Source organism: Arachis hypogaea, chromosome 8, assembly GCF_003086295.3.
Source record: "Arachis hypogaea cultivar Tifrunner chromosome 8, arahy.Tifrunner.gnm2.J5K5, whole genome shotgun sequence".
NCBI lineage: Eukaryota > Viridiplantae > Streptophyta > Magnoliopsida > Fabales > Fabaceae > Arachis > Arachis hypogaea.
Genome location: NC_092043.1, coordinates 8,718,782 through 8,770,094, shown reverse-complemented (window position 1 = coordinate 8,770,094; position 51,313 = coordinate 8,718,782). Strand labels below are relative to the sequence as shown.

The 51,313-nt window shown below is 31.7% G+C and overlaps 4 protein-coding genes across 5 annotated transcripts; 2 read left to right on the top strand and 2 right to left on the bottom strand.

Annotated features, from left to right (window-relative positions):
- Positions 1 to 16,423: 16,423 nt before the first annotated feature.
- On the top strand, positions 16,424 to 19,226 carry LOC112705965 (uncharacterized). Of its 2 annotated transcripts, none has more exons than XM_025757011.2 (10): positions 16,424 to 16,733; positions 16,822 to 16,887; positions 17,542 to 17,622; positions 17,730 to 17,783; positions 17,865 to 17,933; positions 18,284 to 18,346; positions 18,445 to 18,527; positions 18,618 to 18,683; positions 18,792 to 18,872; positions 18,954 to 19,226. In XM_025757011.2, exons 1-9 carry the CDS (start codon positions 16,515 to 16,517, stop codon positions 18,820 to 18,822), a joined length of 732 nt encoding a protein of 243 aa, XP_025612796.1. In that variant the 5' UTR covers positions 16,424 to 16,514; the 3' UTR covers positions 18,823 to 18,872; positions 18,954 to 19,226. The 2 variants fall into 2 exon arrangements, with proteins under 2 accessions (XP_025612796.1, XP_025612797.1); XM_025757012.2 differs by having other exon boundaries at positions 16,432 to 16,733; positions 18,978 to 19,226.
- Positions 19,227 to 22,539: 3,313 nt separating this feature from the next.
- On the bottom strand, positions 22,540 to 26,460 carry LOC112705964 (uncharacterized). The gene is made up of 2 exons (XM_025757010.3): positions 23,189 to 26,460; positions 22,540 to 23,097 (listed from the first exon to the last, which is right to left on the bottom strand). The coding sequence occupies exons 1-2, from the start codon at positions 26,019 to 26,021 to the stop codon at positions 22,643 to 22,645; spliced, it is 3,288 nt and encodes a 1,095-aa protein (XP_025612795.1). The 5' UTR covers positions 26,022 to 26,460; the 3' UTR covers positions 22,540 to 22,642.
- Positions 26,461 to 36,132: 9,672 nt separating this feature from the next.
- On the top strand, positions 36,133 to 37,320 carry LOC112705962 (uncharacterized). The gene has a single exon (XM_025757009.3). It carries the CDS (start codon positions 36,321 to 36,323, stop codon positions 37,146 to 37,148), a length of 828 nt encoding a protein of 275 aa, XP_025612794.1. The 5' UTR covers positions 36,133 to 36,320; the 3' UTR covers positions 37,149 to 37,320.
- A 9,542-nt stretch (positions 37,321 to 46,862) lies between these two features.
- On the bottom strand, positions 46,863 to 49,341 carry LOC112708326 (uncharacterized). Its single transcript, XM_025760502.3, has 6 exons — positions 48,930 to 49,341; positions 48,694 to 48,814; positions 47,835 to 47,916; positions 47,499 to 47,550; positions 47,265 to 47,319; positions 46,863 to 47,168 (listed from the first exon to the last, which is right to left on the bottom strand). The coding sequence occupies exons 1-6, from the start codon at positions 49,323 to 49,325 to the stop codon at positions 47,083 to 47,085; spliced, it is 792 nt and encodes a 263-aa protein (XP_025616287.1). The 5' UTR covers positions 49,326 to 49,341; the 3' UTR covers positions 46,863 to 47,082.
- Positions 49,342 to 51,313: the final 1,972 nt, after the last annotated feature.

Below are 51,313 nucleotides of genomic sequence, written 5' to 3'. Positions count from 1 at the left end.
AATAACCGAGAGTGTGAGGAAAAAAAAAAGAAAGAGAGGTTGAGAACACGTGGGGGGCACATGCCCCCACTTAAAATTTTCTTTCTCTCTTCTCATCTTCTTCGACACTCCCCCTCCCCCTCTGTTCTCCTTCCCTTTCATTTTCTTTCAAAAAATTAAAATGTAAAACCCTCATTTCTCTTCTCTTACCAACTAGATTTCTTCATCTCTTCTCCTTGCAACCAACCACTCAATATCATTAAATTCACCTTCATCATCTTGCTTCCTTTTCTTCTCTATTCTATCTCCATTTATTTTAAATCTCATTTTCTCAAAATCTCCAAATCAGAAAATTTCAACTTAATGAGTGAATGAAGCATTCAACTTTGAGTCCTGGTTATTATTGAGGCTTCAAGGTAAGTCTTTGACTCAATAATTAGCCATATCTCTAATTTTTGTCATCTTTATATTTATGGGTATATATAAATCCGAATTAGGGTTATTAGGGGTTAGAAAATTTGGGACTTTTGTTAAGGTGAGTAAGATTATGTTAATTGACAATATTAGTAGCTCACAAATATCATTATTGTCATATTTCTAGAGTTGTAGAATTATTGGACATCATTTGGTAGCTCGTTGACGCGCTCAGAGTTGCTTCTGGTTCTTTGGAATCAAGTTGTGAGTGGATATTATATCTATAATTATTTTTAAATATATTATTATCAATATCTATGTTGAATAATTAATTTTGGAGTTTGAAAATATTTTATTATTGTGATTTCTAAATTTTTGAAAATAAATATTGATTTGTGAAACTTACAATTTTATAAAAATACACACGAGACGATATTTATATATTTTGTAAAGTATAAATGTTTTCTTATTTGACCTTATTTAAATTTTAATTAAATTTTGGTATGCAATCCTATATATGTTGATTTGCTATGGAATTTAGTAGTATGTTATAAGCACTAGATGCATCTGGCTCAGACCTCAGCTAGCAGGGGCGTTGCTAGCCTAACGTGTAGGCCACACGTTGGATCTGTTATACCGTACGGGCACACTAGAGGAAAGGACTACCCTTAGAGGTGGAGCCGCCCTAGGTGTGTAATATTTGATTTGATTTGACTTCTGGAATGAGAACTCCCATTTCAGTTCATCCGCTTAACTAATTATCTATTGTTTGTATAATTAATTAATATAAATTTCTCATCTCTGAAAAGAAATATAATTTTCAAGGTAAACTTTGTATTGTCTCGTGTGGGTTATAGATGTAATGTTTGCTCACTGAGTTGCAAAACTCACCCTATTATATTCCCATATTTTTCAGATATAGGAGTCATTCCAAGTTCCATTCCACCAGCCCCTCAGTAGATCTTAGTCATTTTGGTGAGCCATTCTTCTTTCCAAGGGCTAAGTAACTATGTAATGAAACCTTTGCTCAAAATCTAGATTATGTCAATGCTCCATATGTCACAGGCAGGATCCTCGTGTGGGTTATGTTATTTTGAATCTTGAACTATTTAGGTAGTGATTATGATTTGGTTATGTAAGACTTATGGTTTTAACTATATACTCTAGTTATCAACTTGATATATATAATGCGTATTTTGGATATATTTGGTTGTGGATATAATTTGGAGTACGTTGTTGTTGTTGTCTTTGGAAATGGAGGTTTATTATTAATACAGGAAGTTAATATTTATGTTGGTAAGGTCCTAGAAACAGAGGAGATTATATCCGTTTTTCTGAAAATTTGGTCGTTTGGCTTGCTGAGGGACTTGTCCCTTGAGCGCCAGTCATGGCTTGGTTCGGGTCATGACAAGGAGTTCCTCCTTAGAGGAACTTGTAGTGTCCAATAATAACTTACTATGTGGCAAGTTATTTTTAAAATAAATAATTATATTAAATTATAATTAATTAAATAATTATATTAAATAATTAAATTATAATTAATTAATTAATTATTATTTAAATAATTATATTAAATCATTATTGAATATTATGCATATTGCTATATTAAATTATAATTAATTAAATTTGCTTACATAAAAAAAATTAATTTTTACATATTATAAAATAATTTTTGGTTGAGTTGTTTATTTTTATTTATAAAATTTAAAAATGCTAACCACATTATAAAACTAGCCGTTGCAAAATCAGCCGTTGAAAATTAGCCATTATTATGTTACCGTTATTATTAATAAATTAATATTTTATTACTCTATATATACTACTTACATACACTTCTATTCTTCTTCATCTTCTTTCAAGTTTACGAAAATATTATTTTTTGTTCAGAAAAATGGAACCAAACTAACTCAACTCTTTTTTCAATTACTTACAAATTATACTATTAATGATAATAATTATACTATGGGATTCTATTTAGCAGATGGTATTTATCCTGAATGAACCACATTTGTCAAATCAGCCTGAAAGCCACAAGGGAAAAAACGCAAGTTATTTGCATAATACCAAAAGGACAAAGAAAAAGCTTGCAAACATAATGAGAGCTTGTATTATATTGCATAATATGATTGTTGAGGAAGAAAGAGACGTTTATGCAAGAAATTTTGCTCAAAGACTTAGAATACGAAGATGTCAAAAATGGCTTATCACAACCCTCAACTGGGAGAGGAAGATTTTGTACTATACCATCAATTTCTCCAAAGAAATGCTAAACTTCAAAATAAGTAGCAGCATAAACAGTTGAAAGAGCAGTTGATTGAACACATATGACAATTTCACAATACTTGTCGTCAACTATAGAACTTAACTATATTTTTCTTTTTTTTTCTTTCAACGGTAGGATATGATTTTCATTAATGAAAATGGATGGTCCAAAATGGACTACAAGCAAGAGTAGAAAATGGATAGATCCACCAAAATTCTAATACATATCTTGTTGTAAGAAAAAGAAAAGGGAAAGTGAGACTTTCATATTCTTTGACATTTTTTCATAGCCCTCCGAGCTACTGCTAAAACCTCAGATAGGGGGATTTGACAGCCTTCAAAGATGAAAACGTTTTGGGCTTTTCAAATCTGTCAGGTAATGCTTGCTACAAGTTCTCTTCTTTCTTTAGTTGCTTCATTTTTTCTTAACTCATTTTTCAGTCTCATCCACCATTTCCAGGTTTCTTCTTGCTGGTCTGGTGTGGATAAATTTGCTGCTTGCCAAACATCCTTCAATTCTGTGCAGTACCAGAAGTAATGAAAGGTTGATTCCTCAACTTGGTTGCACCGCCAGCAGATTGAGTTTACTGATTGAATTCGGGATTGGATCTTCTGAAAAACAGGTAATTCCTCATGCATAATCTTCCAAAGGCAATTCTTAATTTTTGGATGAAAATTTATTTTTCATAAATTAGACCATAATACTTTATGTTGGCATTGTTCCGATAAGTATTCCAAAGGTGGGTGAAAAAACTGGAAGTTTATCCTATATGCCGAATTCATTGTGAAACTACCTCCTTTTTCTTTCATCCAGGTAACTCTATGATACGAAATAAAAGATAAACATAAAGACAAGAATTTAAACTGAATAAAAAAAAGATACATTGAAATTGAAAATAGAAATAAAAATGATAGATTGAAATTGAGTACAAAGAGAATCACTCTACTTTCTACTCAATTTCTTGATGCAACAAGAAAAGGACTCCTCAACCTAACTTGTCAATGCCATAGTTTGGGAATTGAATCGAAAAGACTCCTCAACCTTCTACCCAATTCCCCGATGCAACAAGAGAGAGACTCCTCAACCTCAATTGTCCACACCATGGTTTCATCACGAAACCAAAAAGGGGTTTTAAAACCTCTAAATCATTCTATTCTATGACTATAATAGCTAAGGAGGTATTTATAACCTCTTATTAGGTTAAAACAAAGAAAAATCCTAAAACCCATAAACATAAGGTCCAATCTAGTAATTAAATAAACAAAATCAAAATACATTAAATTAAAATATTCTAAAAATGTAAACTAATATCTTCTAAATAACACTTGAACTCTTCATATCACGAACATTTGAAGCACGTATCATTCTCCTCATTTTCAAAAAAGATTCGTCCTCAAATCTTGTAGGTGGAAAAAAATAATATATGAAAAGGTCAATAATTACAAGGAAGATATTTTTTTTGTTTTTTGCATTTTATGCTTTTTTTGTTTGTTTAAACAATATAAAGAAACACAAACGAAAACAAGAACACAAAAATTTTAAGAAAGACGCAACATACACTGGACTCTTTTTTTTTATAAAAGAAGAACAAATATACATTAATAAGAATTAATCTAATACCTGAGCTCTGATACCAAATGATACGAAATAAAAGGATAAACAAGACAAGAATTGAAACTGAATAAAAAAGATACATTGAAATTGAAATAGAAACAAAAATGATAGATTGAAATTGAGTACGAAGAGAATCACTCTACTTTTACCCAATTTCTTGACGCAACAAGAAAGGGACTCCTCAACCTAACTTGTCAACGTCATAGTTTGGAATTGATTCGAAGGGACTCCTCAACCTTCTACTCAATTCCCCGATGCAACAAGAGAGGGACTCCTCAATCTCAATTGTCCACACCATGGTTTCATCACGAAACCAAAAAAAGGGGGTTTTCAACCTCTAAATCATTCTATGCTACGACTACCTTAATTTATGAGGTATTTATAATCACTTATTAGGTTAAAATATAGAAAACCTAAACCCACAAATGTAAGGCCCAATTTGGTAATTAAATAAATAAAATCAAAATACATAAAATTAAAACATTCTAAAAATATAAACTAATATCTTCTAAATAACACTTTAACTCTTCACATCACGAACATTTGAAACACGTATCATTCTCCTGCTCTTCAAAAAAGATTCGTCCTCGAATCTTATAGGTGGAAAAGATATAATATATGAAAAGGTCAATAATTACAAGGAAGATAATTTCTTTTTTTGTTTTTTTTCTTCCTTTTTTTGTTTTTTGCATTTTATGCTTTTTTTATTTTTTTAAACAATATAATGAAACACAAACGAAAACAAGAACACAAGAATTTAAAGAAAGACGCAACATACACTGGACTCTTTTTCTTTTATAAAAGAAGAACAAATATAGATTAATAAGAATTAATCTAATACCTGAGCTCTGATACCAAATGATACGAAATAAAAGATAAATATAAAAACAAGAATTTAAACTGAATAAAAAAAGATACATTGAAATTGAAAATAGAAATAAAAATGATAAATTGAAATTGAGTACAAAGAGAATCACTCTACTTTCTACCCAATTTCTAGACGCAACAAGAAAGGGACTCATCAACCTAACTTGTCAACGCCATAGTTTGGGAATTGAATCGAAGGTACTCCTCAACCTTCTACCTAATTCTCCGATGTAACAAGAGAGGGACTTCTCAACCTCAATTGTCCACACCATAGTTTCATCACAAAACCAAAAAGGGGTTTTAAAACCTCTAAATCATTCTATTCTACGACTACAATAGTTAAGTTGGTATTTATAACCTCTTATTAGGTTAAAACAAAGAAAAACCCTAAAAACCCATAAACATAAGGCCCAATATAGTAATTAAATAAACAAAATCAAAATACATTAAATTAAAATATTCTAAAATAGTAAACTAATATCTTCTAAATAATACTTGAACTCTTCATATCACGAACATTTGAAGCACGTATCACTCTATCTTCGATTTCATGTCTCTGTGTGTTGAGGATTGTTGTAGCAATTTCTGGACTGAAGATTGATTGAATTAATGGTTGATTCCATGACCTGTTAGGTAGGATTAGGTTTGAGACTCTCTCTAGTCTTTCTTCTATATGTTGTGAGAGATTAGGAGTGATGGCTACATAGTTTTTGACCCACAAATCCTCCCTAATTCAAATAGATAGACCTCTGCCCACTTCTCAGAGAATTCCTTTCTCTAAAACTTTCCTTCCTTCCATTATACTACACCAACTCTAGGAGGGATTTGTACCTGTTTCTACTCTTAGAGAACCAGAATTTCGATAATACTTACTCTGATAAACTTTACTAATAAGAGCGTTTGGCCTGGTAAGTAGATGCTATCCTTGCTTTGTTAGCATTGCCATATTAAAGGTTTTAAGGTAGCGTTTGTTTTCGGAGACAGGACACAGAGACATGGACAGCACATCTTTATAAAGTGTTTGGAAGCAAAGGCATGGACATTGAACACATTGTCTCCGAGAGAGTTTTTTATAATTTTGTGTCCACTCTTTTATGAAGGACAATGATGGACACGGGATTTGGAAGAGGGACACGGACTTTTTTTTATGATTTTTTTCTTTTTATTCATAGATATTTTTTATTATTCCACTGTTACCCCTTCTTATTTTTCCTAATTTGCGTTGTTCTTTATCTCTATGTTTTCCTTTTTTTTTCAGGTACTCTTTTCTTTTTATTAAAATTTTTCTCCCTTCAAACAATTTTTTTCAAGTTCTAATCTCATTTTCTATTAAATTAGTTTGTACTTGATGCAGAAAATTTGGAATCATATGGCTATTTTAGTCATTTCATATAATATTTTAGTTTTATCCATGTGTATCCAAACATAATACTGGACATTACATTAGTGTCTTGTACATGTATCCAAACACAATACACAAACAATAATTTTTAATGTCTCCATCCTATTGTCATGTTCTATTCTGTCTTTAAAAATAAATGCTACCTAAGGTCTGCAAGTAATTCTCCAACCAATCCAGTGCATTCTAAGTTCAAACTCCTTTTGGCCCCACCAAAATTGTAGGATGGCTCTTTGAATTTTTTCAAGGAGAGTTTCTGGTAGTTTGAAACAACTTAGGGTGTAAATAGAAATCGCCGTGGCCACAGCCTTAATTAACACTTCTCTGTCACTAGTAGATAAAAGAGCTCGTTTCCAATGATTCAATTTCTGAATCACCCTATCCTTAATGAAGTTGAAAGTAGCCTTCTTGAATCTCTGAATCACTGTTGGGAGGCCTAAATATTTGTTCTAATTTTCAATGTGTGGTACCAAACGAATTTGAGCTAGCTGGTTGCAGATGTGAACTGGGGTATTTTTGCTGAAAAAGACAGACAACTTATCTAGATTAATCTTTTACCCACTTATTTTCTCATAAACCTGTAAAATCCAAAGCAAGTTTTGGTATTTTTCCTCACTTGCTTTGTTGAAAAGTATTGAATCATCTGCGAAAAATAAATGGTTGATTCTAGGACACCTCTGATTGAGTTTCAACCCGGATATTTCCAGTCTATGTTCTCCTCTATGGAGCAGATGGGAGAGTCCCTCTACACAAAACAGGAATAGATAGGGGAATAGAGGGTCACCTTGTCGTAACCTTCTACATGGCTTGAAAAATCATGAGGTTGACCTTCCACAGTAACAGAATAGGAAACTGTTGTCATAAGTTCCTTTATCCAAACCATCCATTTTTCACAAAATCCCAATTTTTGCATTATATTCCACACAAAGCTCCATTCAACCCGATCATAAGCCTTGCTCATATCTAACTTCAATGTCATATCATAATCTCCATAATTCTTATTTTTCAAAAAATGCATATATTCATGAGCAATCAATATGTTATCACTAATCAACCTACCTTTGATGAAAATACTCTGAAAATCACTTATAATTCTGTTCATCACAATTTATAGTTTATGGACTAGAATTTTAGAAATTATTTTGTAAAAAACAGTATTTAAGCTTATAGGGCGGACGTGCTTCATGGATTTAGTATTCAGTACTTTTGGAATAAGACAGATGTGTGTGATTGAAGGCTTTAAGAATTTCACCTCCGGAAAAAAAACACTACCTGAACCACGTCACCTTTGATATTTTCCCAAAAAAATTGAAAAAATCTGGCTGTAAAACCATCTTCCTCCGGAGAGGAGAAGGGGTTGGTGGAATAAACTGCTGTTTTTATTTCTGCTTTAGTAACTGGCCGAATCAGGGACCTGTTTGTGGCTGCATTTATCTTGTTTGGTATACCTTGCAACTCGACTTCTGGGTTTTTTGGTTAGCTAGTAACAAAGAGATCTTCAAAGTATTTTTGCGCTACTACTACCATACTCTCCAGATCATTAGCAACTCCACCCTCTTCATCCTCCACTAACTTATTTTTCCTATTCCTGACTTGAAATTTGGAATAAAAATTTAGTGTTTTTGTCTCCCCAATTAAGCCACTGCACTCTCGATTTTTCTCTCCAATATCGTTCCTCCTGCTCCAATACCTCCTCTGGTTTCGCTTCTCATATTTGAATACTACTTCCATTCGCCTCAGAACTTTTATTGAATTCTTGAACAACCTGGTCCTTAAGGTGCTGAATATTGGTTTGTGAGTTAGAGGAAGAGGTTCTTTGCCATTCAACGATCTTATGCCTGCAATGTTTTAATTTTCCAACCAGCTTGTACATCGGTGAGCCTTGAATGTCGACCTTTCAAGACCTTTTGATCAGATTAATAACCTCTTCATTCTCACTCCAGCGTTCTTGAAACCTGAAACGACGTTTCTCCCTCCTTTTCTCCATCCCCGAACTGAGAAGTAACGGTCTATGATCAGAACCTGTGTCCTCTAGATGCTTTACAACAGCCGCTGAAAATTCAGTTCGCCAGCTATTTGTAACTAAGACTCTGTCCAACCTTTCTCTAATAAAGTTCCTTTCGAATTGTCTATTACTTCATGTGAATTTATCACCCTCCTATGTCTACTAACCTCCCGAAATTTATAAAATCATTGAACTGCTGGATGGAAGTTGCAATCTTAATTCAACCACCTTCTTTTTCATGATTGGAACGGATTACATTATAATCACCCATTACTATAATATTTTCACCCCCTCTCTCGAGAACTTCAAGAACTTTATTAAATTGTCTCGCCCTTATACCTTCTTCAGTGTGCAAGTAGACACCCATCACCTCCCATTTCATTTTTTCTTGTCTGTCCTTCATTTTGAAGTAAATATAGAAGGAATCGTGCTCCACAATTTGCATTATAATCTCTTCTTTCCACAAAATTACTATTCCTCCTGCCATACCGATTAGGTCAACTGTAAACATAGAATTGAAACCACACCTCCGCAACACACCTTCCACAGTTGAGGAGTTATTCTTTGTTTCACATAGAAATAAAACCTCGGGGGAAATGGATTTTGTTAATCCCTTTTATGTTGTGAACTGTCAGGGATTTTTCCAAACCCCGACAATTCTACATCATCATCTTCATCCCTCCTTTGGTGCCGATTGTTGGGTGGCACCCTCTCCCTTATTCACTTATCCCACATAATCTTGGCATTGCTTCTTTTCAATAGAGCTTTCCCTTAAACTTCCAGACCTCCTTTTAACTCCTGTAATAGATTTGTGGGTATGAGTCTTTCTTGTCAACTACTTTAAATTCTGTTTCCTAACTCTCTGCTGTCCCTCTTCACCTTCTTTCGCACCAAATGTGAATAAATTTTCTTGTGTAGTAATCTAAATTATTGTTGTTGCATTTTTGATACTAGAGCTTCTTTCCTCCAATATCTCATTTCTTCACTGTGTCTCTCCCTTACTTCCTTCTTGTGCTAGCAGTTCGAATTGCTTTATACTTCTTTCTCGTGTCCTCTGCATTGTGAGTCTTGAACAAAAAGATTAGCAAAATTTTTTATTAAGCTCACCGGAGTTGGTTTCTTTTGTTTTTTCTCTCCCTCCCTCGTTATGTTGGGGCAGTTTGAATTTTTATTTTTCTTTATATTAAGTAATTTTATAAATTAATTTAATTTCAAATTATATATTGTGTATTATTGTTATATATGATTTTTTTAATATTAATATTTTTTAATAAGAAATTATTTTTGAATTTATAAATTTAAATAATATTATTATAAAAAAATAATAACTACATTATTTTAATTACTTTAATTAATTAATTAAGTGTAACTATAATAGGGACTAAAGTTAATTTTTTTTAATAAAAAAAAGATACTTTAAATTTTTATTTATTGTTTATTATGGAAAAATTGATATAGAGTTACTCTTTATAATATATGACGAAAAATATTATTTAAAAAATGACTGAAAAAAAAAAGAAAAAACACTTTAAGATAGCTTAATAGACCATAGAAATTATATGCGGAATAATGCCTTCATATTGATTAATTTTTGGTAGATTTCAAATCATCTGGGTGAGCTACTTGTTCATTTGAGGATAGGCATGCATCTCCATTTCTAATATAAATTTCATACTTACATCAGTGTTCTATTTAAAATACAAGTGTACCTCAGCCCCTCAGGTTAATTGTCTTCACAAGTTAGCATTATTAGATGTTAATTGAAAATTGATGACCTATAACTAGTTTTAAAATACAAAGAAATATAAGTTATTGGCTTGTGTATTTTGACATCATCACCAGCTTTGAATTTCACTTATGCGGTGCTAATATTGATTGATGCAATTGACTGAACATATATTATATTATCTTAAAATTTTAAAATATTATTATTAAATATGTTTTAGTATCAAAAAGAGAAAATCTATTAGAGTATATTATTTTATTTATTTATTAAAGTTGAAAGTAAATTAGTGGAAGGAAGTTGTGCGTGTTATCTCATATTTAATTTTTATGGAGTCTCTAGTCTAGCTAGGGTATCTTGACTATCTTCTAGTCAATGTAAATCACAAGTATCTTATATTAGAAAATAGAAACAATTTTACTTGTACTAAAAGGTTAAAACATTCACATTATTTTAGCCAAAGTAATTACTTAAAATAAAAAAATTCATATGTTTTGGATTACATATAAAGGAAATTTTTTTGGTAAAAAGGTAAAATTTAATGAAAAATGAAGTTTATAACTGAAATTCTAAAAGAGTGTATATTGTGTATGCTGTTTTTATTTTTATTTTTTTTATTACAAAGTGAACAATCTGAAATTTTTATTTGTCATAAAATTACTCATTTTAAAAATTTAAGTTAATAAAAAAAGATAATATTAATAGATATATCTCTAACATTATTAAAATAATAATCTTCTGAATAGCATAACCATAACTTTAATTAGTTGAGAGAAAAAAAAGAAAAAAGCAAAATAGTTGGGCAATAACTACCTCATGTAATTGGTTAATGGTTTCTTTCATTATTACTATGATTTTTCTTTTGACATGTGGTTATGGTTTACAATAAAGAATAAATGTCATTTTACTATTCTCAAAATGTTTTTAAGCGAACAATGTGCATCACATACAATAACTTTAAAAAGTACATAATTATGGATGCTTTAAAAAAATAAAAATAAAATAAAAAGAGCAGATAGAAGACACTTGATCGAGGAGCTAGTTTTATTTTTAAAAGTATGAAACTTTTATTAAATAGCTTTTCCCTTTAATTTTTCCTGATTAGTACATGCATGATTAAAAGAAATATTGTTTTCAAAATATGAAAATAATAAAGATTATTTTGCCCGTCCTTATATCAAACTATAATTCATTATCATTTATATGCTTCATTGATATAATAAAATAATTAATTAATTTAAATGTGAATAAAGCTATTGCTTTCTGTTTTGAAGAGAACATTATTTTATAAGATTCTTATCCACATTTTTATTATTCTTTAACTTTATACAAACTCACCAGATATTATGATGTTTATTGTATTAATTAATCTTTATTAAGTTATTAATTAGAATTAGATTGGCATGTATTGTTTCATGATTTAAAAAGAGACAGAATATTAAAAATACTTGGCTCATCCTGAAAGAATGATCTCATCTTGTTTATTAATTGTTTTATTGCCGGATGTCATGGATGACATAACAAAATTCCAAATTAAATAATGGATATATAAGTTCTTATTATCAGGTTCAGTTTATTTTAGTTATGAGGTCAGAAGATTGCAAATCTAAAACTTTGGGTTGCTCAAGTATTGTTGAAAGTTTAAATCTCATTTCATGTATTCAGTAATTTATTGATAAATAATGGACTCTTGTATAAAATTTATATCTATCATGAATTAATTTTTGAGTTATCAAATATTCAAATTGGAAAACACATTAAGAACAAAAAATATTAATAATTAGTGAAAAAATAATTTAAAAAAAATATGTGAGTTATTTAATTTTTATGTAAAGTAGAATATATATTTTTTTTTAAACAGAAGAAAAAATTTTATTCATCACAATGAAACAATGTTAAACGGTGCTTATAAATACTAAAAATAACTTTGATTTAAAAAATAAAATGAGATATGTTTTATGTTGAATTATTATAAATTAAGAGTGAACTAACATTCAATTACAATGAATCTGAATATGAAAAAATAGAGACAAATTTTAGTCTTTATTATGTCTAAAGCTATACATAAAGTATTGCAATATTTTAAAATATTAATTCTTCTTCGTCTAAATCTAAAATCTTTGCTTATCTAAAAGTAGTTTTACAAACCAAAAGCTAATTTCATCATATTTTTTTCTCAAATATGATATATTGTTAGAATTAGTATTGGACTTAGTCCAACTTAAAAAATTATATTATAAATAAGAGTATGATGTAATAATATAAACATATATGATGTAATATTATAATTAGAAATTTTAGTTTCTTTCTAAGTCTTAATTCTAAAGATTTCTATTCTATTTTCTATAATTTTTTATCTAATTTTATCTATTCCTTGATATAAATTCATATCATATATCTATATCACCATACTCAAGTCACCTAAAAATAAAACACCAAAATAAATAAATAAATAAATAATAAGTAGAAAATATACTTTATTACGTATCAACTGTACCGAAGTGTGAACATACTAGATTCTCTGTATGTGAAGATTTCTCAAGTTTGCTGGCTGCTTTAACATTTGATTATGTTCACTAGATGACATAAATTTCAATTTCTTAACAAATTTTGTTTTTCCTGGTGAATACTACATTCCACCTCTTGGAACTGCTTCAAATTCTAAGCAACTTAATATATGCACATCGTCCTGAGCACTTCATAATTTTTTTGTTTTTAAAACAGTTCAATATGAACTCTATATGATTCTCTTGAAAATGGTTCCACAATCGATCAAAATGCTGCTTCGTCATGTTTTCTATATTTTATTTTTAACCAGAATTTTTTATACTCAACGAAATACGAATGCTTTTGTCCGAGAGTTACCCTATAATTTTTTAGATTATTATTAGAATAATTATTTAAATCAATTTAAAAAAATTTTAAAAGCAGATATTTTAATCCAAAAAAAATTAATATACAGATTGATTTTTAGCATTTTTTTCTGTTAGATATAATAGTCTTTAGTCTATTTTTTAGAGTGACTCACTAAGAACAAAACAGTCCCTAGCAGAGAGAATAAAACAGTTCTTGGTAACTTTCTTCTTCCTCCTCTTTTCCGCCGCCATCACCGTCTCTTCACCTCAGAAATCATTCAGACCAAAAGCATTGGTCTTCCTAGCGACTACTGCAATAAAAACTATGTCTCCTCCATCTACTACCTGCCTGTTGTGGCTCCGCCCATTGCTCCTTAGCCAGCTTCACCTCCCGTGACACCTGCAACGCCCTTCCCTGCCCAGGATACAACAACAACACTTGCGGCCTTATACCAGATAACACCATCCCCCACACCGTCACCGGCAGCGAGTTCGTCGAAAACGTCATGTCTATACAATCCACTAATGACTTCAACCCAGAACAAAACATCACTGTTTCGCACTTCTTCTTTTCCTTCACTCTCACTTTCATCTTTAAATTGGATTATCTGTCATCCCTCTCTTCCTACTACAACTACCATCTGTTTTGGATTTTTCTGTTATAGTCGTTAACAGAAACAACACAACACCGTGTGCGAAGACGACAATATTATCATGTGTTTTTGGTTTGAATAATTTTTGAGCTGATGAGACGGTGATGGCGGCGGAGAAAAGGAGGAAGAAGAAAGCTACTAGAGACTGTTTTGTCCTCTTTGTCAGGAATTGTTTTGTCTTCCGTTAGTGAATCACATCGAAAAATGGACTAAGGGATATTATGTTTGACGAAAAAAAATGCTGAGAATTGATTGTGTGCACATTTTTTTACTTTTCTGGGTCAATTATTTTTCTTTTGGGTATTATGGGTCAAAATGCATGCATAGAACCATCGACACTTATTTAAGCGGACAAGTGAGTTGACCACTCGATCAACCCAAATTAGTTATAGGTCGAAAATCTTTGATTGACCAGAATTGTGTCTATTGTTTTGGTCCTTTTTTTTCTTTTTTTTTTGGTCCGATCCAGGCCCAAAACCAAGGAACGAGGGTCAAACGCAGGTCTGGACCCAGATTTCAAACTTCTTCCTTCTTCTCTAGGTAGTTGCGTGTGTGCTTCTCAGCACTCTAAGCCTCTAACACCTCCGAACTTCCAAGAAGACTTTCATCCGCTATGAACATGCCACCGTCGCCCGCATCACCCGCTAGGCCAATTCCTTCTCGTGCTCGCATGGCCGTCGCGACCGTCGTTGGTTCTGCAATTGTCGATCTTCCTTTGCTTTGCTTCTCAGGTTCCATTGCAGTTTCGGTGACACTTCTACACCGTCGTTCGCGTCGCCGTCCACCCTACCATTTGCCTAGATTCAACTGATTGTCCTCTGTTCCAATTGACTTTGCGCCGTCATTCTTAATAGATATGTTGTCCCCCCCACCCCCAATGGGCCTGGTATCCGTTGCCACCTCCGGCCTCCACCAAAGATTGCATTGATACCGCGCCTTCAAGTTCACTACTTTGCTCCTCTGCTTCTGAGGATCGTCGTTGCTGCTTACTGGTTGCTCCTCGTTGTGCTTGTGTTCCTCAAAGCATCTCTGCTGCCGGTTGCATTGATTTCTCTTGCCATCGCAGATTATTACCCCTTTCATCGCTGATTTGCTGCACCAGAGTCCGTTGGCACGCCTCGCCGTTCGCTGTTGCTGTGGTCCACGACCGCTCTTGCTCTGTTGTGATACCGTGTCTCCGCACTTCTTCTCCCTGATTGAAGTACTGAGGCGAATCTTCTTGTCTTCTTCTGCTTCTCCATGCTACCGTCTCCTCCCTCTTTATGATTCTTGCTATTTCTCCTGATGGATGCCGGTTTCAATCATTGCTGAATTTTCTGCTAAGTTTGAGGGTGGCCACAAGGTGGGACAGTTGATTCCCTTTCCGAGGTGTCTATGTGAATTCTCCACCAGAGACTTCCTGCTTCATCTCTGTAATATCCATCAGAATCGGATCCACTTCCCCCAAGCTACCTTTTGATTTCAATATTTGGATTAAGGGTAAGCAATCTGATTCTATCAAAATATTGCTTAGTCCTAAATTACTTATTATGATAATTGAATTTCTTATAGAATTTGCTTCTACTGCTAGTGCTGAACATGAAGCAATTATCTCTGCTGCTCCCAACAGAAATTTTTCATCTGTGTCTCTGATCACAACCGCGGTTGCTGTCTCCCCTGTGCTTGCTCTAAATGATGCGTCAACATTAGCTTTTAACCAACCCTCTAACGGTGCTCTCCAGGTAATGTGTCCCACTCTTTCTCTGCTGATTTTGTGTTTGTTGATTATGTCTGATTGTATGGCTTTTCTGTATTCTTGTTCTCATGTTCTGGCTTTCATGATCATCAACTTAGGATTCACCTCATCTTTTCGGTATATTACTCTATTTCGTGTCTTCTAAACCTCTTAGCATAAGACTGCAACTCTGCTAATCATGATGTCTTGTTCTTTCTCTTCGATTTGCTTTATTTCAAAATATTTTCTAAGAACCAATTCCCAAAAAATGAGACTGTCTCTTTTGCTGGAATGCACTGATATCGCGCTCCAAACCAAGTAACTCTGGTCCACAGGCATAGTAGAAGGGCGTGCTCAGTAGTTTCCTCTTCTTCATGACAAATATGACATATTGGTGTGTTAGTTAACTTCCTTTTGTGTAAATTAGAATTTACTGGTACAACATTTTGAGAAACTTTTCACAAAAATATTTTAACTTTTTGTGGTACTTGTAACTCCCATATACTTTTCCATAACTCTCTCTAATCTGCTCCAGTTATTGAATTCAAAGACTTTTGTTGTTGTTTTCCTGCCGAAGCTTCCTTTCTTGCTATGTAACATCCCGATTTAATAGTGTACATCCCGTCCTATTTATAAGGCTAGTATAAGAAATCTTTTCTTTTTCTCAAGCTGACTAGTGTCTGAAAGATTTTTTGCATTATATGTTAGAGAAATTCTGCTTCAATCTTAGCTCTGTTTCACCCTTCTCTTCTAATTATTAGCTCAATAGCTCGCATACTCTCCTATTCGTGCTGCCCGTTTGGTCCTTTTTTTCGGACAAGCTATTGTTTCAGTCTTGACACATATCCAGCTCGTCCCGTTAAGATTAATGAATAGGCCCAGCCCATTTATGAGGACCAGCCAATTCAGCCCAATAAGGACTATTTTTTTTTAAGAAAGAAAATTACGGGAAAAAAACGAAGACCAGAAAAAAAAAGTGTGTTACGAAGAAGATGAAGACGGAGAATTGAAGGTGGTAGATGTGAGTAATGGCACTGAAGCTGAGAGTGTTACCTTCAATTCAATTAAGCACTGCTCTCCCTACATTATCATTCTCACTCTCACAATCACGTTCACTTGGTTTTCGTGCATTGCGGTTACACCCAAACACCATAGCCACACCTTCATCACCAACGAGACTAATGATTCGTGCTGCTAGAACCGAGTCCAAAGCTGCAACCTTGGGCTCCAGAGCACCTCAATTTCAGGTTTAGGGGTTTTTTTCCCTCTTTCTTTTATTACTTTGAAAATGGAATATTTTCCTTAATTTAATTTTAATTGTTTGGATTGAATCAGCTTCCAGAGCCTCTTACTGGTAAAGTTTGGTCATTGGAGGATTTTGAAGCATATCCAGCTCTATTGGTACCATCCTCCACTTTTTTTTATTCTTTATTATCTTTCTGCTTATTTTTTTGTTCTGCTCCATTTTCCAAGCATGTTTTTTTTTCCATGTAAGAATTCATTGAAACAGATATTCTAGTCATGTGGAAATCTGTTCTTGGTAAACAGAGAACTCAGATGTGAGGGTGAGAGAGAAGTTACATGAGCAGAGTTTTTGAGAGCATTCAAAATGAGTTTCAATAATAGAGTGATGTACTCTGTCCTTATATACCACTTTCTATAAGCACAGAGCTAATTACTAACTAACATTTTACATTGGGACTTAGCTAACTAATTGCATTAGTAACTGATTCTAACTTTAGGTTCTAACTAACTTCGCGCGCCAATTGTATGGAGCTGAGCTATACACCACCAAGTCAGTAGCTTCCTTTTTGCTTAATACTAGGGTTCTTAGTGTGTGGATTAATATATGCTATTTAAGTTCTCTTATGCAATGTGCTAAAACATAGTGGCTAAGTTTTGTGAACTGTTCTAGAAGTTGTTCCTTTAATCTCTTTCTCCAGATGCTTATTCAGTGAACATGTGAAATTTCTATCTGTTCAGACTGTAATATGTAGTGACCCTTCTTTTTTCTTTTTCTTTTTTCCCTTACTTTCCTCTTTATGTGTTATGCAGGTTATGTTTATATGCAATCATTGTCCATTTGTTAAGCATCTGAAAAAGGATATTGTAAAGCTTACGAATTTCTATATGGAGGTAAGTAAATCGATTACCCAGGAAGAAATTTCTTACTTTCTTCAGTAGCAGGCTGGAATTGAATGAGCAAAAAAACATTTTAAGAATTTTATGTTCTCTTTCTACAGAGAGGACTTGCGGTGGTTGCCATTTCTTCGAATTCCGTAGCCACTCACCCCCAGGTTATTATAACTACATATTCTTTAATTGAGATATGAGCAAAGTATTGAATTATTTGTCAAACTTGGAGTTGTGCCTTACAGGATGGACCGAAATTCATGGCAGAAGAAGCTAAGTTGTTTAGCTATCCTTTTCCATACTTGTATGATGAGGTATGCTTCAGCACTTAAGTGGCCTTTTATTAAGTACCTACCTACGTGTACATGACCAATCGATTTGTTTGCCATAAATAGATATTGAATGCCATTATTTATTAATTATCCATATGTTCATTTGAAGACATGTTCTAAAGGTTGTGTTTCCAAATCATATTAGCGTTTTTTTATCATAAAATTGGAAGCTCTTTTCTACTAGCAATAACAGAATAACTCAATCAGGCCTGTATCATGACTGCAGATCATTCATTTTCTAATCAGTTAATTGGAACTTATTGAAAAACCGATGCTATCTTTTCTTTAATTTGGTAAAAATGTATATTTGATTTGAGTTTTTTCGGTTGCAGTCACAGGATGTTGCACGAGATTTTGGAGCAGTTTGTACACCTGAATTTCTCCTCTACAAAAAGGTAAATACAGCCAGCATTGTTCATTGTATTGCACATTGTTCAGCATTACTTTGATTTGGCTGCTAAGAAGCCCTGAATTGTTAATCAAACAATGATAGGATGGTCGGAGGCCGTTTGAGCTGGTTTATCATGGTCAGTTTGATGATTCACGACCAAGTAATAATGTACCAGTGACAGGAAGGTTAGCTTCACATTATTTATCATCGAGCAATTGTTTGAACTTCCCTAATCTCCCTATTGTATTAACCACCATTTTTTTTTCTGTATAAAGAGACTTGAGCTTAGCAATAGATCGCGTTTTGAGTGGCCAGCCAGTACCTTCAGAGCAAAAGCCTAGGTATTGTACATTACTCTCCTTCCAAGAGCTTCAGAATCTTCTGAGTTTTGGTCTCTGTTGTAATCAATAATCACATACTTACGGTTGTGAGTTTCTATTTGTATAAAGTGTTGGATGCAGCATAAAGTGGCACCCATAGAGGAAATCTTGATCTGTAAATTGTATTTATCTTGGATAAGATACTAGCCAGTGAGTTCAAGCTTTCATTTTGCATTTCTTTTTGGTATGTTTCCATTCAATGTCACTAACCATTGTGTACTCTTATACCAGTTTGTTCTTTCCTTTTCCATTCAGTCTATCAGGTAAGTGTGAGGTACAAGACGATGGAGTAACTTGTGGTTCTTCTATTTCCTCGATAAGTCAAGTTGTATAACACTATGTATGTACAAAGTGAGAAAGCATTCAGTCACATTAAGTTCGGGTATCTATGTTCTTTGCTTCTTATGTGGTAATATATAATATAGAAATTTGTTTAGCAAACCCTTTGGAAATACTATGTCATGGATAAGATTTTATATTATTTGTATCTCCTTTAAAATCAAATTATAGCGATTGTCTTCCCCTTTATCTAAAATAACTATCCATTCGAATTAGTTGATGTATTAAAAATTCAATGTATTTAAATACAAATAAACTATGCTTCTGGAGTTGCAAAGTGTGAAGAAATAGAATCTAGTTCTTTCCATGCAAATAGTCTGCGTTTCGATGGTAATTTAATTTAAATGCTTTGAGTCATGTAACTCAAACTCCTTATGGTTTTCTTTTCATATTTTGGATGTAAGTGTAAATTTGAGATCTTTTTAAATGAAAAAGGTTTAATGTGACAAATTTTGTTGCCAGACTCTCTCTTCTATTTTCATGAATTCCATTTGATTTCACATATCACAATGTACTAAACTAAATTCATACCTGTGTCTTTTGGTTTAGAAATTAAAAAATAAATAAAATCTAACAGTATAAATTCTTTCAAATGAATATTGCACATTTGCACTGAAATTATCATCACCATATGCAAGTCTTTGTTCCAGTTTCTCTAATTAAGAGACAAGTGTATACTACTACACTTTTACAGAAAATACTTCATGCCACTAGTTTTTGCAATCATTCTGTTATGTGCAGAAATTAAGCATAATTATAAAAGAAAGAAAACTAAAAGTATTGCTAAGGAAAGTAAGAAAAAGTACTATTAACTATGATAATCTTTCTTGTAATTTTTCTCATCCATAAAACATATTCATATTACAATAGCAATACTCTAGAACTTTCCAATCCTAATTTAAAATGATACTTACTTTTATTCAAAAACACTCTAATTATTTACTTATATTCATAACACATTCCTTTTAGTCCAAAAGTTCACACCAAAAAGTTTATTGGTCTCATCAAATTGGTGGTAATCATAATAACCTTTCTATACTTAATTAAATGATGATTCTCTATGAAGTCTTTGTCTCCTATATATGAATACTGCTTGCTTTAATATTCTTTCATTTCTTTGTGACTTCACCATAATATATATCCACGTTTATTCATCAGTACATTTGTGACCACTTGAAAAAAAGTAGCACATGCAGATTGCAACTATAAACACAGAAGCGTCATCATTGCATGTCCCACTGCAGGATTTGGTGGCTTAAATACATTCACTAACTTGGTTTACAAAAATTTATTCGATTGACTTCTTATTGCCTCTAAAGCTTAGTCTTTATCATTTTTTTCAGTTGACTCTTCCTTAGTTCTTCTGACATTTGGTGTTACTTTAGTTTAAACATGTGTTAGTTTGCATTCATACTTTAATTTTTGAGAAGTCACTAGTTACTTCTTCCATCTGTCTCCCATGATACCAAACAAGGATTGTTGTGCTTCATTAATGAGTACCCTTTAATACTCATCAAGTTAGGAATCACAGGTTTATGATTTATTTTTATATACGTGTCATAGTTACCTTAGTTCTCTAGTTTAGTTATATATATAATATAATAACATACTGAATTTTCTATTCTGCATATTACAAACTGAATTGTCTCATATAATTTAATCATAAAATATAATGAATTGCTTTCTAGTAACTAGGGTGTTGCTTTAGGAACATTAATTCGTTTGTTTCCAACAGCTATATGGCTAGTTTCTAGAAGGAAGCTATATGGCATGTGTTATTGGTGTTATTAATGAACTGAACTACAGATATTAACTTTTCTCATTGTGTTTTAATTTAATTAAGAACTACAAAACTTACTTTTCCAGTTTTTTTTCTTTCTTAGGAAAAATAGTGAGTTACTTAATGGAGATGATTGCTTGAGTTCCTTACCAAGGGAGATAAGATAGATACTATGAAATGAAACTATATGTATGTGTGGGGCTAGTATGGTCTCCAATCACATGAATTAAAGCGAAGTTTCTTTTGAGTAACATGCAGCACAGAGCTATCTCTATCTTCACACAAATAATTGCTGAGGGACATTTGTGAAGGATTGGGTGGTCCATATGCTTGGTTTTCTCTTTCATTTTACTATTTTTCTTTCTTTATTTGTTTATATAATTTTTAATTCTAATGTTGCTTATGTATATTTTTCTTTTTTGGTATATATATTTTTTTGTTACCTACGGTATTTTCAGCCTAACAAATTAAAGATTAATTCGTTGCAAATTTGAATATCATCTAAAAGTTTGCTGCTGGTTAATAGGTTGTATACACAAATCAGAATTCAAACTCATGATACTTGTTTAAGTGAATCAGGAAACTAATCATTCGATTAACTCAAATTGATTTTGTTTTTTTTTTTTTGGTATATTATTGCTTATGTGTATATATATATAAATATGCCAGGAAAGAAGGCAGTGTCAACTCTTGCTTTTTGGTTCTTGGCCCATCTCTCACAGTACATTTGAAAGCTATGTCCGTTTTGTTTTGTCAAAGTCCAATTTTTTACTAATAAATGTTTTCGGTGTGCATTTTAAGGATGTGAAAATAGAAAGATGTTATAAAAAAGATAAAATTTTAAAGTTTTCTATGATATTAAGTTCATAAAAATTAACTTATCTGTAAATTTATCAAAGGACTTGTTAGCAAGAGCTGTTTTCTATTAACAAGTCATTGTATATGGAAGTAAAAGTAATGATATATCTTAACATGATAATTTTTGGTGTTTTTCAAAAGTATGGAAGATACACAAATTGGAGGGTCCGATTTCTATACTTCAAATTTTTTAATTTTTTTAACAGAAATCCCTCGGTTCGATTTCTGTACTCTCACAAATTCTTCGGTCTGATTTCTGTACTTCTCATAAATCGGACAGTCCAATTTTTGTTTATCTAATTAAACGGTTCCATATTTAAAAATAACACCCATCAACCCACATTTTTAAAAAATACCATTGCAAGTTTGCAACTCCAATATCAAAAACAAAATCTTCAGTCATTGTTCATGGAATTAATTGAATGTAAGGAAAAGAAATGGTACCCTCTGTCATGATACATTTGTCGGCAAAAGTAGACTCTTATATTGGTCAGATGGGACTACGTCCTAAAGCCTCTTCTTCCTGGATCCTAGTGCAATCAACTTGCACTTTGGTATTTTAGTACAAAACCTTATGTTTTATCTCTTGGTTTTATTTAACTAACATATTCCTTAAGATCCAATGAACTTAACATTTTCATCCATAACGCTTCAAGTAGATGCAGCCCTTTTAAAAGATTATATCGCTTCACATTGTTTAAAAATAAAAGTCTGATAGTCTTTATAAATATAAGCTAATTTTTATTCTTCAGACTAAATTTTGGGTACCTTAAAAATTATCTAAAATATTTATCAAAAGATCTAAATTATCTAAGATGTCTACGATGGAGTATTTTCATGTATAAATAAGAGTTCTCTTTGGTTGACTAATACTAATATGCATTAAATAATGTCACAAGAAAGAAAAAAGAATATGATTGAACAAGTCTAATAAATAATAACACTATGAAGAAGAAGATGGTGAATCTATTAGTGGCTGACATGATCTAGAGAAACTTGAACAATGAACAGCCGCTTTAGGATTTGTAACCATGCCTTTATGGAGGAAATTGGGCTTCTCGAATTCATCATTTTCATGTCTGATCTCCTTAAGCATTGCTGTTACATCTTTCATGGCAGGCCTTTCTTCTGGGCAAGGATTCACACATAGGAGAGCCACTCCAAGAACTTGAAGCATCTCAGGGATCCTTGTTCCACATTGCAGTATCAGATTCTGGTCAAGGATTGATGTGAAGTCTCTTTTCTTCACTCTGATTTCATAGCTAACCCAGGTGACAATATGTGCACCCTCTGGAATCCTGTTATCTGTTGGCTCCATCCCTGTTAACACCTCGAGTAGCACCACTCCGAAACTATACACATCACTTTTCTCTGTGATCCTCAAACTGTATCCATATTCTGCAGTTTCACAATGAATACTACTAATAAGGCACAATGAATACTAATTCAAAACAATGGATTTACAAGGTAAGAGAAGTTGTATACTCACCAGGAGCTATGTATCCATAAGAGCCTGCAACAATGTTAGAGGCTGCAGAACAATCTGATGAATTGACAAGTTTGGCAAGGCCAAAATCTGCAAGAAAAGCTTCAAATTGTGGACCAACTAAGATGTTATTGGCCTTGATATCCCTATGAACAATTGGAGGGATACAATCATGATGAAGATATTCCAAACCATGAGCTGCTCCAAGCATGATCTTGTACCTTGCATCCCAATCCAAGAACAATCTCTTCTCATGGAGCAATCCAAACAAGCTCCCATTGCATATGTAATCAAACAAGAGCAGCCGAGTTCGTCCGTTGTCACAGCATCCTAAGAGTCTTACAATGTTCTTGTGCCTTATTGATCCAAGGGCCTGAACTTCAGCAGAAAACTGGTCTCTCTCTGGTGGCGGCTCGTCGCTTTTTATTGGCCACAACTTCTTAACTGCAATTAACTGTTTCATTGGAGTCTCTACTCGATAAACGATCCCTGAGCAACCTTTTCCCACGATGTTTGAATCTGTTAGCTTTGTGACAATGTCATTGATTGAGAAGTTGAGCTTTTGGAATGGAGTGAAAGCCCATTCAAGCTCACCACCTTCCTCAAATTTTGTCCCAAAAGTAGCCCCTTGAATTCTGAGTGCTAAGATTACTCCCAAGGTTACAACAATAGATGTTAAAATAACACCAAGGAAAGTGTAGATAAGGATGTTTCTTACTGACTTTGCTTCTTGGCGATCTCCCTCCGGACGACACTTGTTAAGGCAAAGCTCAGGGTTGCCAGCGAATGCAGCCGGAGGGAGATCGCGGAAGAACTTGGTATCAGGGAGAGAACCAGAAAATCTGTTGTAGGAGACATTTAGAGAGACAAGATTTTCAAGACTGCTTAGCACACGGAGGGTGCCTGAGAGCTTGTTGTGAGAGAGGTCTAATATGGAAAGTTTCGAAAGATTCGAAAAGGTCTCTGGAATGGTGCCTGTTAGAGAATTCCAACTCAAGTTCAAGAGGATATCTAGGCCTTGCAAGTGGCCAATCTCATCGGGAATCGAACCAATGATCATGTTGTTACTTATATCCAGCAACTGCAGATTCATGCAGAGGCCTAGTGACAGAGGAATCAAACCACTGATATGGTTTCCACTTAGAATCAACTTGTTTAGAGATGAAAGTTTTCCCAAGTTTCCAGGAATGCTTCCACTTATTTGATTTGCAGAAAGATCCAAGACATTCAAAGAAACTAGGAATTCTAATGAGGAAGGAACTGTTCCTTGCAGGGCATTGCCGTGCAGATCAAGCATCTCTAGATTAGCACAGTTACCAATCTCAGTGGGAATATCTCCACTGAGCATATTATCTGATAACTCGAGGAAGCTCAGCCGGTTTAAAAGGCCTATTTCTGGTGGAATATGACCGGTGAAATTGTTCGATCCCAAGCGCAACCTGCTCAGCCTAGTGCAGCTGCCAATATCTGGTGGAATTTGTCCTGAAAGCATGTTTGATATCAACAACAACTGAGTTAAATTCTCTAGATGAAACAGTGTTCGAGGAATCGAACCGGTGAGGAAGTTATGCGAAAGATCAATTGCTTCAAGCTTCTTGCAGTCAGAGAGTTCAGCTGGTATGCTTCCATGGAGCTGATTCTGCCAGGCAAAGAAGAGAGTAAGCTCCTTGAGATTCCCCAAGACAGTTGGAATCTCTCCAGAGAACTTGTTGTTATCCAATTCGAGTTGCTTCAGCCTCGAAAAGTTTCCAATATAGGAAGGAATTTCTCCAGTAATGTTGTTATCAGACAAAAGAAGCTCCTCTAATGAGAGTAGATTACTGAGACTAAAAGGTAATTCACCAGCCAGAGAATTCAAAGAGAAATCTATCACCTTCAGATTAGTCAAGTTTCCAAGACTCTCTGGAATTGTACCACTTAGATTGTTCTGCCAAAGCAACACTCTCTTAAGGCTTTGCATAGAGCCTAACTCATCAGGGATGTTCCCTGAAAGCTGGTTTTCATATAGGAACAAGTTTTCCAAAGATGAACAGTTTTGAATCTCTGGTGGAATGTGACCTGTGAGATGTGCAGTGTATACTGAAAGTGTTTGAAGATTGGTGAGTTCTCCTATTGTTGGTGGAATCTCCCCAGAAACTCCGGTATCTGCTAGTCCAAGAAAAACAAGAGCCTTGCAGTTTGATATCTGCATTGGAATTTCGCCGTGGATGCCCGGATTGCCTCCAGCTCGAAGCGTTTCAAGATTCGCCAGCCGGCCTATTTCGCCGGGGATCATTCCAGAGAGCTGGTTGTCATAGAGTGCTAGCTGCTGAAGCTTTGTAAGGTTTCCAATTGTTGTTGGAATTTCACCATTTAAGGCGTTTGAATTCAAGGATAGCCATTGAAGGTTGTAAAGCTGTCCTATTTCATCTGGAATGGTTCCTGATAGAGTGTTGAAGCTAAGGTCCAAGGTAACAAGAGATGTTAAGTTTCCCAATGAAGTTGGAATCTCACCTGTGAGGTTTCCATTGGAGATTACAAGAGTTTCAAGGTGGTTGAAGGAAACAAGCTGTGTTGGAAAGGTGCTATGAAGATCAATGGATTGTACTATGATCTCTGAGACAAAGCCTTGTTTGGAACACTTTATGTAGTCCCATCTGCATGGATTCTCATGAGTTGGATCCCATGAAGAGAAGAAGGAAGAAGCAGTAGCAGAGTTAGAGGAATTGAAGGTTGAAATCCATGAAAGTAGTGAGAGTCCTTCTTGGTTCAGAGAAGAGATTTGTGGTGGAAGAAGCAAAGAGATGTTAAGAAGAAAAAGGATAAGAAGAGTTGTTGATGATGCATTTCTTGACATGATGATGAATATCTCATCCAAACATAGCAGGTAGCAGCAACACTATTCTCTCAAAGTTACTCTCTTAATTTCTATGATTCCCATATATCCCCATTTAAGGTTACTACTCATAAAGATGTAGACACTTCCTTTATTCATTCTTCACCCTGAAAACAATACTTCACTTTGAAGTTCTTTTATTTTACACCAAAAGCTCTAGAAAGTTGAAACCGACAAACTAGAAGCATTAAACACTTAGTAGTGTCATATTTTATAAAATACAGAACCATCAAGTGTAAAGTTAATGTATAATCTTAATAGTTTAATTAAAAAGTGTTGTGTGCAATATCATTTGACCTCAGACTTAATTTAATTTATACTGAAATTCATAGTTAGACTGTAAATGGGTAAATTTTAAATGCAAGAAGACAGTATAAAAGAAAGTGATGCTATTGCTACCAACTATTTATGAGATTTTTTATGAAATTTAGAAGCAAATTTTCATTAGAGTGTAATTGTGCTGTATAGATGTCATGAAAGTGAATATTGGGTGTGAAAATGATAGCATTGGCATTTTTAGCATGTACTGGGGTCCTGTGCATATGCACATGTATCTATAGAAACCTAGTTGCAAAATGCAAAAGGGAAAAAGGAAATTTAAACATTACTATAAATTGACAGAACATTCTTCATGGTGGATAAGAATCATTAGATAAACTATGAGACCTAAATGTAACTACCAAGCCTGCAAGCTGGTGGAGTGGACTAGTGGTGGACTTAGGTCCTATCTTCTTTCCCTATATTAGTAAGGAAATTAAAAAATACATAAACTTTGATGCAAAAATTGTATGAAAAATAATAATAATAATAATAATAATTATTTAATCTAAAGGGGTAAGTATTATTTTAGTCCCTAACGTTGAGGCTGAAAATCGAAATCGTCCCTCATCTAATTTTTTATTTAGAATGGTCCTTAACGTTTTTTTTCGTATTAATATCGATTTTCAGCCTCAACGTTAGGGACCAAAATAATACTTACCCCTAATCTAAACATTTTTTTTTATCAAAATCATCAGTATTCTCTATAATAATAGATAATTTTATTCCAATAAAAAACATACATGTCATAATAAAACTGTTTCTCTCATACTCAATCTCAAAATCTTATCTTAGAAAAAATAAACATGTACTATTTAAACCAACCTAAGTTAATTAATTGCATGTAGTTTTACATAGACTACCAAAAAAATAAGGAGAAAAAAAAAATAAAATGACAAATAAGTTCTTAAAGATTTATATTTCGGATAAATTAGTCTCTAAGAAAAATACTAATAAAGTCTTCTAAGATATTAAACGTGAACAAGTTAGTTTAAATTAAGACTTTCTACCCTAATCATAAAAACTAATTTAAAAGTAGTGTATCCACATTTGCTATTGTGAAGGACTTTATTAGTATTTTTTTTAGGGACTAATCTGTCCAAAGTGTAAATTTTTAGGAATTTATTTGTTACTTTATTCGAAAAAAAATAGGATAATCAATTAGTGATAGTCTTTTAAAATATAAAATATATTGTTACCAAAAAATAAATAAATAAAAAACAGAAAGCATAGCATAGTTACTGAAGCTGGTTCTATATATCGCTGTATCAGATGTAAAGAGAATGACAGGAGTTCTATTTAGGTGCAAATGATAGGAGTTGCTGGGAATTTCCAAAGGCATCATAATGATGGTTCATCTAACTTGGCATAAGAATCCAAGTCTTGATCTGAGATGCACCTAATAAACAAATGAATTAAATCAACACATATTTTTAAATTGGTACAAACTAGAATATGAATATGGTAAGGTCTCAAAATCATATTGTATTTGATAAAATTATTTCTTATCATGAAAGTCAGCCAGTGAGTGAGTCACCTTTCTAAGGGACAAAAAATATAGGTGCAAATAAAATATGCCTTTCTTCCAATACATGGACCCTTTCCAATTCCAATTCCAATTCCAACTAATTTTGATAATGTAAATCTAACTCTTCAAGTCACTAATAGTCTCTGTTTGAAAATTAGTTTAGGTAATTTAATTGTAATTAGTTTTGGTCCATACACTATATATGGTGGGATGTAACTAGAGAATGAACATATGTGGGTCAAGGATTTTGATATGTGATAATAATTAGCATCACTAGTGAATTATTAATGGTGTGTGAGATCATCAATTGGGAAATAATTGTTAGGGAACAGGAAAAAGGGTACTTGAATGAGAAGAAATTAATTAACGGAGACATAAGGAAGAAAAAAATATTGGAAGACAGAAAATGATATTTCAATTGTACAGTGCTTAAGGAGATGGCTTGAGTGATTTGGGGATGAAAACAAGATGAGTATCTGTTTAGGGATCATGTGGGTCCCATAGCTAGGGTTAGCCCCGGATTTAGAAGGTGGGGACAAATGATTCCCTAACCACAACTACAGCTTAACGAATAATTAATTTGTACAGTAAATACCCAACAAATATTACAAGCATACTAAAAATTAACCATATCAAATTAATTATCATAAAATTAACTTAAGTTGGTTGAGTGATTAGTTGATTAGTTCACTCGTCTACTCGTCTACTTAAATAAATATTGAGAATTCAAATCTCACTTTATGCATGTGACAATCCATTAACCAATGAGAGACTCTTAATTAAACTCAAATCCGCAATCAATTATTCCTTAACTTGTCGATGTAAAAGATATTTCGAATAACCAAAAAAATTATCATAAAATATATATATTATTTAACTTATTTGTAGTATGTATTTTAAACTTTAATATATATATATATATATTATATAAGTGCTTTTATGATTAAATTTTAATATATCTTTAGGATAGTTAATTTTTTAATTAAAGTGTTTATATATTACAAACCGTTGTGTTTTGATTATTATTTTTTTAATGGTAACATTAGGGAGATAACAATTTAAAAGTTATCTTATTTAAATTAATATTTGTAAATTCATGCATATAATATTTATAAGACGCATTTATTGTATTTAAATTATTAATTATTCTAGTAATAATTAAATAATATAAAATAAAATAACTTTTAAGTATTTTTATATTAATTTTTTATTGTCTTTTAAAGTTTTTTTTTTTTTTTACCTCTTCCTTAGAAGATTGACTTACCTTGCTGTTTCTCTCTTGCAAAATGGATAAAAGAAAACGAAGGTTAATTGTAGAGTTTTTTCTCCTTTTATTTTACTTCAACTAAAAAAGATATCAATAATTCAATCATAATGATTAAGAACTACTGAAAAGGTAACAATAGACACATGCCCAAACTCTCTTTAGTTTTCTTGTCCATAATTATTGCATTATTTAATTTGTTTTATGATATACTACAAAGTTTATATTATAACTAGTACTTAAAAAATCAATGTTGTTATATTATTAGCAGTGTGAGGAGTATTATGTTATCTTTCAATAATATATATGTTGTAGTTCTAGGATAATAGTATTAAATATGGCCATCATGCACCCAATGATCCAGATTTGATAGTTATATTATTTTTCACCCTCAAAAAAAAAAAAAGTGTGGGGATGATGTTTTGGTGAATGGGGTCACAAAACAGATAAATATTTGTCTCAAGTATTTGGACACATTAGGTTTAATACTTGTGAGGAAATCAAAGAGTGTGAGCAACCAAGAGTCCCCTCCTTTCAGCATTAAATTGAGGCTGGAAAATTGGAAAACAGACATTCTTATCACAACTTAACTTAACATTGGAGGGCCCTTTTTTTTGTCGTTATATTTTCTGGGCTTTCAACATTTTTTTTGCCATCCTTCAATCACAAATATTTCGTTTATTTATCTCACAATGTAACTATAAAAGTGACTTAAGTTTGATTTAATCTAGTAAAATAATAGGTATTGATTTCTTTTTTTATTGGTTTTTAAATAATAGGCTATGATATTCTTTGAAGAATAGGTAATCTTTTTTTTTTTTGGTTTTTAAGAATAGCTAATGATTTTTTTTTTTTTCTTGAATAGGGAACGGTTACCAGGTTTTTTTTTTTTTTTTTTGCTATCATTTTGCTGACTACAATTTTGATATCAAGTAATGGTTATTAGTTGTTACATCCCCTTATATACATTTTTATTTTTGGTAACTTCATCCCCTTATATTCTATAAGCATAAAAGAGCTCTCAGGCCCTTTGAACTAAATAGTCAACCTAGGCATTTACCCTGCCCAACTTCCTCATTTAGCCCAAGAAATAATGGGCCTAGCCCAAATTAGATTATATAATCACCACTACCACTTGGGCTCTTTCCACAAATCATGATCCAATGGTTAGTCACTATACAGTGAAACTTAAAATAAAGAGCTTCCAATGCTCCAGACCCAAAAGGAAAGTTCTAATGTTGTGTATTTTATACATATTCTTTGGGTTGGGGCTCCGGGTTTTTCGACAGTTTGGGCCCATATGTGGGCCTGGACCCTGACCAAAAAAGAATCGTCTGGAATTCAAATCGTAGAACAGATTCTTGTATTGTTCATTTTGTTTATATCAAGCTGATTTATTCTCTTTTAACTAGATAAATAATAAGAAGCAAGGACACTTCGCTGAGTTGCCGTATTCGCGTATCGGATATAGTTTAGACATAACACTCACCGACACTCATCCGATACGCATGTCTGCTATGTTCAACGGTGTCTTAATAAAAATAAAAAATTCTTCTCCGAACACGTTTGGACACACTTAAAAATCATCACGTGTCAACGTCCAATTTTATTCTTAACATATATTCTTAAAATAAATTTAGATATAGTATATATTATTATTTATTAAAAAATATTTTAAATACTTGATATAATTAAAATAAGACATTAAAAATAATTAAAAATTTTAATTTATATTTTAATATCAATAAAATATCATTACGATTTATCTAAAAAATATTTTATATTTTATATATATGCATGTTCCCGTTTCATGTAAAATTTTAAAATTCGCGTGTAGATGTATCTTATATTCATGTCAGTGTTCGTACATCATACATCATAAATCCTAAGATTTTTATGGTGCAAATTCTACTAAAAATGAATTTGCATGCGTAATGGAGGAAGAGGCTTATGCTTTTGATAAAATTTGAAGAGGAAAAAAAAGTATATATTTCCTTATGTATATGTATATTAAAAAAATTGATATAAATAACATATGTTAGAATATAATTAGGATCAATTAGCATATCTGGATATTTATTATAGGATATTACGTTTTTAGCATTTATAAATACCTTTCTATATTATATTGTCATAGACAATTTGAATAGACAACTTGAGTAGACAACTTAAATATATTCAATAATACACAAATCATTTTTCAGTTTAATCTCTTGAAGAGGATAGATTGTTTTTCTTGTGGTGAACTCACCGTAGTTTTTTTTGTATTTTTTCTATGCCATTTTCTTTCCCTTTTGTCCTTCATTGGAGCTTTTTCACCTTACTGCCTAGCCTATTTTCTCTGTCTTGTGTTCTTTTTCGAGTCGAATGATCAAACACTATTGTCATCCGCTGCTTACCTATTCTTATGAAGAAATCATATAGTTTTCTCTCTTTTTCGGCAGTTCTGTCTGCGTTCTCTCGTGAAAGTTTCGTTTGTGTTTTCTCGTGGCAGTTCCGTCTGCGTTTCGTCTGTTTTTCTTTGTGGCAGTTTCGTTTGCGTTTCTTTCTGGCAGTTCCGTCTGCACTTCCTTCCATCTGCGCTTCAGACAAACGGCAGTTTCGTCTGCGTTTCCTTCCGACAAGCGACAGTTCCTAGTTCCTTCAGACAGCAGCAGTTCCATCTGTGTTTCTTTTCGCCAGTTCTGTCCTTTCGCAAGTTCTGTCTGCATCCGCGGCAGTTTCATCTGCGCTTCCTTCCGACAGCGGTAGTTCCATCTGTGCTTCATTCTGACAGAGGCAGTTCCGTCTGCCGTTCTATTAGTTTATGCATTTTTTTTATTTCGTTGTATTAATTTTTAAATAAGTTTCAAACTCAAGTTGTCACTTGAGTTTGAGGGGGGATGTTAGAATATAATTAGGATCAATTAGCATATCTGGATATTTATTATAGGATATTACGTCTTTATTATTGATTCTGATAGCATATATAAATACCCTTCTATATTATATCGTCATAGACAGCTTGAATAGACAACTTGAGTAGACAATTTGAATACAGTCAATAATACACAAATCCTTTCTCCTATTTAGTCTCTTATTTAAAACAACGAAAGAAAGAGAAAAAACTGCATAAATTGATAAAACATGTGCAGACGGAGAAAGAATTTGTGTATTATTAAGTCTATTCAAATTGTCTAAAATAATACAATATAGAAGAGTATTTATAGGTGCTAAAAGAATCGTAATAATAAAAACGTAATATCTTATAATAAATATCTAGATATGCTAATTGATCCTAATTGATCCTAATTATATTCTAATAACATAACTGTTTAAATAATAATAATAATAAATATGAAAACTAATTTAAATTGGCCTAATGGATAATTTACTAGTCAGGTTATAGGAGTATCAATTATAATATTCACTCGATGCGGCTGCAGAACGAACAGATGCAACTCAACATTCTATGACAATCTGAGTCTCAGTTGTAACTTGCCTCGGTGATAAAATATCCACTTGGTTTAATTTGTTTGGTCAAAGTTGGTCACTTAACCAATCATCTCTCTCTTTTTTAAACTACCAACTTGGTGCTTATAAATTATAATATTAAAATTCAACTCTGCAACTAGTTTTCATTAGTAATTGTGATATTATTAGTGGACTTCACATTATTATTATGAGTGTTGACTGTGTTGTTTAGATTATTGGGTCAACGATTTTTTAATTTCTCACTGTCTTGCATCCAGCATATATACATGTTTCAGGTTAAAATCTTCTTAAGAACCACCAATATTTTTTTCATTAAATGTAACTATCCTAATCTCGTTCTATTGTTGAAGCTTTTGTATTTTTCATATATTAACAAGAATCAAACTCAAAATCTTTGTTAAATTATGCAAAATTTTATACTATAACATATGATTATTTGTCCTAAAAACTTAAATTCTTAATATATATATATATATATATATATATATATATAAATTATTATATTCCTAACACATCCTACCAAATTGGATCATATTGCAAAAGATACGTCAAAATTGAATTTTTTAGTTGATTAGGTAGGAAACTTTTTTCTTTTTTTCTTTTTTCACCCCATACTCTCCAAAGAATAGTTGGACCAAAAGGAAATATTGGAGAATGGAGGCAATAATAAACGATAGTGTGAATGTTTTTTCAATATACATTGCTGTATGATCTAATAATCAAGTATACAATAATTATGATGGCTTTATTTCTACTCGTTCTTGAATCTCTGATCATGATTTTAGGAATAAGGTCAATAGTATTGATCAACGTAACTAACAGAGACCCGCAAGCATCACATGGCCCATCATCTTATAACCGATGCATGGATCAAGCCCTCTCTTTAATTTAATTAATCTCTTAGTTTTATGCATGCACATTCCGCATATATAGATATCTGCATATGATTGCACCAACAACGTAACGCTTATTACTGCTTAATTCTACCTACCTAATAAGCTATAGTGAATTATGACATACATGCAAGCAATTTCATATATTGACATATTAATTATTATTGGAAATAATGAATAATAAGGAGTTAGAGACGTGGAAGCCAGTGATCCTCTAACTACGAATACGTACGTTGGCATCTTTCGTGAAAGCAACGTTAAACCCCCACGTGATTCGAATGTTCCTTTTTGGATCGAATCCCCACACCTATGATTGCAACCCTTAGCTGCCCCATACTCTCTCATTTAATTTATACTGTTCCTTTTCATCATCAATTCTAATTAATTACCAACTCCTTCTAACCTTAATTAGCTTCAAATTGCTGTTTCTACTGTTAGGTAGTAAGGATAAAGAGTATGAAGTGTTAGGACTTGTTTGGGTGAGTTTTTAAGAAAAGATTTTTTTTTTGAGTTATTTTTTTTTAAAAAATCTTATAGAGGAGTAAAAGTAATTTTATGTTCGGATATCTCATGTAAAACAATTTTTTTATCTATCAATTATGTTTGGGTATAACAATATAAAAGTACTTTTTTGTTTATTTATTACATGAAAAACATCTTTTTTTTTAGGAAAAAAGATCTTTTAAAAAAAGATGTCAATTACAGCTTCTCAAAAAAGATCTTTTTTATTTTACTAGTACTTTTACTTTTACTACTAGAAATTTGCCAAATACATTAAAAAATAAAAAAAAATCTTTTTTCATTAAAAAAAGATCTTTTTTTAACAAAATAACGAGGTCCAAACATACACTTAATCTCGCATTGAAAAAACATTAAGATGCCAAGAGTTTATAAGATAAGATATTAATTAATTCGATATATTAAAATTTTGAGTTTGATATGTGTTCACTTTTTTAGGTAAAAATTGATGTGCAGCTATTTTTATATAAATTTGATAGTAAAAATTGTCATATAATTTAATAGATTTGACTAAATTATTATTTAATAGTTATTTATTATTAATTTTATATAAAAATAATTATATGTGAGATTTTTTTATCAGGTATTTTTTTATTTGATTTTTCTCTAAAATTTCTTTAATGTTTGAAAGTTTTTTAATAGTCAAAATAATCATCTATAAAAAAGAAAAAAAAAACAAATGAAGAATCAAGTATTATTCATCTTTAGTTTTTTTATCTATGACTAAAATGATTAGAATATTAATATTTTTTAATCATCTAAAAACTTTTCATATAAATTAGAGCACCACAATGTATATATATTATATTCATATGATAGGTTAATTAGCAATAATGGTCATCATCATCACCGGTCTTAATAAAAAGTTTTTTTTAATTATTGTGGGATAAAATAATATCTGAGAAATTGAAAAGTATTATTGGAATTTGATTGAATTCTCTGTAAGTAATTTAATTATTAATGTATTTAAAATTCTGGTCACGGTATGTATTTTTGCAATTGATATGAATTATGAATAATTTTAAAGTGAACACAAGTTCACACTAATAATATATTAAGAGAGGAATTGAGCAAGATGAGTAATTTATAATAAAAAATTAGGCATGTAAATGTGGTGATATGTGAATGGTCAATTGTGGATTAAGGATGATTATAGAATTTGAAAATGATGGAAAGATATGTGCCACGTAACCCTGTAATGCACGTGATGATGGTGCCATATGATGTGTATAACTGGCAACTGCATATGTATGTGAAGCTTCCTGCATAAACCAAATTAAAGTACCGTCCACACTAAATCCAATACACAGTATTGTTTCATACTCATACATTCTTGCCGACTTTTCATTAGAGACTCAAATCCCACCTTTAATTTCTCCTTAAAATACTAAGTATTTACTTCTTAAGGAAATGAAATCTTCTTAAAGAATAGGGTATTTAAGACCAAGACTAGTTATAATGACTTAAGTAGCTAGATATAGATGGATCTTTGAATAATAAAGGAGAGAGGAATGGATCTTTAATTTCATATACTTTTGAATAATGGACCAACCCTTTAGATGCAATAAGATATCTCTAGTATTAAATATCAACAAATTTCGTAATTTGTAATTATTAATCAGTTATTATTAATATTTTTAGTAGTGTGAAATTTTATCTAATAATATAAATTTTTTCATTTTTTTTACTAGTCAAGTGTTAGTCAAATTTTAATAAAAATGCTAATCTCCTAAATTTTCTCATCTCTAATTTTAATATATGTGGCCAATGCTTTATATTACTGTGCACATATTTAAATTTGGTTGTTTACCTCTTTCTTAATTCGATAAGGAAAAATAAGTTTATCGTATTTAAGGATTAGTTACTGACTAATAAATTATTGAATGTATACAGTAAAATTTGAACTCTCGACATTTACTTAAGCGAATAAATGAGCTGACAAATAATATAAATTAATTAATAATTAACTAAATCAATTGTAAAAATTGTTATATAATAATTTAGTTGGCTCGTCTAATAGTTTTGGACTATCAAATTGGTTTGACTTAAGAAGGTAGAGCACGTGAGGGAATGATATATATAGAGACGGGGGAGGCGGCTATGAAAGTGCAGATATGATGCAGTTGCACACACCCTTCCTTAATGTTAACGATTTCTCAACCGCCCACGTTATAGTTCCTCTCGACACACAAATACACACATACATGCTCTCTGCTCTCTCTGCTTTCTCTCTTCTCACTCTCAACTCTCAAGTCATCCATTAAATGTTGCCATCAAGTGTAGATCACCATATCATGCTGCATAACCATATCCCTATGCCTATGCCACCAAGCTGGAAACCTACCATAGAGGTAGCCCCTAACTGCCCCCGCTGCGCTTCAACCAACACCAAATTCTGTTACTACAACAACTACAGCCTCTCTCAGCCTCGCTACTTCTGTAAGGCCTGCCGCCGATACTGGACTAAAGGCGGCTCCCTCCGCAATGTCCCCGTCGGCGGTGGATGCCGCAAGAACCGCCGTTCCAAGTCCGCCAGAAACCAAACGCAACACCGCCTTCAGGGAGAAGACTACTCATCGTCATCTGCTGATGCTCATCAACCATCATCATCACGTGACATAGACATGGCGGTTGTGTTTGCCAACTTCTTGAACCAAGCTCCAATAAGTGAGGATCATGGCGGTTCGTCTTCCTCCAGCGGTGAGACCGAGAACGATGCAGTAGTTGTGCAGCCGAAGAAGAACAATGATTTCGGAGTTCTATGTGCTGACGTGGAACCTTCTTCGTTTGAACAAGAACTGAGTCTGATGAGTGGGATCGAGTTGGATGGATTTGATGATGTGGTCCAACATGATGATGGTGTTGCTACATGGCAACCACCACTACCACCACCATCAATGATGCAGATGCAGGAGATGGAATTCTCCATGGTGCCATTGATGAATGAGCATCATGATGATGATGATGAGTTATTGATGATGCCATCTTCTATGAATTTAGTAAGTGATGACGCTTCTTGGAACACTAATAATTGGAGTTCTTTTGATCTTTCCACCATGGAAGTCTTCTCCTCCTCGTCATCAATTAATTAATTAGAGTCTATAGATCTCATTTTCCGGATATATATCATGTATTCTTCTTCCTATTATTTCATAAGGACAGAGATTACTTCTAAGTTACTTATTTTGATACCAACCAAGAAGGAAATTAAAGTTCATGTAACGGACCCATATATACAATAAAGCTCTACTTTAGCTGCTGTAATAACCATATTTGATTTTTTTTTTTCTGTCAACTATAAATAAATAAAGGGATAAGTAATCAAATTCATCTCCAAGATTATTTTGGATTTAAAATTGTCCTCAACGCTTAATTTGATATTAACATCGTTCTTTTAACTTTTTACGGATAAAAATACCCTCCAGTCCACCACCACCACCTTTACCACCATCACCACCTTCCTTACTCTTAGAAAATATCAATAATCAGATTCAAGAACACAATATTCAATACCAATAATAACACATTATTCAAATTCAGAAATAACAACATCAAATTCAACAATAAAATAAACACACAACAACAATAAAATAAAAAAATAACAAATCAAAATTAGAAGTAGAAGCAGACCCGAAACAAAAGCAGAAGCCGAATTGAAAGCAAAAGCCGAAGTAGAAGCCAAATCCAAAGAGAAGCAGAAGCAGAATCGGCAAGGACGCAAAGTGGCAGCAAGGTCAGTAGTAGCGGCGGCAGTAGCGAAGCGTGATGGCAAGCTCTCTCCCTGGCTCGCGTCTCCCCTCTCCCTCGCGACTCCTCTCTCTCCCTCTGGTTCTGATTCCCGACGGTGACCGCGGCTCCAAACTTCGTCGGCGTCGTCCCCCCTTCCCCCTCTTTTTCTTTCCCCTCATCTTCCCTTCCCCCTTCCCCCTCTTCCTTTCTCCCCCTTTCCTCGCGTTCTTTCCTTTTTTTTTATAATGTTTTATATTAAGGATAATTTAGTAATAAAATTAAAAATTTATTAAAAATGACAATTTTAATATCAAATGAAACGTTGGGGACGATTTTAAATCCAAAATAAAGTTGGAGATAATTTTATTTGTCTTTATTTAGTCTCCAAATGTGAATATAACTCATGTTAGTCTGTGAGATAATTTTTTACGCACACACCTTAACAGAACATTGAAATGACACGTTGAATTCTGTAAAACGTCATCATTTTTGTTTTGAGACTCAAATAGTCCAAAAAATATCATAAGTGGTGTTTATTGAAATTTTTCCTTCCAAAGCAAGTGATTTGGTGTCGTTTTTGTGCTATTTGAGTGTCAAAATCAAAACGGCATTGTTTTACAAGTTCTAGCATGACATTTGGTTGTCCATATCAGCACTTTATTAACGTTTTTGTGCCGCAAAATAATTCAGGGACTAATATGAGTCATGTTTACAAAGTTTGGAGACTAAAGAGGCAATTGAAACTGTAAGAACTAAATTGAGGTTCGCGTGTAAATTCAGAGATCAAATTGAATATTAATTCCACTTACTGTCCATTTTTTTATTATATTTAAAATTTCTAGAGTAAAATCCCACCGCAGTCCTTAACCAATTTAGGAACTCTATTTTGCCCCTTATCAATTAGAAAATGACACTGTGGCCCCTAACCACTAACTACGTCAAACCTTCCGCCCTCTGTTAATGTCTCCGTTCAGAACTAATGGATCTTACTTACGTAAATTGTTAAATTAACATGTGTCAAGCAACAATTTAAAGGGACAAATTGCTCCTCGATTTTCTTCTTCTCTTTTCTCTTCTCTTCCTCTTCACGAACCATAACACCACTAGACCAACTTCCTTCTCTCCTTCTCCTATCCACTATTTTTTGTCACTATCATCATCAACATCCACCACCATTCTCTGCATTATCTCCTTCTCCTCTCCACCATTTTCGACCACCATCATCATCATCCACTATCATTCTCTGTTTTCGCTGCATCGTTTCACTACCATGATGATTCTTCTTTTAACCAAACCAAAATCACAAAGTTATATCTCTTTCTTTACTTCTCTGTTCATTGCTGACAACCACAGTGTCACCACAGCTACCCTCTCTTCTTTTTTCTTCTCCTTATCCTCACAAACACAATCCTTCATATCTAGCTCGCCTCTGTCTCTATTTAGCTTTACACTAAATTCTAAATTCGCATTCCAAACAGAAAATTTTACATTAAACAAAGACAGTAAATTTTTATGGACCAACAATTAGTTGACTGCAAATATTATCCATACACCAATTAAAATACTGACACACTCTATAATCACCAAATCACTCTTTCACATAAAAATTGATACTTTAAGTAGATATTTATATTCAATCATCAAAATTCAAAAAAAGACAACTCATAAGAGCATATCATAAATTAAATTTAAATATTTAAACAGATAAAATTACTCAATTGAAGAAGAAGAATAAGAAGAAGGAGGAGATGGTAGTAGAGTTGTGCAGTGAGAACAGAGAATGGTGGTGCCGTGGATGTTGGTAATGATGGTGGTTGAAAATGGTGAAGAAGAGACGGAGAGGAAAGAGAGTTGGTTTGGTAGTGATCTGGTTCGTGAAGAGAAGGAGAGGAGAAAAGAGGTATGGCATTGAGTTATAATTGAACAATAAAAGGAAGAAAAAGAAGTAAAGTGTTCTTGAACTCTCCAAAATAATAACGTTTTGCTGATTGTACAGGAGGTGATTTGTTCTTTTAAATTGTTGTCTGACACGTGTTGACTTAACAGTTTACGTAAGTAAAATTCGTTAATTCTGAATGAAAATATTAACGGAGGAAATAAAAAATCTGACAGAAATAGTAGTTAGAGACCACATGAAATGGATAAAGACTGAAGTAAAATTTTACTCAAATAATTTGAAGTTTGACATCAGAATTATGTCCATAGTTAAATCCTTACTTGTCTTTTTCTTTTCAGTCCAAAAAAGAATAAATAAATATGTTTCATACATGTATGCCTTTTTAGTAGGGGTGTAATCGGTTTGGTTTTGGACCAAAAACCAATCGAACCAACCTGATCGGTTCTACAATGATACCAATCATTCGGTTGGCTGTTGTTTAAACAACCGAACCGAATCGAATTGAACCAATAGCAGTTTGGTTCAGTCGGTTTTTTCGATTTTTTTACACCTAATAATCAGAATTTAAATTACCATAAAATGAAGTTTAAAACCTTCAATAAACTAGAATAACAAGAGTATATCACATCCAAATTCAATACAAATTCAACCTAATTAAACATAAAACAAAGACAATTAAAAATGTCTAGCAAAACAACAAAAATAAACACACTTTAAACCGAAATAGTCACTTTAAAACAAATAAAATCCAAACAGCCACCATGCTTAATCTGAATCCATACCAGACTCATCATCATCTTCTCCGGTTGGTGCAATTTCTACAAAAATAAAACAAAAAAATATAGATTATGAACATAATATAGATTATAAATTATAAACATAAACCATGAAAGGAACTACAAATTTCTTTTTTGCATACCTAATTCAAGTTTCTCAAACTCTTCAATAAGCTCCTCAAAATCAGTTGTCATTGGAGAAGCACGAAGCCAATTTTGTGTGCATATCAATGCCTCAACTGTCTTTGGAGTTAAAGAACTCCTATAGTTGTTAAACACTCTTGCACCAATGCTAAAAGCTGATTCTGAAGCAACAGTCGAGACCGGCATTGCTAAGACATCTCTAGCTATTTGGGATAAGATAGGATACTTGCTAAAATTTACCTTCCACCAATTCAATATGTCAAAAGTACTTTGATCACGAGGCTTCTCTAAACCATCCATCAAATACAAATCCACCTTATTCTTGTTGATGATCTCATAAAAATGCACCTCCTTGAAAAAATCACCAGTCATATCGCCATCAGGTACTCTTACATCTGATGCACCATCCATTGTTGCTGAAGTAAAAGATCTACCCCCATTATTTGCATTCACATAACATTCAAACATCTTGGAGAATATATCTTTCACTTTTGCACCCAAAAAATCAGAGCATCATCCTTATCATATAACTTTTCAAAGCTAAAATTCACAAACTTCAACTTGTATCTAGGATCAAGAACCACAGCAACAAAAATCATCATATTGATATTTTTTATGTTACCACAGTACTTGTTATACTTAAGCTTCATCCTCTCAGTCATACTCCCAAGTAATGGATTTCGACTACCACAAGAAGTCTTGAACACTCGCAAGATCTTACAAAACTTATGAAAATATTGAGAAGAAGTCACAAGCAAACTACCAGACACACTCTTTGTAAAAAATAGGAGCAATAAATATGAACTCCTATAACCACTTAGACACCATGTTAGCGAACAAATTAACCAAATAATTAAAGCTGTTTAGTAGAAACTAAGAAAATTGTTAATTTTTTATTGGATAAAACAGAGACCAGGGTTTGATAAACAAGATAAAAAGCAAGAATAATAATTAAGCAACAACAATAAAAATTCTGTAGAAAAAATTTCAATCAAACTCATCTTTCTAATTAAGCACAAACTAGCAACAACAATTAGAGACAATAATTTTAATCAAACTTGTCTTCCTAATTAAGCACAAACCAGTAATAGTTCTCAGAGATAAAAATTAAAAATCAAACTCATCTTATTAATTAAGAAGAGACTAGCAACAACAATCAGAGGCAAATTAAATTTGATATACTATGGCAATATAATGATTTGTGAATTTAACTAATATATGTGTCTTTAATCAATTATAAAAATTTGAAAATCAGATTCTAACCTCCGAAGAAAACATTGTTCAGGTACTTTTTGCAGGAGAGGGTTCGGCGACCAGAATGCTGATCGGTGACTGGAGTGCTGCTCCGCTTAGGGTTTTTTTGCCACGACTTAGGGTTTGTTCCAACAACTTATGACTGGACGACGGCATGGACTCAGGACTGCACGAGGACGCGAACTGGACGATGCTGCTGGCTACACGATGGCGTTGCTCTTTGCTACGCCTGCAAGCCTGCGACGGAGATGAATGGACGACGCTCTCTGGCTCTCAGGCTCTCTCAGGCTCTCATTCTCTCAGGCATGGCCGCATGGAGGAGGAAGAATGAAAGATAGAAGTGAGCTGTGGCCTGTGGGTAAGTGGGTATCTCGTGTCTGTGTAAGGAGTGAGCACTGAAGGTGAGTGGGTGACTGTGCCGTGCGAGTGAAAGGAAAAGAGAGTGAGACTGTGAGGGTATTCAGTGTTTAGGATTTTATTCCTAGGTTAAATCAGTAAGAATAAATCAGTAAAAAGAATCCCCAGGCAGAATCTTTTTCGGTTCGGTTATTATCAAACCAATCGAAAATCGAACCGAACCGATTGGTTTGATTCGAAAAAAAAAAAACCAATTTTTTTCGATTTTTAGTCAGTTGTTATAATTTTTGGTTTGATTTTGCGGTATTTTTCGGTCCGATTCGATAACTTAAACCCTTAATTTTTAGTCCCAAAAAAAGGTGCATCACGGATTCACATACACAGGTTGCTAAAGAGAAAAAACAAAAATAAAGCCAAGTGGCTTACTCATATCATATAACCTTGTCTATAGTTAATTAGTACTTGAATTTTGAGAATGCCGTTAATGTTGTATTAGAATTCGTTATTGAGAGAATACTCGAGGGGTATGTATACAAAAGAAAAAAAAAAGGTTCCTATATAGATAGCTAAACATTCCGTAACACAGTAGACTATAGAGTATGGTCAATTTAATCACGTATTCATTTCATTAAGTGAATCTGCGCTTAAAGTCTTGAACCAACCATGTGGCAGTAAATGTAAAAGTGTGTATAGTCATAAATAAAGCATATCTTACTTGAGAGTAGTACATAACTACTTGATTGTGACTTTTGGCGTTCAATCTCACAATCTCAACTTAATCAAATTTTATATATGAACGTGTGAGTGATTTCAGTAAAACTGATGAAGTGTACACTCAAATTAAACTATAAGATTTTGAAGCACAAATTAACTTCCATGTGATGGTTGTGTGCACCACCATCAAAGATAGGGTCTCAAGGGTAACCCCAAGTAACATATATACTAAAGTCCTAAACAAGGGACGGAGGTGCGTCCATCCTCAACAATAATGTATCTATGACTATCATCTTATGGGTTTTCATGTACATGTAAACAATCAAGGAAATATGGCATTCGACTTTTATTGGAAGGTAAAAATTCTATTTGTAATTATTTTTATGTGAATTTAATAATTAAGAGTTATTAAATAATAATTATTTTTATTTAATAATTTTTAACTAATAATTTTATATGAAGATAACTGTATGTAAATTTTAACCTAATTAAAAATACTATTAATATTCTTAAAAAACAGTCTAACAATTCAATTATTATTACAATCTTTTATTTATGTCTTCTCTAACTTTTTTGTATATATATATATATATATATATATATATATATATATATATATATATATATATATATATATATATATATATATATATGTTAATGAGAGTCATCATAGTTAATTTTTAAGGTTTGGTATGATAAACTCAAGTGAACAGTATAAATGAATGTATCTAAATTTTAAAAAGATTAGAAACTTAAATATATTTTTTAATTGAAAAAGTATAGGTAGACAATGAAAATATTAAACAATGTGAACAATGGATATATTGGATGTTCAATTCACTAAGTATGCAGATGATTATCCTAATATTAAAATTTAGGTGAGTAATTTAGGGTGTAGTGTGTTTTTACTTTATTGGGTCAATTTTAAAACCTATTATTCACATTATTTACAAAAAATATTATCTATCTAACAAAATCCTTTTAAATTTTTTAAAAACTTAAATGTTTACTAATTAAAAGGTCAAAGGTCTATTTATTATTTTTTTTCTTATATTTTTGTTTTGAAGTGTTACTCTAGAAATGAACTTGGAGTGAGAGTGGTCCAGAGTCTCTGCATGTGAATGACAATTATATTAAGTACTTACAAGAGACTAATAACAAAATCAACACGTTTATAAATAGGGTATAAATCACTTAGATTAAAAATGAGTTAATATTCAAAATCATCTCTGAAATATATTCTGATCTCTATTTTAGTCTTCGAAAGATAAAATTAATCGAAATCGCTTCCGAAAAATACACGATTTGGTCGCGTTAGTCCTTCCGTCAGTTGGATGATGACGTGGTGGGTTGATGTCACGTGTCGCGAGATAATTGGTTGACGTGTCAGATCAGTGACACGTGGCACGCCACGTGCTACGTGTCACTTGAGATGTAAAAAAGTTATTTTTAATCAAAATAGTCCTTAAAAATTCAGACGTAAGTCATTTTCATCCCTAAAATTTTAAAAAATAATCAGATTAGTCCTTATATAATTTTTTTAATTTTTTTTGATAATATTAAATTTGAAATATTTTCTGATACTACTAATTTTAATAGAAATGTAACTGACAAACAAAAAATTAGTAATGGTATCTTTTCTTCTTAAAAATTTTGTCAATAAAATTATCTCTCTCCTTTAATTCTTTTCAAAATCTCTCTTATTCTTTTCTAAAACCTTTTTCTTACATTATCACATTTTACTAGAATATATATATACTCAAAATTGAAATGTATGTATTTATTAACCTAAACAAAGTTATATACTCAAAATCAAAATTTATATATTAAAAAAAATTATATATTCTATCTCAAACATATGAAACACACAAAAATTTATGTAATTTATCATATGAAACATATGAAACACACATATAATCTATCATGATAAATTTTTGTGTGTTTTATATGTTTGAGATAGATTATATAATTTTTCTTTTAATACATAAATTTTTGTGTGTTTCATATGTTTGGGATAGATTATATAATTTTTCTTTTAATACATAAACTTTGATTTTGAGCATATAACTTTCTTTAGGTTAACAAATACATACATTTCAATTTTGAGTATATATACTCCAGAAAAATGTGATAATGTAAGAAAAATGTTTTAGAATAGAAAAGAATAAGAGAGATTTTGAGAAGAATTAAAGGAGAGAGATAATTTTATTGACAAAATTTTTAAGAAGAAAAGATACAATTACAATTTTTTTGTTTGTCAATTACATTTTTATTAAAATTAGTAGTATCAAAAAATATTTCAAATTTAATATTATCAAGAAAAAATAAAAAAATTATATAAGGACTAATTTGATTAATTTTTAAAATTTTAGAAATGAAAATGACTTACGTCTGAACTTTCAAGAACTATTTTGATTAAAAAATAACTTTTTTACATGTCAAGTGACACTGTCATTGACTGACACCTGGCGTCCCACGTGTCACTGACCTAATACGTCAACCAATCATCTCATGACACGTGGCATCAACCCACCACGTCATCATCCAACTGACGGAAAGACTAACGTGACCAAGTCGTGTATTTTTCGGGGACGATTTCGATTAATTTTATCTTTTGAGAACCAAGATGGAAATTGAATATCTTTCAGGGACGATTTTGAGTATTAACTCGATTAAAAATATTATGTGAAGAGGTATTTTATATTTATAAGTAGTTTAGGGTATAAATCAAATTATTACGGCCCTCGGTGGCATGGTCATTTGTCTAGTAGAAGATTAATACGCGGAACCCTCTCGTAAGTGTGGAGCTAGCTACTAATGCGCTCTTCAAATCAGATCACATATAATAAATTATATATTTTAGAATTGATACTCGTTTTACACAGATTGTTTAGCTGGACTAGAGCAGATATGAAGAGATAGGAACAATTTTCATCCGGAATCTAATATTTGTTAGTTCACAATTAACCATATTAAAGACTTATAATCAAATTATGATATATGATTGAAGGCGATGAGACGGTACGGTACGATAGTGTGTAATGTGATGCATGAGTTAGCATCATAGCACGTGGATGTGACGCACACCAACATTGGATATGGTTATGGCCAGATATATATAATGAATGTATGTTTGTGGTTAGATTATAAAACTAAAGACTACCCCATCTCCTTCTAACTATCTTCCATCACTTTCTCTATTCTTTTCAGGGAATTCACAAACGGAATCACCTCTCTTTGATATCAACCTTCCCCTAGCGTCACATTATTGCTATTTTTCTCTCCTACCACTCACTACATATCATTATTAATGTATGTGCTACGTCCATCACATTCAACTGTTTTTTCTTATTTAAAACTTTGTCATCTATTCTAAAAATAACATACTTGTATGGATAAATTAATTGAATTACTAATGGGGAGTAAATAGTCAAATTAGTCTCTAAAAATTACTTATTCTTTAAATAAGTCATCAAACAATTTTTTTAATTAAATTTGTTCTTCAAATATTTTAAGTTAGTCATCATTTTAGTTTTTCTGTCATTTCCATTGCTAATGGCATTAAAATTTGTTGACATGATACGTTAAGTGAGTGACATCACAACATACACCTAATAGTTGCGACTAACATAATAAATTTATGGAATTAGATCAATTAATTTCAAATTGAGGAATCCCAATGCCTCAAGTTCTCCTTTCAGTTAAGTTTTTATTTGATCTAATTTTATAAACTTATTATACTAATAATCAATTAAAATTTCTATGTGTGTTGTAGTATCAGTTAATGTATCACATTAATAAATTTTAATATGGTCAACTAAAAAAAAAACAAAAGAACTAAATTAAATTAAAATTTTTGAAGAACAAATTCGATTAATTTTTTTTAAATTAATTTAAAAAATAAATAATTTTTTAAGGATGAATTTGACCATTCCTCGTAATTAGGTTGATATTGAAAAACTCTTTACAACAACATAGATGAAATCCACCAATGCCAAGTCTATTTCTTGTGGCTGGCATAAAATACAAATCCACCAGTCATTAATTATTTGATATTGACTCATCAAATTTTATAAGTAGCAAATAAATAATACATAACTGCACGTCCTTCATTCACTTTAATTTGTGGGAAGCCATTGGAGATACTCAAACATTTCAATTCTTCTGTCCAAAAATATCAAAAGGATCCTTTCTCTGTTGGGTATTCCTACTATCTTGTGAGGCATGGGAGTCAAGAATTCCTGTTCCAAACACACCAAATTAAAATTTGGTTTAGTTACAAATATATGTCACGCCAGCTAATAATTAATTATTTAATTATTATGGGACATATATACCTTCCCCAATTAGTGGATAATTATCAAAGACCGTACGGATTGACTTTATCAATTTCTACACATACAGAGATATGATCAGCGCCCAAATAATCGATTCATATATCAATTTTTAATCATTAATCAGTTAAAAAATTTAAATCAATATATAAATAATATATTTAATATATTTAAATAAACAATAATTAATTTAACGACTAATTTTAATATACACCAAGCATTTCTGTACATGCATACCAGTACTAGGTCCCCAGGTTTTAAAGGAAGTTCCTCCAAGCCGGTTATCTGGCTGCAATGAAAATAAAATTTTATTAATAAAACATAGAGTTTAATTTTGATACGTGCAAAATATTTTATACAATTGTGTAATCATATCTATTTTTTTATATGATTATTCACGTAATTAATATAAAAAATAATTATTTTTATTCATGTGATGTTAAGTAACTAAATACACGTGTAAAATTATTTTATATTGACTGTGCATCAAAATTAAATTCTAAAACAAGTAGTTTGTTAAAAATTTATACAAAATTACTAAAAAATCTAACTTTAATGGAGAAATAGTACTACCTAATAAACAATCTTCCTTCAACTTCTTCAAACGTAAAGATTCTGAATCCACTTGTGAAGGGTATCTTCTTCCCTTGCCACTCTGCACAGAAATGCATGGGGGAAATATTCTTTAACCACATATGATTTTTGTTTTTCTCAAATATCATTTTATCGAGTTTTATACTCTATTCCTATGACAAATTAATGGATAGTGGACCATTTTAATATAGCAGGAGAAAATAACACTAAGAGTCCCTATACATAAATATTTTTTTTTAATCATTAACAGAATTTCATTGACTAGAAAACAAATTATGGATCTAATCAATATATATAGACCTTCTCTTTTTTTTTTCTTTTTTTTGCCTTTTTTGTTTTTATTTGATCTTGTATCTCATTGATAAGCCGTTTTTCAGTGAGATCGAATTTTCAGTTTTTAAATTTTCATAACCAGTCAAACTCAAAATGCATATTGAACATTTGACATAAACAAAATGGAGAACTCTTCCCAAAAAAGAATATATGTTAAATATTGGGCTGTTTTCTCTTGTATATCGAGATATTATTAAATGGAACTACGAAACAAACCCAAGTATTCTCACAAAAAATTAACCCAAGTATTAACCAAAAATATAAAAAGAAACCAAGGTTATATGTTTAATTGAATTTAGAGATGAAAAAATAAAAAATGATGGTTGGAGTTGACAAAAAATCTTAAGAATTTCTATAGAATTTTTTTTTATTTTTGTATTTTGACTCAATAAATTAAAGAATTCTCTCTATTTAATTAATTATAATTTCTGTCGCAACTAAGGTATTAGCTTAAGTGGTAAATCATTTATCTCTTAATATGCTGTGTATGGAGTTAAATACATACCTAGGTGCCAGTAAACATTGACTGAAGAATAATTTCTCTGATCCTCATCAACAATTTCTAGCTTAATTTTAACACTTTCACCCAATGCATCCATGGCACTCTCCAAAAAGTTGAGCACATTCTGCAAAAATATTACTTCTATATCATTTAATTTAGTGTCACAAATTTCATTATTACTTACTTAATTATTTTGACTTTGACTACTAGATAGAGAGAAAGCAAAAGTTGAAATAAACCTGTTTTCCTTCATAGGGACCGTAGAAGAGGAAATCATGATAAGAACAATGTTTGGGTGAAAGCAATTGCTTCATTCTTTCAATGTTTTTTTCTTCCAAGGCCTTATAGAAATGTAGCACTAGTGAACGTGGAGAACGATCTTCATCTTCATCATAATCATCATCATCTAATAAACCTTTATTTGATCCATCATCGTGAATGCACCATGCAATGTAGCACTTCTCTTTTTCATAATAATTATTATTATTCTTCATCCTGCATTGTCCCATTAATAATGTTGTTAATGTGGGTCTGGCTTTTATGTGTAATAATAATGGTGGTGTGAATTTCATGATTTTGTTGTTGTTGTTTGAAGATATTCCTAATGCATAAGGGATTTGCAAAGATGATGCCATTATTGTAACATGCAATCTTGTTAATTGAGACATGGATCTTCAATTATTTATATACTGTATTATTATATTACTTGTTATGCGCTCTAAGAATCAAGAATCTATCTCCAATTCTCCATATAGAAGCAAGGAATAGAATATGTATTTATTTATAAAAGCTGCCTCTAGATTCTACATTCACAATTTCCTTTCTGCCACTCCAAATTTCTATCTATTATATATGTAGAGTTATTAGTCAAAATCATGAAGTTATATTAGTTATCAAAAAATTACACACTTTAAATTAGTCTATGAAAGATATAATTATGAATTTGATTAGTCTTTATGTCAGTTAAATCAATCATATTAAGTATATATTAAAATTAGTCACTAAAATTAGTCATTAATATAATAAAATATATATTAAAATATAAAATATATATTAAATATAAATTAAATAATATATATTTATATATAAGTATATAGTGGTTGAATTTAATGTATAAATAATATTTTTGTAATTAAATAATGGCACGTGATATAAATTATGCTATGACGCATTATCGTTTAATAAATTGGATAACTAAATTTGATTTATTTATCATATATATTTTTTAGAAACCGGTTTGAGGTATATAATTTTTTGAAGACTAAATTATCGTCCATGTGATTTTTTTAGATATTTATCATTGGTTGTCCCAAAAATCTATACCTGATGTACTTATTAAGGAGAGTTTTATTATCACTATAAAACAATAATTTAAATTTAAATTATAAAACAATGAAAAGCTTAATTGTACAAGTATAGATTCATTATTTCGATCCCCTAGTTTAGAATTTCTAATCCTTCAAAGACCAAATTAGTTAGTATTAGTTCAAATACTAATTACCTAACATTTTGTTTAAGAATATAAATTATTCTCCTCTATGTTAGCTCTTTCACTTTCGTTATTAAGGAATTATAATTTCTCCGCTTGATCATGTATATAACTAATTTTTGTCTTGAATAAGAATCTAGAGGTGAACACAGTTAACGGGAGTATTCGATTATCTGTCTAAACTCGAACCGAACTAATTAAATTGGTTTTGGAATCAACGAATAATCGGGTTCAACCCGAATCAAACTAACAACTTTTGTTAGTGATTGGTTCAGATATCGATTCTTGGCGTGTGGAATCCGAACGAACCCGTAAACCCAATCATATATTAATTAAATAAAAAAATAAAAATATATATAGTTTTTAGTGGCTTTTAGTGAGATTATTCACTATTAATATGTTTTGATTTTAATGAGTATAGTTTTAATGTATTTGGTGTTTAACATATTTAGATTATTTTTATTAATGTTACATGTTTATTGTACCTGTTGAATTTTTAAGATAAAAACTTTTATAAATTTTAAAGTCATCGGATACCTAATTACGCGAACCAAGCCAATCCGTTCTTAATCGGTTTGGTTTGGTTCAAATACGTGCACAAAGATACAAATTCAAACCGAACCAAACCAAACTAATTACATTTTAATCGATTCGATTCTAATTTCACCTTGAACTTGAACCAAACCGACCCGTGTTAACCCCATAAAAATCTTTTAGCTCTGGAGAAAAAAGAAGAGGAGAAAAATATTGACATCATACTAAATACAAAATAAAAAATGGACGGGAGAATTAATTATCCATATATAATTCAATAATGAGAAAGCAGAAGAAAGTAAATCAATTTTTAATTATCTAACATTAGTCAATTTTTTTAGAATTTATAATTTGAATTTAAAATAAAAAATTTATAATATAAAATCTAAAATTTAAAATAAACAAAATAATTAAAAAAAGTAACTGAAATTAACTAAAAAAAATCTCCATATTTTTTAACCCACGGATCAGTCCCAATGTCGCGCCATCACCATAACCCTAAGTTATACATGCTATTGCATTGTTCATCTCTATTCAAGAATATATAAAAAAAAATAAAGAAACATTTTTTAAAAGTACATATATTATGTTTTTCTTTTT

What these genes read in the sequence shown, in the direction of transcription:
- LOC112705964 (XM_025757010.3), bottom strand. Translation starts at nt 26,021, where the DNA reads ATGTCAAGAAATGCATCATCAACAACTCTTCTTATCCTTTTTCTTCTT. An exon ending in TTATGGATACATAGCTCCTG is followed by an intron (nt 23,098 to 23,188) that starts GTGAGTATACAA and finishes GTGAAACTGCAG; the next exon opens with AATATGGATACAGTTTGAGG.
- LOC112705962 (XM_025757009.3), top strand. Translation starts at nt 36,321, where the DNA reads ATGTTGCCATCAAGTGTAGATCACCATATCATGCTGCATAACCATATC.
- LOC112708326 (XM_025760502.3), bottom strand. Translation starts at nt 49,325, where the DNA reads ATGGCATCATCTTTGCAAATCCCTTATGCATTAGGAATATCTTCAAAC. An exon ending in CAATGTTTACTGGCACCTAG is followed by an intron (nt 47,917 to 48,693) that starts GTATGTATTTAA and finishes ATTTCTGTGCAG; the next exon opens with AGTGGCAAGGGAAGAAGATA. An exon ending in GAAGGAAGATTGTTTATTAG is followed by an intron (nt 47,551 to 47,834) that starts GTAGTACTATTT and finishes TTTTCATTGCAG; the next exon opens with CCAGATAACCGGCTTGGAGG.
- LOC112705965 (XM_025757011.2), top strand. Translation starts at nt 16,515, where the DNA reads ATGGCACTGAAGCTGAGAGTGTTACCTTCAATTCAATTAAGCACTGCT. An exon ending in AAGCATATCCAGCTCTATTG is followed by an intron (nt 16,888 to 17,541) that starts GTACCATCCTCC and finishes TGTGTTATGCAG; the next exon opens with GTTATGTTTATATGCAATCA. An exon ending in TTCCATACTTGTATGATGAG is followed by an intron (nt 17,934 to 18,283) that starts GTATGCTTCAGC and finishes TTTCGGTTGCAG; the next exon opens with TCACAGGATGTTGCACGAGA.